Raw genomic sequence first — 70,981 nt, 5'->3', positions numbered from 1 at the left:
CACTTGCTTGTGCTCAGCTTGGCTTCTGCACTCTTGAGCAATTGAGGGCCTTATACTGAGGGCACGGTGCCACCCATGGTGGGCTGGATCTGCCCACATCTGTGAACATTAGTAATCACGACAGGCCCCGCCCCCGCCCATGCCCGCAGGCTAACCCAATTTAGACAATTCCTCATTGAAGTGTCTTCCTGGGTGATTCTACGTTGTGTGAGTTGACAAAGCTCCATCACACTGATTAAGTGGAACTACATCGTAATTTTCTTAACAATTAACATTCAGTGTCACAAAAAGGTATTAAAATAAAAAATGTTCACGGAGGTGAACACGAACATGAGTTAGGATGAAATAAAGACATTCACTGCGTGTCTTCACAGCTCCTGTTCCTGACATCGACGAGATTGCAGCTCAGGCAGAGACGATGTTTGCCGGAAGGTACTGTAGTCAGTCTTTGTCTTGTATGTGAATTGTCTTACCCTGAGTTTTTTCACAGTTTGTTATCGTTCATCTTTTCATACATGTTTGGATGCCCCGGTTGCTGCTACCGGAATTTTGGCCAGAAATAAAGGTTTACATTTCATTTACCTGAGGAAAGAGCATGTCTCTTACACAAGTCATTTTTAAAAACGAGAGCAATGAAATCCACGTACTTAATGTTCTCTGAAGTCTCAGCTTTGATTTCCTTAGATAATGAGAGAATACAAATGCCCTTTGGTTCCCCTGATGTAAACATCGTGGTGTTTTGTAGCTATCTCTTCCCCAAGTCTCAGATAGTTGAGACAGTAAAGTGGTGTCTTTCAATGCTATCCTTAACTTTATGCAGGAGACACCAGGCATTTCTGCCAGTTGGAAGTGTCCTTGAAGGAAGAAAATGAGGTGCCCGTGGCGTGACCATTCTCCCCGTGGCATGACCACTCTCCCCGTGGCGTGACCACTCTCCCTGTGGCGTGACCACTCTCCTTTGCCACCGCATCCCTGGCATGCAGTGCTGTAAAGCTTATTTTTCAGAAATGAAATACTAACCAAAATGAGAAAGTAAACCTCAGAGTTACTGAGATTCAGTTTTGTTACAGAGGAGATAAGATGTTTATACTAAACTCCTTACTGCCTGTTTTTCTGGAAGGGGGAACAAGAATTAATATTTAACAGAACCCCAAGATTCACATGCTAGCCTACACTGCACAGTGAGGTCTGACTAGGAGAGGAGGGAGAGAGAGGAGGGAGGTACAGAGGGAAGGAGGGAGGGAGAGAGGGAGGGAGGTACAGAGGGAAGGAGGGAGGGAGAGAGGGAGGGAGGTACAGAGGGAAGGAGGGAGGGAGAGAGGGAGGGAGGTACAGAGGGAACGAGGGAGAAAGGAAGGGAGGGAGGGAGGAAGGGAGGGAGGGAAAGAGGGACAAAGGGAGGATAGAACTCCCAAAAATTTATAGTTGAGTGAACATTGGGCATAGCCTTATTTTCTGTTTTGATACTGACTTCTGTTATGATTTCCTATTTAAATATTTTATTATTCTGGGGGAATAAAGGTAAAGCCAGTCTATGATTTCATCTTAAACACAGACATGATGCAGAATGACCCTGATCAGTGATGGCTGCAATGGTAGACTGATGGCGGTAGAGTTGCGTTCTGTAACATGGCAAGAACTGAACATTTCCTAGAGAGACTGACCTCTCAGATTGGCAGATTGTAGTGTGTTCATCGGGTGGGAACCCCCACCCAGCCATCTGTGCCAGTGTGTGGCACGTGCAGCCATACACAGAATGTGGTACTTGAGAGTGAGAGTAAGTGACTGTTACTGGCTTATGTGTTGAGTATACTTTTAACCATTATTTCAGTGTGTGTGTGTGTGTGTGTGTGTGTGTGCATGTGTGCACATGTGTGTATGAGTCTGTGTATGTATGTGAGTATATATGTGCATGTGTGAGAATGTGTATATGTTAGTGTGACTGTGTCTGTATGTGTGAGTGTGTATGTGACTGTGTGTACGTGTGTGTGACAGAGTATATGTATGTGCATGTGTGATTGTGTGTGTGTGAGAGAGTATGTGTATATGTATATGTTACTGTGTGTGTGTGTGCGTGTGTGTGTGTATCTGACTGTGTATGAGATAATATGTGAATATGTGTGTGCCTGTGTGTATGTGTATAAGTACGTATCTGTATATGAGTGAGAGTGAGTGACTCAATGTGTGTGTGTGTGTGTGCGTGTGTGTGTGTGTGTGTATGTATCTGTATGTGAGAGAGTGAATGTGACTGAATGTGTGTGTGCATGTGTGTGTGTGCATGTGTGTGCGTGTGTGTGTGTGCATGTGTGTGTGCGTGTGTGTATGTATCTGTATGTGAGAGAGTGAATGTGACTGAGTATGTGTGTGTGTGCGCGTGTGTGTGTGCGTGTGTATGTATCTGTATGTGAGAGAGTGAATGTGACTGAGTGTGTGTGTGCATGTGTGTGTGCGTGTGTGTATGTATCTGTATGTGAGAGAGTGAATGTGACTGAGTGTGTGTGTGCATGTGTGTGTGCATGTGTGTGCGTGTGTGTGTGCATGTGTGTGTGTGTGTGTGTATCTGTATGTGAGAGAGTGAATGTGACTGAGTGTGTGTGTGTGCGTGCGTGTGCGTGTGCGTGTGTGTGTGTATGTATCTGTATATGAGAGAGTGAATGTGACTGGGTGTGTGTGTGTGTGTGTGTGTGTGTGTGTGTGTGGTCATCATCAGCTCACGCTCCTTGTCTCCTGACTAGATCACATCTTTTTTGTTTCATTTAACTTTATATTGCTTTGTTCATCATGATCCTAGAATCAATAGATTGTACTCTGTCTGTCATCTGTGTGTCTGTCATCTATATATCTCTCCGTACCTATCCTTGAAAAGCCACCTACATGTCAGCGCTTCATCTATGTATATTTATATGTCATGTCTGTCAGTCGCCTGTCTGACTGTACCTATTGATGTATCATGTATCATGTACCTGTAATCTGTGTGTCAATCCCACATATCATTTATATGTGCGCCTATCTGTTGTCCTATCTCTGCACCTGTTTATACGTCTGTCTCTCTGCCATATCTATCTTCCCTCCACCATGTAACCTGCACATATTACATAGCACATGTCTGAGATGGGCTGTGTAGGCTTGCACAGTTGTCACCTATAATGTTTGCCCAGGCACAAAGCCAGCCCAGCAGCAGCAGCACATGCCTTCAGATGGACCTTTCACTCCAGGGGAATCTTGTTCCCAGTCCCGCTGTGCTGTTGTTTAAACAAAATCCCAAGCGGTCCATTTTACCAGTAACGACTCAGGAGCCAGATGCTGGCGTGGAAGCCTCATAGCTCAGAGAGGCAGAGGAAGCGCCCAGCTGGCCTTTTTTCCTCAGCTGACGACCCAGAAGGAAAAAGCCCTTCTTCTCTACACTGTCTAAAAACTCTTCAAACCGAATGTCCCTCCTTTCTACATCCTGTGCGTCACCCTATCCGTCCTGCACACTTCCTCTTACTCTATGGTTTCCCCCCTATGTTCACTCCATGTTAACTGCTTGCTCGCTCTGCCTTTTGACCTATGGTTGACTTTATTTACTCCCGCGTACAGAAAGCTCTGAGATGGAAGGTGTGTGCTAGGGCTGAGCCACACCACACCTAGGGACAGGTTTCCCTAGTATAAAATCTCCGGATTCACAGTGTGATCAGATATCCTGTGACACTGTGCCAAACACAGACCCCACTGGTGATGGCTGTGCGTTAGTGACTGGCCCTCCCAGTCTGCAGTGTGCTCATCTCTTGGGCCCTGGGGAAATCCATGCATCGGTCAAAGTCGGCACTCCAGGCTTTTGCAGAATGGAGCCTGAGGGGGAAGGGATGAGTGCGGGGCAGGGAAGCTAAAGAGGGATAGTGGGGAATTTGAGCAAACAATGAACTACGTATGAAAATGTCATCGAGAAACCTATTATTTTATATGCTAAGTAACTATTAATGAAGAATGATTTGAGGGTCATTTAAATGCCTGTTTTCCCCTCTGATGATCACTTCTTGATATTTACTGAGAAACCACCTTTGTCATTGTCCCCTCATCAATGTTATAAAATGAAGAAGTAGCAACGTCTTCCTTTTTGTTTCTTATTTTGGGAAATCTGGGCTTTAAGCTTAGAAACATGATACAGTTTAAATGGCTTTTAATGCAGATGTCACATGACGTGTTATTTTGGATTTACTTCTGGTTTTATAGGAAGGAGAAAACCCCGGTTCAGCTGGACGATGAGGGAGGCAGGACGTTCCTGCGGGTCCTCATCCACCTCATCATGCACGACTATCCTCCACTGCTGTCCGGCGCGCTACAGCTGCTCTTCAAGCACTTCAGCCAGAGAGCAGAGGTGCTTCAGGCCTTTAAGCAGGTGAGGCTGGGGCCCGGCCACCCGCCTGCCCACCGCAGGTGCAGGCCCTGGGTTCAGCTCTGTCACCCGCCTGCCCACAGCAGGTGCAGGCCCTGGGTTCAGCTTTGTCACCTGCCTGCCCACAGCAGGTGCAGGCCCTGGGTTCAGCTCTGTCACCTGCCTGCCCACAGCAGGTGCAGGCCCTGGGTTCAGCCCTGCCACCCGCCTGCCCACAGCAGGTGCAGGCCCTGGGTTCAGCTTTGTCACCCGCCTGCCCACAGCAGGTGCAGGCCCTGGGTTCAGCCCTGACACCCGCCTGCCCACAGCAGGTGCAGGCCCTGGGTTCAGCCCTGACACCCGCCTGCCCACAGCAGGTGCAGGCCCTGGGTTCAGCCCTGACACCCGCCTGCCCACAGCAGGTGCAGGCCCTGGGTTCAGCTTTGTCACCTGCCTGCCCACAGCAGGTGCAGGCCCTGGGTTCAGCCCTGCCACCCGCCTGCCCACAGCAGGTGCAGGCCCTGGGTTCAGCTCTGTCACCTGCCTGCCCACAGCAGGTGCAGGCCCTGGGTTCAGCCCTGCCACCCGCCTGCCCACAGCAGGTGCAGGCCCTGGGTTCAGCTTTGTCACCTGCCTGCCCACAGCAGGTGCAGGCCCTGGGTTCAGCCCTGACACCCGCCTGCCCACAGCAGGTGCAGGCCCTGGGTTCAGCTTTGTCACCCGCCTGCCCACAGCAGGTGCAGGCCCTGGGTTCAGCTCTGCCACCCGCCTGCCCACAGCAGTTGCAGGCCCTGGGTTCAGCCCTGACACCCGCCTGCCCACAGCAGGTGCAGGCCCTGGGTTCAGCTTTGTCACCTGCCTGCCCACAGCAGGTGCAGGCCCTGGGTTCAGCCCTGCCACCCGCCTGCCCACAGCAGGTGCAGGCCCTGGGTTCAGCCCTGCCACCCGCCTGCCCACAGCAGGCGCAGGCCCTGGGTTCAGCCCTGTCCCTTGAGTGGCCCTTGAGGACTGACCATGCGTGTGACCCACAGCCCGACGCTGGCCACAGGTAAAGCTGTCTTCCTGAGACCCCTTTTGTTGGTTTTGAGGCAGGGCCTCACTCTGATATAGAAGCTGACCCAGGCTTCACTGTGTTGCACAGGCTGACCCTGAACTCTTAGCAATCCCCCTGTCTCTGCAGCCGCAGCGGACTTGAAGAGGCGCACTGAGATGCCTAGTTTGTCACTTCTTTGTCTTGCGAGACAGGTGTGGCCTCGTCTGTGCTAGACAGGCCCTGCCTTTAGAATGTGTGTCCCATCGGTGATTATTTTAGTCAATACCTTTACAAAAATGACAGAAATGACAGACTCTAAAATCTAGGGTGTGCTGGGGAACAGTAACGTATTAGAAGTTTTGTTGCCACTGCTGTTATTTTGGCTGCAGAATTTAATTGTGCATTTGACAAACCATAGCTTCAAAATAAATAGTTTGTGACTGAAAAAAAAAAAAAAAAGCAGAACCCCCAAAGAAAAGAACTGTGATGGGGATCTATCCTTTCCCTGTGCACTGTTTGGGTTGCACACGAATGTCACAAGTTTTACTGGTGTGCACGGGAATCTCACCAGTGCTTGTGTTTGGTGCAGTGTGGGCCTGTGGGGAAGGTTTGCGGGAAGATGCTAACAGGCATGAGGGAGTTACATGGTAGCGGTTTGGATGCATGTGTTTCTATAAATTATAAATTGTATTGTTCTTTCAGGTTCTGAAGCTTCTGTTTGTTAGTGGATGCGTGTTGTAGCCATGAAATTTTCTTCCATGGCTTCTTATGTTTTGGTTTTTCAAACAGATACATATATAGAAAAGAATCGGAAAAACTAGCTTGAGCTATGAAATTAGAGTTAGATTATCTTTTAAGGAAGAATTGCTTATTTTTGTTTTACATATGCGTGTTTCCATCCATGCATGTATGTGTGCATACGTGTGCGGTGCCCACAGAGGCCGGAAGAGGGTTCCAGTCCTTGGAGTTGGGAGGTTGTGAGCTGCCACATGGATGCTCAGAATGGAACTTAGGTCCCCTGCGAGAGCACCAGCCCCCACGCCGTCTCTCTAGCCCCCTGGACTTTTACGCCAAATTACTTTTAAGCATTTTGGAAAGTTTTTTTTTTTTTTTGAGAGCACACATTTAAGAATTACACTTCACAAGTGAATATATTGGAGTTTGTAAATACTTGCAGCTAAGTTTTCAGCCAGCACACATGTAAATATTGGTAAATGTCCTGTGAGCACTGACCTTCACCTAAGGAATGTTTAGCGATGGGATCTTGGGTGCACAGGAGCTGGGGATGCGGAAGGCGTGTGTGCGCACGCGTACTAACGGACGGAGGTCTTCTGCGTTTAGGTGCAGCTGCTGGTGTCAAGCCAAGATGTTGACAACTACAAGCAGATCAAGGCAGATCTCGACCAGCTCCGGCTGACGGTGGAGAAGTCCGAGCTGTGGGTCGACAACAGCTATGAGAATGGAGAGATGGGTGCAGGGCAGGCCAAGGGCGGCGAGGAGACAAGCGAGGTTTGTTCCCAAGGTCACTTCCAGGGCAAACATTAATCAATTCATTTTTGTCCCTTTACTTCCTGGTGGTCGTCCTCTCCCTCCTCCAGTGCCACCCTCCCTCCCTCTTTCCCTGTGCCCCCTCCCGTGATCCTCAGAAAGAGGGAGCACCCCCCTCCCCACAGCTCATCAAGTCGTATCCAGACTGCCCTCTTCCCCTGTCCTGCCAATTGCTTATTTTTATTTAATGCCTAGAAGTGCTTTGCGTATGCTCATGTCTGTGTGCTGCACACGTGTAGTGCCCATAGAAGCCAGAAGGGGGTGCCATATCCCCTGGAACTGGGGTTGCAGCGGTGGTGAGCTGCTACGTGGGTTAGGAGTGAGACCTGGGTCCAGCCCCCACTTAAACATACAAACAAGCAGTTTTACTGTTAATGCTTATATGAAAGCTAGTTGCCACCAACATCATAACTGGCATTTCCAAATGCCTGCCTAGTGCCCCACTTAGGAGTATAAATGGAGTTGGGGCTTACCTGCTGCAGCTCTGGAACATTTCAGGTTATACAGTGGTGGCACAGAAAGTGCTGATTAAATTAGTATTAATTATTAAAAATGCTGAGGGGGTATATGGTAGAGATGAGGCAGCGGAGTATAATCTGTAATTCTTCACTTCACCTTTTTAGGGAAATTTCCTATGGTTTTTGAAAGTGCCAGTAGAATGTAGGCTTTCTGATCTGTAAAAATTTGTTTTAAGATCAATTAAGACCAAGGGGTGGGGCTTAAAGTCTTCTAAGCTCATGTCTGAAGAAGCAAATGTAGGCATTTATTTTGTGCTTCCCCTGTGTACGCCAAAAATCGGATATTTTTGCACATGGAATCGCTTTTTAAATGCCCCAACAAACTTTGGGGATCCTTATAGGGCTACCTTTTAAGTCCAAAAACTAAAGCTTGGAGAAACCCAGAGCTCCCAGAGGCTGTGGCCTCTGGGACGTGGCCAGCCTTCGCACAACAAGACCCAAGTCCCTCAGGTCGCACTTCTGGCACAATATGAACAAGTTTCTGTGCTTTCACACCTCCTGAAAAATCACATTTTACACATGGCCTAGGAAGTTTTCTGCAGGTACTCATCTGACGTAAACATACCTGTTTGAACTGTCTCAGCATGGGCTGGGGAGATGGTGGCTCGGCAGGTAAAGGTACTTGACACCCAGCCTGTTGATGTGAGCTCATTGCATGGGTCCCACAGTCCCAACCTTAGCTCACTGTGCCTCCTGACAAAACTCCAAAAGAGAAAATGTCTCCTAAGAATTCAGAGGGCATGTGCTGGTAAAGTTGCTGATCCCCGGCCTGCATTCAGTGAGGCAAGGAGGAAGAGGCGGGGGCAGGGTGGGGGAGGAGGGGCCCTTCTGCTCTGTGTGGTGGGTACATTGTCCTGTCAGAAGCCTCTCAGGTGCTCTTGTGTGCAGATGGGAAAGAGTGGGGGCATATGGACTGATCACAGGTGTTCTGGAGACAAACTGTATAGCTTGTGGTGCAAACCTCTTAGCTTTCTGGGGGATCCAAATGGCTGAGAAGTGCAGCATTTGTTCACCGAGTTGCAGATTTATTGACTGAAGAAGTGGAAATCATTGTCGGTGTGTTGGGTAGAAGGTGACTGAATATAAAGAGTTGAATATTTGGAAAATGTAGAGTTTGGAGAGGTTTCCCTGGACTGTCACTTTTAGCGTCCGATGATCACTGTGCTTGCTGGAGCTTCCACTCGGGAGGCAGGGGGCTGCTTCGTTGACCTGTCTGGGTCTGTATCCACATGCGCAGCATGTGACAGTGACTATGAAGCTCTTAGGAAACATTCTTGTCTGATGGAATTTTCTTCTTGGCTCCTACAATTCTACGGAGCTGCCTTGCAGTGTCCTCCTGGCGTGCAGGTCACACGTGAGCTCCTCACTGGCACAGGCTGAGCTGGGTTCAGAGTCTTGACTGCAGGGAGCTGGAGAGAGCTGCTCAGCTGCAGGCAAAGCTAGGGGATGTGGAGAGAGGCTGGGCCCAGTTAACAGCCAGCACAGCCATTTCTGTATGGGTGCTTGTAGAGGCCAGAAGGGGGTGTTGGAGATCCTGCAGTTGGGGGTACAGGCGGTTGTGAGCTACCCAGTGTGGGTGCTAGGAACTGAACTCAGATCCTCTGCGAGAGCCAGCTCTCAAGTGCTCCGAAATGTAATGTCTTGCCCGACCGAGTCTGGTCCTCATGGACCAGTGGGCTTAACTCTGAGGCCGCGCCATCTCCTGATCGTATCCTAGCAATAGCGTCATGGTGTTACATCTGTGCACAGCCCTACCTAGCACGACCAGCCTAGGGCCTATGGAGCCCAGGAGTCCTTCCTAGTGCCTTGTCTGAAGCCTGCACACATTCTGCCGCTAAACCAGTGAGCTAAGATGGCTGTACTAATTTGTGTGTGTTTGTCGTCATCTCAACACACGCTAGAGTCACCTGGAAAGAAGGGACCTTGGCTGAGCAGTTGCCCTATCAGATCGACAAGTCTGTGGGAAATTGTCTTGATTGTTCGTTGGTCTAGGAGGGCACGGCCCATGGTGGGTGACGCCGTTCCTGGGCAGGTGGTCCTGGGCTATATAAGGAGCTGAGCATGTGCGGGTGGAGAGAGCCAACAGGCAGCGTTCTTTCATTGTTTTTGCTTCAAGTTCTGTCCATGATGCACAGTGACTTGGAGTGTGTGCCAAACAAACCCTTTACCCCTTCAGTTGCACGCAGCCAGACTGTTTAGTCACAGCAATGAGAGTCAAACTCGAACAGTGTGTATCCTCTGAAAGAAGCGCTCGCGGTCTCTCTGTACCCAGAGCAAACCAATCCCATGGGTTCATTGGCTTAGCCTGGTAGCTTAATGGGTTTTCTCCCTTGTGTATGTATTTCTAAGACACAAGAAGCACACGGGAAGTGCTTCCTGCAGGCTGTTCTGGGTCTGCTGGGCCCTGATTCGGGACAGCAGTATCCACCTGTGTGCTCTCGTTGTCACGGCGTACTGCTGGACAGGCTTTTTAGACAGCTGGTGACTGACTGCTGGGCTCTTTGCAGTGCTGGTGTTTTCAGGAACTTTGCTATGACAATTAGTGCTGCCGTGGCAGCTGGCGCATCTTCTTCATCCTGAGCCCACGCAAGGGTGCTTCAGTTAGGTGCTCAGGAGCCGGACGTCCCTTGTGCCGTATCCCAGCCCACCCTAGTCAGTTTCCACAGAGCGAGTGTTTTCCTCCATCGGTGTGTGTGAGAGAGTTGCCATGCTCCCATCCCCATCGCTGAGTCCCCTCCACTAGGGGACTCAGAAGGCTGAACATAATTAGTTTAATTTGTCCCCTCAGTCCTTCCAGTTTTGGTAAAGCTAAGTTCTGTTTGGGCAGGTAGTGAGACTCTGTTTGCTCATGCATATCAGATCACGATGCTGGGCTGTGGAGATGGCTCAGTGGTTGACACGCTTGCCGCACAAACACAGGGGCCAGGAGTCTGGATCTCTAGAGCTGACATAAAAGCTGCGTGGGCATGGGAGGTGGCCTGTAGTTCCAGCACCCGAAGACAGAGATGAGGAGTTCCCAGAGCAAGGCAGCCAGCCAGACTAGCCATGCTGGTAAGCTGTGGGTTGGACTGACCGACCTGCCTCTGTGGAATAAGCAGAGAGCAGTGGAGATGATTCCAGACAGCAGCCTCGGGCCTGGTGTTACTCCTCGTCGGCTGTCCCCTCCCCCATGTCCCCCACTGTGGCTATGCAGAGGTTTGCTGTGCATACAGCTGTGTCTTAATTTTTAAACTCCAGCTAAGTATGTATTAAATCTTATTAGTATGCCTGTTGCTAACGTATCAATGCAAATATGTATCTGATAGTTTTCATTTCATCTTTCTCAAACCTGTTACCTTGCACTAAACATTGAATACTTTATTTAAACGCATGCACATGTGTTTTCCCTCACATCATATTTGCAGTTTACCACACCAGCTGAGGTTTTAAATCAGCCATTTATACTTTTTCATAACTGAAAACTGATGTCTCTTCACAATTGTTTGGTGGTTTTCACCAGGTTTTTTTTTTTGCTGTTTAAATGGTCAGACTCACATCTACTTGCTGGTCTGTGTGCTGCTTCTACAGTGTGGGGTAGTTGGGAATTGCTTTTCTAATTTAAAAAAAAATTTTTAAAAGATTTGCTTTTGATGTGTATGTGTCTTTTGCCTACATGTATGAGTGTTTTCCGCATGTGTGCCCAGTGTCTGTGGCACAGGAAGGGGCCATCTGATCCCCTGGAAACTGCCATGTGGGTGCTGGGAACCGAACTCAGGTTCTCTGCAAGAGCAGCAGAGTTCTTAGCCACAGAGCTGGCTCTCCGCCCCATTTGAAATCCCTAGGATTTCTCACTTCATTATAGGTTACTCACATGTGATTGTACATTGTTACTACCCCCCCCACCCACCCCACAGACTTCATTTTCAGGACAGTTTTACATCTAGAGAGACGTGTCACACAAAGGACATAGGTTTTTTGCATACTCTTGCTTTGTGTTCTGTCACCCCCTGCACAGCACCTGGGATCTGTGGGGTGTGTCTCAGAACTGACGAGCTGCGGCCGATATGTCTTAGGAACTAAAGGCCTTGTTTGATTGGGGGCACATTGTACACATGGCTCTGCAAAGTGGATGTCATCCACATCAGAGTAGCCCCCACTGTGCTGACAGTCCCTGCACGTCACCTGCCCGCCTCTCCCCACAGGGCCTCTCCAGAATGCCTGTGGTTGGATCCTGAGTAAGTATATAACATTTGACTTAGTATGTACATAACATTTCCCATAGCTCCACACAGACAGACAGCATTCATGCCTGTAATAGTCCATGTGTGGAAATCCTACTGATTACTGTCTAAATACATAGTCAGCTAAGGGCAGCTCTTTGATTATGGGACATAATAGCTGTTTGGTTGCAGATTTGGAGCCTGTCTGTTTTGATATCCATCCTGGGGGTTGAAGAAGGTGCTTTTCTTCTTATGCTAACTGTAGTTGCCCCAGCCTGCTGCCAGGGGGCGCTGCTAGTCTGAGCCCACAGAGATCCCTATCTGCAGGCCTGTCTCATTCATCTTGAGTTTAGCTCCTCAGAAGTTGACACTTGTGCAGAGTTTGGGCCCTGAGCTGCAAAGCTAACATTGCGTTTACCTTCTGGGCGGTCTGTAGACTGGAGCCCTCTGCTAAGGGCTTTTGGTTGAGTGTACCCCCATCCCCACCCTCCCTTAGGAGATGGAGGGGGCGGGTCAAGTCTCTGGGAAATGCTGTAAAATACTTTTATATCTAGACCGCAGCTTCCTGGTAGGAAGGCGAGTTGTAGTTTTCAGCTGTTCCCTCAGGAGCTCTGGACTTGTGGCTATCATGAAGGTACGTTCTGTGTGGATCTTCTGAGGCATGAAGTTAATCTGGAGAGGACTCTACTGCACTGTGGGGGATTCGATTCTGTTGCAGCCACAGTAAAGAGAGATCTTGGTTCCTGTCTTTGGGGACCTCCTTATGAGTCGGAATTCCAGTCCCAGGGCCTGAGAGTAGCTTCTCTTTGTGTAAAGGGGCTTGAGAGGGAACTTCTTCAGACCTTGGACAGAGCAAAAGTCAAGCTATGTGTGCAGCCCGGGTCCCTCCCGTGGACTGTGCCTGCCCTGATGTGTGCAGCCCGGGTCCCTCCTCTGGGCTGGGTCTGCCCTGATGTGTGCAGCCCGGGTCCCTCCTCTGGGCTGGGCCTGCCCTGATGTGTGTGGGCCGGGTCCCTCCTCTGGGCTGGGCCTGCCCTGATGTGTGCGGCCCGGGTCCCTCCCGTGGGCTGGGCCTGCCCTGATGTGTGCGGCCCGGGTCCCTCCCGTGGGCTTGGCCTGCCCTGATGTGTGCGGCCCGGGTCCCTCCCGTGGGCTGTGCCTGCCCTGATGTGTGCGGCCTGGGTCCCTCCCGTGGGCTGGGCCTGCCCTGATGTGTGCAGCCCGGGTCCCTCCCGTGGGCTGGGCCTGCCCTGATGTGTGCGGCCCGGGTCCCTCCCGTGGGCTGGGCCTGCCCTGATGTGTGCAGCCCGGGTCCCTCCCGTGGGCTGGGCCTGCCTGCTCACTGCTGTGGCCCGGGTCCCTCCCGTGGGCTGCGCCTGCCTGCTCACCGCTGTGGCCCGGGTCCCTCCCGTGGGCTGCGCCTGCCTGCTCACCGCTGTGGCCCGGGTCCCTCCCGTGGGCTGGGCCTGCCTGCTCACTGCTGTGGCCCGGGTCCCTCCCGTGGGCTGGGCCTGCCTGCTCACTGCTGTGGCCCGGGTCCCTCCCGTGGGCTGGGCCTGCCTGCTCACTGCTGTGGCCCGGGTCCCTCCCGTGGGCTGGGCCTGCCTGCTCACTGCTGTGGCCCGGGTCCCTCCCGTGGGCTGGGCCTGCCTGCTCACTGCTGTGGCCCGGGTCCCTCCCGTGGGCTGGGCCTGCCTGCTCACTGCTGTGGCCCGGGTCCCTCCCGTGGGCTGCGCCTGCCTGCTCACTGCTGTGGCCCGGGTCCCTCCCGTGGGCTGGGCCTGCCCTGATGTGTGCGGCCTGGGTCCCTCCCGTGGGCTGTGCCTGCCCTGATGTGTGCGGCCCGGGTCCCTCCCGTGGGCTGGGCCTGCCCTGATGTGTGCGGCCCGGGTCCCTCCCGTGGGCTGGGCCTGCCTGCTCACCGCTGTGGCGTCTCCCTTTGATGTTGTAGATCTGTGGCTTCCAGCCAGAATTTTCATATTTTCTTGGCAGCCAGACTTGACACCTCTCCTCCTCCTCCTTCCTCCCTCTCTTCCTCTCCATCTCCCTCTCTCTATTCTTCTTCTCTTCTCTCTTCTCTGACTCTCTCCTCTCCCCCTGACTCATTCTCTCTGTCTCTCTCCCCCTCTCTCCCTGTCTCTCCCCTTTCTGTCCCTGCACCCCATATTAAAACTCAGAATCTAGGCTGCTAGGGTGGGATAAAGCCCAGAGGGTGTCACTGATTCCATGGCTTCTTTCTGCTCTGAAATTTTATGAACTTTCATGGTTTCTGGCTTCCTACTGAAAAGAGGCATGTTAAATATTTTATCTATCACCTTTGGATGTAGTCTAGAAGGGACATGTCACACTCTGCCTGGCAGTTGTCAAGAGTAGTCAGCTCCTCTGTGTTCTCATCCCCTATATCCGTCTCCCTGGTGTCTGTGTTGATGTTGGAGATGAACCATGTGGACCACAGCTGAGCTGCCTTCCCTTGATTAGTGGTTGTGTTTCTCTGGAGTAGAATCCTTCTTCCAAACTCTCTGCTTAGTGTGGCATGAGATCTGCATGCTCACTCCATCATCACCTGCATGCTCACTCCATCACCACCTGCATGCCCACTCCATCACCTGCATGCTCACTCCATCATCACCTGCATGCCCACTCCATCATCACCTACATGCTCACTCCATCACTACCTGCATGCCCACTCCACCACCTGCATGCTCACTCCCATAATCACCTGCATGCTCACTCCATCATCACCTGCATGCTCACTCCATCATCACCTGCATGCTCACTCCATCACCACCTGCATGCTCACTCCATCACCACCTGCATGCTCACTCCATCACCACCTGCATGCTCACTCCATCACCACCTGCATGCTCACTCCATCACCACCTGCATGCTCACTCCCATCATCACCTGCATGCTCACTCCCATCATTACCTGCATGCTCACTCCATCACCACCTGCATGCTCACTCCATCATCACCTGCATGCTCACTCCCATAATCACCTGCATGCTCACTCCATCACCACCTGCATGCTCACTCCATCATCACCTGCATGCTCACTCCATAATCACCTGCATGCTCACTCCATCACCACCTGCATGCTCACTTCATCATCACCTGCATGCTCACTCCATCATCACCTGCATGCTCACTCCCATAATCACCTGCATGCTCACTCCATCATCACCTGCATGCTCACTCCATCACCACCTGCATGCTCACTCCATCACCACCTGCATGCTCACTCCATCACCACCTGCATGCTCACTCCATAATCACCTGCATGCTCACTCCATCACCACCTGCATGCTCACTCCATCATAACCTGCATGCTCACTCCAATAATCACCTGCATGCTCACTCCATCATCACCTGCATGCTCACTCCATCACCACCTGCATGCTCACTCCATCACCACCTGCATGCTCACTCCATCATCACCTGCATGCTCACTCCATCACCACCTGCATGCTCACTCCATCATCACCTGCATGCTCACTCCCATCATCACCTGCATGCTCACTCCATCACCACCTGCATGCTCACTCCATCATCACCTGCATGCTCACTCCCATAATCACCTGCATGCTCACTCCATCACCACCTGCATGCTCACTCCATCATCACCTGCATGCTCACTCCATAATCACCTGCATGCTCACTCCATCACCACCTGCATGCTCACTTCATCATCACCTGCATGCTCACTCCATCATCACCTGCATGCTCACTCCATAATCACCTGCATGCTCACTCCATCACCACCTGCATGCTCACTTCATCATCACCTGCATGCTCACTCCATCACCACCTGCATGCTCACTCCATCATCACCTGCATGCTCACTCCCATAATCACCTGCATGCTCACTCCATCACCACCTGCATGCTCACTCCATCACCACCTGCATGCTCACTCCATCACCACCTGCATGCTCACTCCATCATCACCTGCATGCTCACTCCATCACCACCTGCATGCTCACTCCATCATCACCTGCATGCTCACTCCCATAATCACCTGCATGCTCACTCCCATAATCACCTGCATGCTCACTCCATCATCACCTGCATGCTCACTCCATCACCACCTGCATGCTCACTCCATCACCACCTGCATGCTCACTCCATCATCACCTGCATGCTCACTCCCATAATCACCTGCATGCTCACTCCCATAATCACCTGCATACTCACTCCATCATCACCTGCATGCTCACTCCCATAATCACCTGCATGCTTACTCCCATAATCACCTGCATGCTCACTCCATCACCACCTGCATGCTCACTCCATCACCACCTGCATGCTCACTCCATCACCACCTGCATGCTCACTCCATCACCTGCATGCTCACTCCATCATCACCTGCATGCTCACTCCATCACCTGCATGCTCACTCTATCACCTGCATGCTCACTCCATCATCACCTGCATGCTCACTCCATCACCTGCATGCTCACTCCATCACCTGCATGCTCACTCCATCATCACCTGCATGCTCACTCCCATAATCACCTGCATGCTCACTCCATCACCACCTGCATGCTCACTCCATCACCACCTGCATGCTCACTCCATCACCTGCATGCTCACTCCATCATCACCTGCATGCTCACTCCCATAATCACCTGCATGCTCACTCCATCATCACCTGCATGCTCACTCCATCACCTGCATGCCCACTCCCTTTGTGCACACAGGAATTTCTTATTTCTGACCCTAAAGTTTAATTTCTGGACTCCAATCTAATATTCCAGATACGCCTCTTGCTCAGCAAAAACAGACACCCATAATACACCGTGGCAGATTCCAAGCATGACGCACAGGGCTGGTTTGAAGGCTGGAGAGGAGGTAGTTACCACTGCCTTCAAGAGCAGTGCCAACAGGAGTACATGGTTTGCATGAGGATGCCTGAGAGGTGCTTCCAAGGAGAAGGAGCGAGTGTTTCATCTGACAGGACCCAGAATGCCTCAGAAAAGTCAGGGCCAAGGTGGAAGGCGTCTAAGAGCCTTTTGCATATGGTCATGTGAACTCATGACTGCACAAGCTGCATGAGGGTGGGGGGTGAGAGAGACATGGGCACACAGGTAGGCAGAGAAGCCGGAAGTGTCCATTTATAATGGAGGCAATTTCAGGAGCCAAGAAATGTGAGGAACAGCAAAGTAAACGTATACCCCGATGAATAGCCTGCTTTGTGAGTGAACCAGCACCAAGGACAGTGGCAACACACAGGAGGAAGTCAGTTTGCTGTCAGTGGAAACAGCCAGTAGCAGGCAGTGTGCACTCCAGCAGGTGGTGGGCACAATCATCCTTTGTGTTTCCTGGTTTTACAGAGGCTGTAAACATGGCCTTTGGTATTGTTTGAGCAAGTCCGAGCAATCCAGCTCTTGGCCGCTTAGATATTAGAGGACACATAGCATGGGTGCTGAGCTTTATTCATGTGATAAAAATGTCTCCAATAACATGAAGGTTTAAAAATGTTTTATCTGATTATTTTATTTTAGAAGTGATACTGATGAAAGATTTCCACACAGTTTTATACCTACAGCTTAGTTTTCTCATTTGTAGGGTGACAGCACAGGCTTGGGGAAAAAGATTTTATTTAAAACAAAACCTTATGTAGAACATGCATGTTTCCCCCCTGTGATTTATGTTGAATATTCTAATTTCTTTTTTTTCGAGACAGGATCTCTCTGTGTTAGCCTTGGCTGTACTGGAGTTGCTTTGTAGACCAGGCCGGCCTCGAACTCACAGTGATTGGCCTGCCTCTGCCTCCCGAGTGCTGGGATTACAGATGTGTGCCACCACCCCTGGCTGAATATTCTAAATTTTAAAAGCTTTTCTTCCTATTTTTTAATTAGATAAAGACTAGTGTAGCTTCTCATCAAAGTAAAGTTTAGCACAGAGGAAAGTGAACTTTCTTAGTTGAAAATGCCCTTCACCTGCAGTTAAATGAAAGATTTCAACACAATTTAAGCAGGCAAGCAAACAAACAAAAGAATTGGAAGATATTACTGGAGGTAAAAATATGAAGTACCGTAGCTTTGTGTCCTTAGGCGCATCAGACTTCAGAACAGGATTCCAAATCATCCCATTGTGGACTTAGCGGCCACAGAGAGGGGGCAGATTGACACCCAGTGTCTTTATGTCGCACTCCCTGTGTGCAGGTGTGCCCTCACACCCAGTGTCTTTATGCCGCGCTCCCTGTGTGCAGGTGTGCCCTCACACCCGGTGTCTTTATGTCGCGCTCCCTGTGTGCAGGTGTGCCCTCACACCCGGTGTCTTTATGTCGCGCTCCCTGTGTGCAGGTGTGCCCTCACACCCGGTGTCTTTATGTCGCGCTCCCTGTGTGCAGGTGTGCCCTCACACCCGGTGTCTTTATGTCGCGCTCCCTGTGTGCAGGTGTGCCCTCACACCCGGTGTCTTTATGTCGCGCTCCCTGTGTGCAGGTGTGCCCTCACACCCGGTGTCTTTATGTCGCGCTCCCTGTGTGCAGGTGTGCCCTCACACCCAGTGTCTTTATGTCGCGCTCCCTGTGTGCAGGTGTGCCCTCACACCCAGTGTCTTTATGTCGCGCTCCCTGTGTGCAGGTGTGCCCTCACACCCGGTGTCTTTATGTCGCGCTCCCTGTGTGCAGGTGTGCCCTCACACCCGGTGTCTTTATGCCGCGCTCCCTGTGTGCAGGTGTGCCCTCACACCCGGTGTCTTTATGTCGCGCTCCCTGTGTGCAGGTGTGCCCTCACACCCAGTGTCTTTATGCCGCGCTCCCTGTGTGCAGGTGTGCCCTCACACCCGGTGTCTTTATGTCGCGCTCCCTGTGTGCAGGTGTGCCCTCACACCCGGTGTCTTTATGTCGCGCTCCCTGTGTGCAGGTGTGCCCTCACACCCAGTGTCTTTATGTCGCGCTCCCTGTGTGCAGGTGTGCCCTCACACCCAGTGTCTTTATGTCGCACTCCCTGTGTGCAGGTGTGCCCTCACACCCAGTGTCTTTATGTCGCGCTCCCTGTGTGCAGGTGTGCCCTCACACCCAGTGTCTTTATGTCGCGCTCCCTGTGTGCAGGTGTGCCCTCACACCCAGTGTCTTTATGTCCCGCTCCCTGTGTCAGGTGTGCCCTCACACCCAGTGTCTTTATGTCGCGCTCCCTGTGTGCAGGTGTGCCCTCACACCCCAGTGTCTTTATGTCCCGCTCCCTGTGTGCAGGTGTGCCCCTCACACCAGTGTCTTTATGTCGCGCTCCCTGTGTGCAGGTGTGCCCCTCACACCCGGTGTCTTTATGTCACGCTCCCTGTGTGCAGGTGTGCCCTCACACCCGGTGTCCTTTTATGTCGCGCTCCCTGTGTTGCAGGGTGCCCTCACCACCCGGTGTCTTTATGTCGCGCTCCTGTGTGCAGGTGTGCCCTCACACCCAGTGTCTTTATGTCCCGCTCCCTGTGTGCAGGTGTGCCCTCACACCCAGTGTCTTTATGCCGCGCTCCCTGTGTGCAGGTGTGCCCTCACACCCAGTGTCTTTATGCCGCGCTCCCTGTGTGCAGGTGTGCCCTCACACCCAGTGTCTTTATGTCGCGCTCCCCTGTGTGCAGGTGTGCCCTCACACCCGGTTGTCTTTATGTCGCGCTCCCTGTGTGCAGGTGTGCCATCACACCCGGTGTCTTTATGTCGCGCTCCCTGTGTGCAGGTGTGCCTTCACACCCAGTGTCTTTATGTCGCGCTCCCTGTTGTGCAGGTGTGCCCTCACACCCAGTGTCTTTATGTCGCGCTCCCTGTGTGCAGGTGTGCCCTCACACCCAGTGTCTTTATGTCGCGCTCCCTGTGTGCAGGTGTGCCCTCACACCCAGTGTCTTTATGCCGCGCTCCCTGTGTGCAGGTGTGCCCTCACACCCAGTGTTCTTTATGTCGCGCTCCCTGTGTGCAGGTGTGCCCCTCACACCCAGTGTCTTTATGTCGCGCTCCCTGTGTGCAGGTGTGCCCTCACACCCAGTGTCTTTATGTCGCGCTCCCTGTGTGCAGGTGTGCCCTCACACCCAGTGTCTTTTATGTCGCGCTCCCTGTGTGCAGGTGTGCCCTCACACCCAGTTGTCTTTATGCCGCGCTCCCTGTGTGCAGGTGTGCCCTCACACCCAGTGTCTTTATGTCGCGCTCCCTGTGTGCAGGTGTGCCCTCACACCCCGTGTCTTTATGTCGCGCTTCCTGTGTGCAGGTGTGCCCTCACACCCGGTTGTCTTTATGTCGCGCTCCCTGTGTGCAGGTGTGCCCTCACACCCAGTGTCTTTATGCCGCGCTTTCTGTGTGCAGGTGTGCCTCACACCCGGTTGTCTTTATGTCGCGCTCCCTGTGTGCAGGTGTGCCCTCACACCCGGTGTCTTTATGTCGCGCTCCCTGTGTGCAGGTGTGCCCTCACACCCGGTGTCTTTATGTCGCGCTCCCTGTGTGCAGGTGTGCCCTCACACCCGGTGTCTTTATGTCGCGCTCCCTGTGTGCAGGTGTGCCCTCACACCCGGTGTCTTTATGTCGCGCTCCCTGTGTGCAGGTGTGCCCTCACACCCGGTGTCTTTATGTCGCGCTCCCTGTGTGCAGGTGTGCCCTCACACCCGGTGTCTTTATGCCGCGCTCTCTGTGTGCAGGTGTGCCCTCACACCCGGTGTCTTTATGCCGCGCTCCCTGTGTGCAGGTGTGCCCTCACACCCGGTGTCTTTATGCCGCGCTCCCTGTGTGCAGGTGTGCCCTCACACCCGGTGTCTTTATGTCGCGCTCCCTGTGTGCAGGTGTGCCCTCACACCCGGTGTCTTTATGTCGCGCTCCCTGTGTGCAGGTGTGCCCTCACACCCGGTGTCTTTATGTCGCGCTCCCTGTGTGCAGGTGTGCCCTCACACCCGGTGTCTTTATGTCGCGCTCCCTGTGTGCAGGTGTGCCCTCACACCCGGTGTCTTTATGTCGCACTCCCTGTGTGCAGGTGTGCCCTCACACCCAGTGTCTTTATGTCGCGCTCCCTGTGTGCAGGTGTGCCCTCACACCCAGTGTCTTTATGTCGCGCTCCCTGTGTGCAGGTGTGCCCTCACACCCGGTGTCTTTATGTCGCGCTCCCTGTGTGCAGGTGTGCCCTCACACCCGGTGTCTTTATGCCGCGCTCCCTGTGTGCAGGTGTGCCCTCACACCCAGTGTCTTTATGTCGCGCTCCCTGTGTGCAGGTGTGCCCTCACACCCGGTGTCTTTATGTCGCGCTCCCTGTGTGCAGGTGTGCCCTCACACCCGGTGTCTTTATGTTGCGCTCCCTGTGTGCAGGTGTGCCCTCACACCCGGTGTCTTTATGCCGCGCTCCCTGTGTGCAGGTGTGCCCTCACACCGGGTGTCTTTATGTCGCGCTCCCTGTGTGCAGGTGTGCCCTCACACCCAGTGTCTTTATGTCGCGCTCCCTGTGTGCAGGTGTGCCCTCCCACCCGGTGTCTTTATGTCGCGCTCCCTGTGTGCAGGTGTGCCCCTCAAACCGGTGTCTTTATGTCGCGCTCCCTGTGTGCAGGTGTGCCCTCACACCCGGTGTCTTTATGCCGCGCTTTCTGTGTGCAGGTGTGCCCTCACACCCGGTGTCTTTATGTCGCGCTCCCTGTGTGCAGGTGTGCCCTCACACCCGGTGTCTTTATGTCGCACTCCCTGTGTGCAGGTGTGCCCTCACACCCAGTGTCTTTATGTCGCACTCCCTGTGTGCAGATGTGTCTTTGGGGCCATGAAAAGCACTGTCATTTCCTGAGGTCTGCGGGCTGGAGCCTAAGCCGAGAGTGTCAGCAGCATTAGCAGGGTCACTAATTCGTCACCTTCAAATTTGTGTGTTCTAAGTTTAGAAGGAGAGATAAGTCAGGATTGCCCCTGCCTGCTCTCCCTTCTTGTATTTCGTCTGTGCAGCAGGTCACCAGGCACCCCGGTGTCCCAGAGGCCCCGCTGAGTCCATTCTATTGTTGTTGTCACCATGACTTTGCTTCTCTGTGTTGACCTATTTTTTTCCATGCATCTGTGTAGTTTCCAGTGTTTTTGTTTAGTTTAAAACATTATTGTGTGTATGTGTGCAAGTATATGGATACAAGTGTGCATACAAAAACGTGTTTGCAGGTGTGTGTGTCTGTGTGTGTGTGTGTGTGTGTGTGTGCGTGCGCGCGCGCGCGTGCACGCGTGCGTGCTGCTCTGCCTTCCCAGTGCTGGGATTACAGGCATGCTGCTGTTCTTGGCTTCCAGCTTTTTCTAAGAAAATGACTTACCCACTCAGTGACTTTAAGTCACTTTGAACCATTTCTGTTCTTTTGAACTAGGGCAGTGTTTTCTCAGTTTTTCTAGTTAGGTCCTTTTATTACTCACAGGTGTGGGCCCATGGCTGTCCTTTTGCTTCCAAATCTTTTGTCCTTCCTTTAGTGCACACGTGGAGCAGGGGGTGGGATGAACTCAGCGGTCCCTCGAGGACTGTCTCCTTGTCTATACAAGGGCCTGGGATTGTGCAGGTGCCTGTGTCTCCCTTTTAGGGCACTTTAACCACACTCCCTAAGGGACCTGTGACTTGTGCCTGAAGCAGGGGCAATCTTGTTTCCTGTGGGCCCCGCTGCTGGTCTATCCAAGTGCTTCTAGAGGCAGGACTGGCTACCTGTAGTGCAGAGTGAGGACATCTTCACAGAGGCAGCGGCAGCCCACTGTCAACGTGTCCTTTAAAAAGCTTCTGTGGAGATGAGGAGAACATTTCTTTGGATCTTTTGTTTTTGTTTTTGTTTTTTGTTTTGTTTTGTTTTTAGAAACAGGGTTTCTCTGTATAGCCTTGGCTATCCTGGACTTGCTTTGTAGACCAGGCTGGCCTCGAACTCACAGCGATCCTCCTGCCTCTGCCTCCCACGTGCTGGGATTAAAGGCGTGCGCCACCACACCCAGCTGTGCATTTCTTTGGAAATACGACCCAGCCTGTGGCCAGCAGAGCATGCGGCACATCTCTGTTGGCCTCTAGAGAAGAAGCCCCATCTTCCCTTGCTGATGCTTGGCGTGCAGTCTCTCTTCCTCAGAGAGGGATGCTGTGGGGTCGTCCTTGTCACTGTGACGTGTTGCAACTTCCTCAGACAGGCTTTCCAGGTGTGCTGTCATTCAGCTCTGTGCGTGCTTTAACATAAGGATGCTTTCAGCAGAGAAGCGAGGTGGAGCTCAGTGTAAATTACAGCGTGCTTTCACGGAGTCAGGGCAAAGAAGTGAGGCAGAGCAAGGCGGAGCTCAGTGTAAATTACAGCGTGCTTTCGTGGGCCTGTTGTTGCTGAGCTACATGTACGGCAGACTTTGTGCTACTACTTTTCTCTCTCTTTTTTTATTTAATTAATTTATTCATGTTATAACTCAATTGTTATCCCATCACCTGTATCCTCCCATTCCTCCCTCCCTCCGACTTTCACTCTATTCCCCTCCCCTAGGTCTATGACTGAGGGGGGCTTCCTCCCCCACTATATGGTAATAGTCTATCAAGTCTTATCTTGGTAGCCTGCTTATTCTTTCTCTGAGTGCCTTCAGGCCTCCCCACCAAGGGGAGGTGGTCAAACATGGGGCACCAGAGTTCATGTTAGAGTCAGTCCCCTCTCTCCACATAACTGTGGAGAATGTCCTGTCCGTTGGCTAGATCAGAGTAGAGGTTCGATGTTTACTACTTATATTGTCCTTGGTTAGCTTTGCACTATTTCTAAGATTTCTAGAACAGATGGTTTCCCTGCAGACTTCCAGCGACTTGTTTCAGGGGCCTGTTGGTTTAGCTTGGTGGGCAGATGTGCCTACTCTTTATCAGAAAGCCCTATGTTACTTATGCACTAATCTTGTCAGGTCCAGGCATCTTGGAGCTAGGGTTAGATAGCTATATAGGTGTGACCTCCTGGGTAGGTCAGGATGTCATAGCTCCTCCCTGGGCCAGAGGGAAGACTCAGGCTCTGTTCTAAAGTATCCCTGCTGCTCCAGTTGGTGGTTTTACAAGCTGCTGACTGTGAGGGCAGCAGCATCCCAGTGACCCCACACTTATTAATATCTAACTAGCTTCCTTACAGTATCAAGATCTGGAACCCCAAGACCGTTCAGTTGACGCTAAGATGGCCTAGCTGCTTTGGCCTGAATTGGGGCTTCAATGAGTTTAGAGTCTCCACACTGCAGACTTTCGACCTCTGGAGACCATCAGGGACCCCAGAAGGTACAGACTTTGAGGAACCATTTGAGGGTGAATTGACTCTAAATGGGAGGAGATAATGTTAAGATAGTAGATGAACACACATGATCCAAAGACCAATAGGATCACTCGGACGATTATGACCCATTCCCACCTTGAACTGGGAGAGCCAGTTCACAGCTGTGCACCGTGACAGGGCCTGGCGAGCTTTGAATGTGACTTTTGTCACTCACGTGAGCAGATGGAACAGTAGTTAAATTACTGGAAGTGTCTACACAGTGTTCAGTATTGATAACATCACAGAACAGCTTTGAAGAAACCCAAAACCAAATGGTATTTATCATTATTATTTTTTATCTTTTATTTCTGTAGAGCTGTATCTGCCTCTTTAGAAAGGTGTGTGTATGTGCTTGCACATATGTGTGTGTGTACATGTGCATGTGTGTGTGTATCTTTTGATTTGTGTTAACAGGCCACTGGGAAACCTCTCTTATGGCAACTAGGCTTATGACAGCACTTCCTGTAGGTGGCTAATGTGTGTCCCTGTTGATACATTTGATCTTCCTGAAAAGGACACTCACCATGGAAGCTGGGAAGCAACAGGAGTCTGCAGACTCAACAGCTGTCTTATGTTCGATCTTGGGCACAGTCTCAGAACCACGTGAATAGAGTTCTCATCTCAAGTTTACAGGGTAGAAACAGTGGTCTAGGCTCAAACAAAGAGAGACACAAGGTGTGACTTGACAAGGGAGAAACAGACAGTGACCCTGATGTTCTTCGTGTGTTGACTTTCCCAAGATTCCATGGTAGATGTTGCCTCTAGGAAGGTCATTTTCAACGCATGGGTCACCAAAGACCATCAGAAAGTACATTATGATTCATAACAGGAGTAAAATGGCAGTTGTGGCAATGAACTAATTTTCTGGTTGGGGGGGTCACCACCACATGAGGAACTGTATTAAAGGGTCACAGCCTAAGGAAAGCTGAGAACCACTGCTCTAGAAAGTTCCAATTTCAGAGTTCAACATGGGATCTAAAATCCAGCCACCATATTCTAGAAGCATGGTGGCTCCTTAGTCTTGATGTAGGAAATGCAGTGACCCTGTGGGAACAGTCAGACAAGTTCAGCGTTGAGCTGCAGAAGCTGGGTATGGTGGCACAAGCCCGTAATCCCGGCTGTCAAGGTTGAGTCAGGGGGACCTGTTCAGGGCCATCATTGGTTACATACAAAGTTTGAGGTCAACCTGGGATACACAAAATAATGTCTAAAACGAACAAACAGAGATCTATAAATCAAAACATATTCCTAGTACTTCCTAAAACTTAAGAAAGCAAGCTGTCCAGGGCACATACATTTTGTTGCTTTGTCAGTATGATGGAGAGACAAAGACATGTCGGGTATTTTGTTTGACACCAGATTAAACATTATTCAATGCTCTAAAAAGTAATGTCAAGGCAATCAAAAGAGTCATGTTTATTTCAGGAGGGAGTGGGGGAGAGAGGTAAGGCTGGACGCCGGCGTGCTTTCTCTCAAAGGGAAAGAGTTTGGGTCTGGGATGAGGCCTCTGCTAGGTCTGGGCACACCCACCACCTCATGGACTTATTATAACCCTGACTCAAGTCTTCAGATAGCCTGACGCGTATTCCAGGGGGGCGGAACTGTCACCCAAGCCTCCATGATGGTCCAGATGAATGTGGCACGCAGGCCGTATGTACTTCTCTGTGGGTTTTACTCCTTCTGTAACCTGCCGAGCATCTTCCGGAGCGGCTGGTGCTGCTCTTAAGGCCAGGGAGGGTGGGGCCTCATCACCCTGCAGGGTGGGTTTCATTCAGTTATCTGCTGTGTGTGTGTGCCTGCCAGGGCAGTAGTGAGGGCGCATTCATTCTGAGTACCAACCAAAGTGAAATCAGGCTGACGAACAAAATCTGTAAGATATTTTCCCTGAATAGTCTGTAGGAATGTGGGTGAGGGGAAAACAGGCATTTGCCATCAGAATGATGGGTAAGGCTGGTTGGTTAATGGAGCCGCTCGCTGTGTTAAACAGTGGTTACTTGAAGCGGAAGCTTATGATACAGATGGCGAGCAGGGTGCTGGGCTGACTGGAACATTCCACTGAGGGTCGCCTCCTGAAACTGGAGGGCGGGGAAGAGGAGGTCTTTCATTGAACTATTTTCATTTCACAGCTGTGGGTGCCTCACAGGGCTCTACATGGGAAGATCTGGGAAGTTCCATTTTTAAAGGCCCAATGCCTCCTGTTTAGATTTTAGCTTCTGGATCTTCATTGAAGAATGCCAGATTGGTCTCTCGCTTTTTCTCTCTCTCTTCTGTCTTATGCACACACACGTGCACATTTCTGTTCCAAGCAGGACTTGCTCTGTGTCTCTTTTGAGAAGACTGCCCTGCTCAGCTTCTAGACTATTCTTTCCTGATTCTGAGGTTTATAATGACCATGTAGTATGCAGTTGCAGTGCTTACTCTGTGAGGTCTGCTAGCCGGGCTTTTTTCCCACACTCACCTAGAAGTGGTAAGTTCAGACAGTGTAGCTGGTGGTAAGAACAGCCCGGAAGCACAGTTGGGACACCGTATCGGCCCCCCATGGCTGTACTCAGGGCCTCACTAGACTCGTGTCGTAAGCATGGCACTGTCCTCTCTGATGACATCCCCACCTCCGCCCTGCCCTGGCCTGCTCAGCTCTGGGCTCTTGCATAAGGAACCCTCCTACACATGGAGCTTTCTGGTATTTTGTTGTTAGAATAAATTTAGTTAGGTTTTGTGGGTTTGGGTCTGACATTGAGTAGACTACAGCGAGCAGCACCAATTTCTCCTCTCCAGGGAGGCAGACTCTTGAACAACTTTATTGAAAGCATTTTCAGAACAACAATAATAAACCTAACTGTTTTGCATGCTACATAGTTTGTGTGGTTCTGAAATACCCAGTTCCTGCCTGGGAATCATCCAGACGCTCTGTGACTGATTTTTTTTTTTTTTTTTTTTTTTTTAGCTTAGTTACTGACTCATTTTATGAAATTAAAAAGGATTGTTTATGGAATTCTCCAGGGTCTCCTTCTTTTGTTGACTGCTGGAACTTTAAATTAAAATCATTATTCTTCATAATTCCTGTAGAGAGTTGGGTGTTTTTCTGTCTCTTCCCCTGGGCTGAAAGAAAGCACATAATTTTTTGTAATGTTTTGCCAAATATTACTTCTTGCCCCCCCCCCCCTTTTTGGTGCTGGGATTTGAAACCAGAACTGTGTGCATGCGAGGCAACTGCTCTGCCACTGGACTGCCTGCAGCCCAAGGTTGCTGTTTTAAAAGGAAGACTGTTTTCTCCCCAGGTTGTCGTCTGCCAGGCTTTGCCCGATATTTTTAGCTGTTTTCTTTAATGTTGACTGACTCAGCAGGAGGAGCTTTGCCAACCATGCCTTGCTCACAGCTTAATGCTAGTTGTGGTACGAATGGGTGCCCTTCCATGTGAACCGGCCTTGTGAAAACGTGAGCTCCACTTCTGTGGTCAGAAAAGGGAGTCTGGCTTTTATGAGGTAGGGTCCCAGGTAGCCCAGGCTTACCTAAATCTCCTGATTTTGAGCTCTAGATCCCCTCACTTCTATTGCGCTGAATTTATAGGGTACCCAGCGTAGAAAAACAAAGACCTTTAATTCATTTCTAGAATTTGCTACTTTTCCTTCTTACCCATAATTCCTTTTGGATAGGAAGCAGAAACTCTCTGGCCTCTTGTCTCTGGCTGAGTTTGCCTGAAGGCTTTCCATGCCAGTCTCTTCTATTGTTTGTGATCTGGGGAATTTTGCATGAAAGAGGCAGATGCCCAGGAGGGAGAAGGAGAGAGAGAGAGAGGGGCAGTGTGTCACAGCGAAGCCTGGAGAGCCACGTCTAGCAAGAGTGGGAACACGCCACTTAGTCGGATTCAGACATGCTGGGTAGTTAGGAGTGCCTGTGAGTACTCTGCAGCGTTGCTGCAGTCAGGCCCGGGTGACTCTTCGAAGCAAGACTGTTGCGCTAAGCATTAGCAAAGTCTAGAAATGTAATTAAACTTTTTTTTCTAAGCTGAGCATCCTATAATTTCAGCACAATAGAAATAGGGGGATCTGAATAAGCTGGTGGCTTCAGCCAGACTGCACTTTTTTATGAGATCAAAGTCACCAGAGGGTTGAACCCGCTCACGTGTCAGAAACAAATGGGCATGAGGTAGGGAGAGGAGGCAGGAGGATGGGAGTCTGAAATTCATGATTCAAAAGCTCAGTTCTCTGAGACACAAGAGAAGTATTCTGGGTAGGCTGTGAGAGGCATTCTGGGTAGGCGATGAGAGGCATTCTGGGTAGGCGATGAGAGGCATTCTGGGTAGGCTGTGAGAGGCATTCTGGGTAGGCACTAAAAATGGGAGTGGTGCTTAAGCGTTTGCAGGTGTTTCATGCTTAGCAAAGGACAGGAGATTCTGACGGGAGTTTGGAAACAGTGTTTGCCAGGAAAGGAGCAAAGAAGGAAAAAGCTGATGAGTGGCACTGGCTTCAAGTTGAACACACCTGTCATTAGCAACAGAGCCTTCTTCCTTCAGTGTCACTTGTGTGATGGGGAAAGCATTTGCTTTCATTTCTCAGTTTGAGTTAATTTTTTAGTTGAGCCTGGAGCACCATAGGAAGGACACCTTAGGACAAATAAAATGACATCAATCGACTTTGTGTGCTTACATTATTTTTCCTGAGCTTAGACTGTGGTCCCCACTGAGAGTCTGACGCTGCCAACATTCAGGAGGTTAGGCTGTTTTTGACCCAGGGAAGTAGCTTCCGGGTCAGACCCTGCCGCGCTCTGTGTAGTTTTCCATCTGCTCTCACCTGGTACCTCTGAAAACACACCTATGGATTTCTCTGGAAATGGCTCCCCCTGCCCACCATGTACCCCTTAAGTGTTCATTGCTGAAGACCTTGACTGACACGTGGGCTCCTCTGTAATGCTGCCTGCAGCTGGGGCCGCTCTGTCCCTCCCTGGATAGCAAGTCATATTCACTTGAAATCTCTCATTTCTCATTTCATGCTTTCAGAGGTGCCTGCAGGTTTCGGGTAAGAAGAAGGGTCTTCTGTTTCTCTTGTAGACACTCATGGTGGGTCATTATGGGCACACAGCGAGCCTTAGTAGACGTCTTATGTGCAAGCATTGCTACTAAGGTGCTTTTATTAATGGTGATTCCAGCAGGTGATATTTCATACGTGCACATGCCTTGGACTTCTTAATGTGATTTTTCAGACAATGGTAACTAAAATTACTTACTTTTGGTGTCCCCGTATTTTCCTAAGTCTTGTGGATGTAGTAATTTGAAACACTATTCCTAATTTAATTTCTGTTTTTCCTCCTTCATTGTCCTACACGCACTTGGTCTGCTCCAGGTTTGACTCTTAAGGATGTCATGGTAACCCCTGCAGAGCACCCTGGGTTAAGGTGGCCTTTCCTGTCTCTCCTGCGATGTACCTCGTTGCTGTGTCATGCTTGCTCCTTCATCATCTCCTTATGGCTCATCTCTGACAATAGGATTATGTGTGCGCCCTTGATTTTGACTGTTTCCCCTCACATAGAAAATATAAATCTACGGTATGTCTGCAGCGTGCATATGCTCATGCAGTAGCAAAGCGCACATCAGCCTTTTAGTCTAAGTTTTACTCTTTCGTGCTCAGCTGTGCCACTTACCTTGTAACTTGGTTTTTATGAGGTTGTATTCATGGCTTGCTTAAGCTGAGACACTTTCGATGCGATAGCAACAACAAGAACAACAAAAGTTAAGACAGATAACTGTTCCTAATAAAATAGCTACACATTTCATTGTTATTGTAAAAGTATTAAGTTTATTACAAACATAAACCACACATTGGTGTTGATTTCAGGAATCGAACCTCTTGAGCCCGGTGCAGGACGGCACGAAGACGCCTCAGATAGACAGCAACAGGGCCAACAATTATCGCATCGTCAAAGAGGTCAGCGGCTGAACCTGCTTTCTCCGTCTGTGCAGTCGTGCATGGATCGCGTTTGCTTATATGTATGTTACAGTGCCGCCTTTAATGCAATGCTTCATCTTTTTAAAGATATTGATTAGGCTGAGTAAGCTCTGTGTGCAGAACAAGAAATGTCGTAATCAACACCAGCGATTGCTGAAAAACATGGGGGCTCACTCTGTGGTGCTGGATCTTCTCCAGATCCCCTATGAAAAGGTTTGTCCCGATTTACTGTCTTTTTTTCTTTTCTTTTCCTTTTTCTTTCTTTTCTTTCTTTCTTTCTTTTTTTTTTTTACTTTTTTAGGATTTATTTATTTATTATTATGTATACAGTGCTCTGCCTGCATGTACATCTGCAGGCAGAGGAGGACTTCAGATCACATTATAGATGGTTGTGAGCCACCATGTGGTTGCTGGGAATTGAACTCAAGACCTCTGGAAGAGCAGACAATGCTCTTAACCACTGAGCCATCTCTCCAGCCCCTACTTTCTTTTTTTTTCATTTCGGCATTATTTAAAATGTATCACCAAGTTATAAAGAAATTTTTCTTCCCTTAATTGCTTAAGAGGATGCCTCTCCCCCACAGGCCCAGCGTCTTTGAGTTCTTTCTTTTGTTTCCTAAGCACAGTGGTGTGCTTTTACGCAGCCAAGCTTGAGCCTTGAAAATTAGGAAACCAGTCCCACACACCATGCGGGTCTTCTCCCATGGTCACAGCCATGTCTTGTTGACAAAAGTATCTGTTTTAGAAGCATGCAGACTCAGGAGTTGGTTGTCCTACCTGCTTATCTCCTAACTCAAACTCTCTTAGAGTGACAGTTACTTAGAAGAGAGGACCCATTTCCTCCTGGGCTCAGTTTCCTGTCTTCGGTGGGAACATGGAAGGATGCTGGGTCCCATGTATAGATTCCTAGCAGGCACACGGAAGGATGCTAGGTCCTGTGTATAGATTCCTAGCAGGCACACGGAAGGATGCTGGGTCCTGTGTATAGATTCCTAGCAGGCACACGGAAGGATGCTAGGTCCTGTGTATAGATTCCTAGTGGGCACACGGAAGGATGCTAGGTCCCGTGTATAGATTCCTAGCAGGCATATTCATCTCTGAGGACCTCCCTCCCTCTTTACTGAATAACTTTTCTGTGTGGAGGGTCTATTGAAAATTCTCATCTTCACCTGACTTTTAATTCACATTTTTCTTAGCCTAGGCATTGGTGAGTTATAAGAAAGTTTGGGAAGAAGAAAGAGATGGCCTGTGTAACAGCCGAAGGGCGGAACAGACAGACAGGAAAAGTGAAGAGTAGGTGAAAAATATCTAGAACACAGAAAAGAGGGGCTGGGGAGATGAGAGGTGCAGAAACAGGGAGGGTGTGACGGAAGGGGAAGGGCCACGGAGGAGGCGTCCGTGGTGGAGGGATGCACTTTGTGTAAAGCGTCCTCCGTTCCGTGGTGCAGTGTGCCGCCCTTTGCCCTACAGAATGATGGGAAGATGAGCGAGGTGATGGACTTGGCGCACACCTTCCTGCAGAACTTCTGCCGGGGGAACCCACAGAACCAGGTTCTCCTCCACAAGCATCTCAGTTTGTTTCTGACTCCTGGAGTAAGTATCACGGTGACCCCTGACATTTACGGCAAAGTGTGCATGAAAAGAACATGGCTGGCCTCGGTACACTGTTTTCCTCTTGTCGTGACTCACTCCATAAAACTGAGTGTTTCCACTGAGGAAACTCTTTAAATAATTTGAAAACGTAGACAAATTGTATATGACGATGGCAGTTTCATTTATAACATATAATTTAATGTTAGAATGAAGAATTGATTTGACAATACCATGGTGAAGATAAATATGGGAGCTGGGGTATAGCTCGGGGCTATGTGGTAGAGATAGGAGGATCCCAGGAGCCTGATGGCAGCATAACTGGAATAAACTTTAGGTTTGATGAGAGACTCTGCCTCAAGGGAACAGCGTGGGGAGAAACAGCATGCCAATCCTGCTCTGGGTTCTGCATGTACTTGTAAGGCACATGAACCTCTCACCATACAGAAGTGCACGTAACACACATGCATATACCACGTGCATGCGTATACCACATGCACACAGAATGACAAAAATGTTTGTTAGCGGATCTTAAGAAAGAGCCCAGTTAGAATAGTGAACAGAGTCTCATAAAGAACACAGCGCTGGCGGTGCACTTGCTGACTTCCTTTCTCCAGCCGAATCCCATAACGAGGTAGACTTTTTCCAGTGGTTGCATTTCACAGAAGACAGGCATTGGCCACTCCCGGTGGCTTTATCTAGAACAGGAAGCGATCGTAGGCAGGGAAGCTAAGCGCCAGAGAGGAGAGCAGTGATGCTGTCACACACAGTCACAAAGCGGTGCTCCTCTGCCCAGCTCCTCGAAGCGGAAACCATGCGGCACATCTTCATGAACAACTACCACCTGTGCAACGAGATGAGCGACAGGGTGGTCCAGCACTTTGTGCACTGTATCGAGACGCATGGCCGCCACGTGGAGTACCTGAGGTTCCTGCAGACGGTTGTGAAAGCGGACGGCAAGCACGTGAAGAAATGCCAGGACATGGTGATGACCGAGGTAGGTCCTCAGCCTGTCTCTTACCAGCGTCACGTAAGTCTTGCTCGGCTATGCGTCATCTGCTCAGAGCAGGGAAAGAAACCTCACCAAACAGTGCCCAGAAGCTATTTCCTGTCACCATGACCACATAAGCACAGGTGCCTTTTCCACCCTGCAGTGTAGTAACTCATGACAACCTGACTTCACTGTTGCCTTAGAGTTTTTCTTTTGCTGTGTAATGAATTTGAGTCAGCTAAATAATGGGTGGGCTTTTAGTGTGTGTGTGTGTGTGTGTGTGTGTGTGTGTGTGTGTGTGTGTTTGTACCACATACTTGTAGGTGCCTGTGGAGGCCAGTAGAGGGAGTTGGATCACTTGGAACTTGAGATACACATCCGAGCTACCTGATACAGATGCTGGGAGCTGAACCAGGGGTCTCTGCAAGAGCAGCAAGTGCTTTTAATCATCAGAACATCTCTCTGGTTCCTATAATGGATGGACTCTTATGTGGTCACAAAATCATTTGGAGTTTACACACTATTCCATTTTTTAAATTTTTAGAACCATAACAGAGGCCCGATGGTTCCTGTACTCTTTCTGAGTTACAGGAGGGAGCTCTCTGCCACCGCCATGGGTTTGAAGGGCAGCACGTTAGTAAGAAGTGACCGTCAGGGCTTCATCAGAGCAGGGGAACTGGTGTTTTAAATAAGGCAAGAATTCAAGGGGCCTGAATGAAACGTGTCAGCTGCCCCTGCTTTGGAAGCATTTGGTGTTGTGGACAAGCTGCCCACAGGCAGGCACCTGCTTCTTTGGAGAACTGGTGACCAGATGCTGGCCACTGGCCTATGTGTGCACCAAAGCAGCTTCCGCCCACAGCTGCAAGGCAGTTACCGGGACGATTGCGTTGGTCTGGGGAGATTGCCTTCCTCACATGCCTTCCAGCTAGAAATGAGAGAAGTCTCCGTGTTGATCTCATGCACCACCTAGAAATCTTAAAATTTACTCCAGCCTAAGACATTGAACTTTTACATGTGAATTATTACAAATAAACAATGAAAAGAACATTGTAAAGGTGTAAAACTCACTATTAAAAAAACCTGTTTTGGAGTTGGGGAGAATACTCAGTCAGGAAAGTACTTGCTGCTTGAGTGTGAGGGCCTCGGTTTGATCCCCAGGTCCCTCTAGTGTGAAAGCCAGGCCCAGTGACACACTCCTGCAGTCCTGGGGGGTGGGGAGAGGGAGGGGGAGGAGGGAGGGAGAGGGGGAAGGGGGAGGGGAAGGGGGAGGGGAAGGGGGAGGGGGAGGAAGAAGGGGAAGGGGGAGGAGAAGAGGGAGGGAGGGGGGAAGGAGGAGGAGAAGGGGAGGGAAAGGGGGAGGGGGAGGGAGAAGGGGAAGGGGGAGGGGGGAAGGAGGAGGAGAAGGGGAGGGGGAGGGGAAGGGGGAGGGTTAGGGGGAGGGTTAGGGGGCTCCTGAGGAGTGCAGGCCTTCCAGTTTCACTGAATCAATGTGCTCCAGGGTTACCCAGGGACCTTAGCCCAGAAAATAAGGCGGGAAGCGGTTGCATGTGACGCTCCTTGTCATCAGCCAGCCTCTACATGCTCACAAGTATACACAAACCTGCACACACACATCATCACAGACGTGGACCCACACACAGAAACCATGTTTAGCTCATATTAGTTCTTCCTTGCCTAGAAATATGTGGGGACTAATTTGACTTTGGAATCTGATCGTTGAGGTAAAGTTCAGATAGAAAAAGAAATGCAAATGCCCTAGACTTGATAAATGGCTTCCTATGGCACTTATCAAAGGAAATGCTTCTGGGTATAAGGAAGTATTTGTAATATTATATTAATATGTAATCATATTGGGGCACATACATTCCTTTGCAACATGACTTTCAAAGTGAGCCAGTTGATTAATTGGCTTATTGATTTAAATGTTACCAATTTAAATATAAAAACTAAATTAAAAGTTATAAATCATTTGTAACACAACCAAATATATCATATCGGGTAAGAAAAATTGGTATCTGTAATTGATAATAAATAATAGCATGGTAAATAAAATTTTTTTACTGTCTTGAAGCACACAGCAAAATATGGGGATCAGTCATGTCCTAAGTGTCCCTGCCCCCCTTGATTTCTTTGCTATCTTAGCTCTCTGTTCCATTCTCAGCTAATGTTGTCCCACTAATTGAGGAATTTTCAAGATTTTTTATAGAGTTACATGAACTTGAAGCAATGTAAATTAATTACTTATGTACATTAGTTACTAGTACAGTGAATACTTTCACATTTTATTGTCTACTTTTTTATGATTCATCTATCTGCAGGTTTATGCATGTGAGCGCACTTCCTGCAGAGGCCAGAAGGGGGCGTTAGATCCTCTGGTTCTGTGCAGGAACAGGGAGTGCTCTTAGCTGCTAAATCATCTCTCTAGTCTCCCACTTCTCTAGCTTAGTGAAAGTAGACTAAGGTCCTCAGATGCTTTGGCTTTCCTGGTGCAGGGGCTACAGGTGTGCACCACCAGGCCTGGCTCTGTGTTGTTTGATTCCCACCCCATTTGCTGCCCTCCTACCTGGTTCCAGCAGCATCAATAGCTGGTCACTTGGCATGCCATTTTGACCTTTCCCTCCTGCTGCCCTGATGAAGGTGTGGGTTTGCTGGGGCAGGCGGGGGAGTTCTGTGCTTTTGCTGCAGTTGGTTAACCCTTTAAACGCCTGCTAGGCACAGTCTCTTCTCTTCATTTCAGTTGATTAATGGAGGTGAAGATGTGCTGGTATTTTACAACGACAGAGCGTCATTCCCTATCCTCCTGAACATGATGTGCTCCGAGAGAGCCCGCGGGGACGAGAGCGGCCCCCTGGCCTACCACATCACCCTTGTGGAGCTGCTGGCAGCGTGTACTGAGGGGAAGAATGTCTACACTGAAATCAAGTGCAATTCTCTGCTGCCTCTGGACGACATAGTGAGGGTGGTGACCCATGAGGACTGCATCCCAGAGGTCAGCCTGGCAGCCTCTTACCGCCTGTAGAATGCCCTTTAGTTTTAACGTTCACCGGGATGCCAGGCATCCCCCACAGTAATATTTATGATGATATCTCATACTTAGTAGAGGAATTAACCGTATGTATTTATGTAATCTGCAAAGAGAAAAAGGGCACCAAAGTTGCTAGTTTTTATTTGCACAGAAGGAAGGCAGTCCCTTTGCCTGAGAACTGCAATTGCCTCTTAAAGTCTGCACATGGTGGTGGGCTTAGAGGGAAGGTTCGCCTGTAGTTTTTGAGTGTGAAGCTGGTGGCTCATCGGTGAATTGGTCATTGGCTAGCAAGCCTGGGCTGCTGCTGCAGGAGGTTACCCTGTTGCATGGAGTGTATGTCTTCCTGAGAGCGTGCCGTGTCCTCTCTGGGCCTCTTGTCAGAGGATGGTTAACTGCTGACCATAGAGAGGCTTCCAGGAGCACGCAGAGCAATCATTGCTTTCTCTTCTGCTATTATGGTATGCTACAGCCAAGTTCATAAATGCGTGTTATCCCTGAAAGAGGTAAACTAAAAGGAATCGGGGGGGGGGGGAGGGGGCAGTTTAATCCCCGTTCACGTAGCCCTGGGCCATGACAACACAGTGGATCAGAAGGGCTATTTCTGTGAATTGTCAAGGGTCCTTCTTGCCTGGTGGGGCTGAGATGAGAAGGCAGACCGGCAGGGTGGAGGAGAGGGAGTCCGTGGGCTGTGCCCTCATATGGTCCTGGTCTTGGCCATGCCTGCACATGCTCAGTTCCTCTAAGGACTCCGCACCTGCGCATGCTCAGTTCCTCTAAGGACTCACTGCACTGGGCTGATTACCCTCCTGCTTTTGATAAGGATCTGAAGGCTTTGCTTCCTCAGAGGTCAGCTCTCTGGCCATGCACATCTCTAGCACAGAGCTGGCTGTGTGACTCGTGTTAGCTCTCATGCCTCCCCCAGTGGACTGGCTCGGAGGGTAGAGGCTAGGTGTGGTTTCACTCATCACCTGGGTGTCTCAGGCCCAGTGATTCACCAGTGGGTTGGGTCCTTAGCCACCATTTGATAATCGTGTGGCTGACTCCAACAGCCACTTAACGTTTCCAGCACTCAGTTCCACAGTTTTAAAGTAAGATGACACCGCACCTGCCTATGAGGAGCATTAGAGGATTGCGTTCAATGATGCACGGTGGCATGGGGAAGGCTGAGGGTTTCCTGCACTAAGTGCCAGCTGCTGCGGAGACGATGGTGGTCAAGGCCCGTGTGTCTCAGCTTTTCTTACCCTGAGACCAGTCTCGACACAGGCAGCTGCCATTGAGGGCTTTTTTTCTAGACTTAAGTGGAGTCTCAGGAAGCTCTACAGGCAGGAAGGTCTACCCTTGCTCCATATGGCTGTGCCTCAGAGTCCAGGAGTCCCCTGGAACGATTGCCACGGTTCGCTTATACATACACAGCCTTTCCCTTTGCAGTCTTTTGACTTTTGAGATCTTCCTAGTGTCTGAAAGATGATAGGTTTGCTTTGAGTAAACCTCTCCCTTGCACAGGACTCTGTGGGCATAAGGGGAGCAGAACCCCAGCACATAGGGTGGGATAGCTGCTAAAGAAAACAGGGATCCTACACACACACAAAGCAAACAGTAATCTGCCATAGGAGCCTATTCAGACGGCACTTTGTAGAACAGAAGAGACAGCGGGTGAGAAGTTGAACTTGCCTTTGTGTTTGAAACCCACACAGGTCAAGATTGCATACGTGAACTTTGTCAACCACTGTTATGTTGACACCGAGGTGGAGATGAAGGAAATCTACACAAGCAACCACATTTGGAAGTTATTTGAGAATTTCCTGGTGGATATGGCCAGGGTGAGTTGACTGCTCTTCTTGTGGGGTAAGGGTCATCAGTATTGATTGGGATGGGCTTTGATTGAGCAGTAAAGAACTTGGTGAAAACCTGCAGTTAAATCAAAGACATCTTCATTTGTCTGCTTTAGTCATGATGCTGTGACTGAGTTCCAGGAGGTTGTGTGTGATGTGCTCAGTGAGTTAATGGCAACAGGACACCGACCAAGTGTGGCACGTTTGGTTTATACCTTTGTAAGTGACCACATGTATCTGGAGCTTTAGGAGCCTTGCTGCGTGGGGCAGATGAAACGTCTGGCCAGGCCATTTCCTGTGTGACCTCTTTCCCTGCATGCAGTTAGGCCACAGCAGGAGGAGGTCTCAGGTGGGCTCGGGAGGACCCTGACTCGGCTTGACTGGACGCCTCACGACTCCTGTGACAGTCTTCCCTGGTTCCGATAGCTCGATCATCTGGACCTTTCACTATGTCAAGTCACTTCGCTTTTACTTTGAGTCTGTTTCCCTTTCTTAAGTTGGTAGGTGGCATGTGTGCTGGATGGCATTTTATAGCTACTGTCTGGCAGGTGTTTGCTCTGGGAAGATGAGTAAACCATGAGAAGATGATGTCATTTCCCCTTTCTGCGTTTTCCCTTTGCATGGTGAATCATTACTAACACGCAGGGGCCTTTTATTTTATTTTACATTTTCTCAAACAAGGCCTCATTCCTTAGTGCAGGCTAGCCTGGAGTAATCCCATCCTCCTCAGCCTCTCAAATGTTGGGATTACAGGTGTGAGCCACCACACCCAGCTCCATCATTGTAGTTTTAAGATAATAATAAGTTCCCCCTTAACAACGAAGGATGTGAAATTTGAAATAAGGACTTTGCTAGGAAAGGTGGTATGCCCGCATCTCCTTGGACGTCACACAAGTTAACGTGACCCTTGGGGCTTCCTGTTCCTCCAGCGCTGGTAGTTTACATGGGCCTCTTCTAGATGTCTTCAGGGATGGGGACCAGTGAGACCCCGAAACATTTCTCCCCAATGGCTGTGTCTGGCGGTTCGTGGCCTCCTTTAGCTCTCTGGAGAAGGGACTGTGAAGTGCATGCCCTTGAACTTCCGCTGTAAGCCTGGGCGCTCAACATGGTCTCTGGGCCGGAAGTCTCCCTACTCAGTCAAGGTGTCCAGGCAGAATGTGTTTCCTTTGCTTTGGCTGTGATAAGAGCGAACGGGTTTCTCGCCATGTTGAAGCGTGTGCATAGTCAGTGCGATGCTGTTTTACGTCCTTTCTGTGTGACCAGCTGCCCGTCTCTATGTCCTTTCTTAGGTAAGTCACAGCCAGAGAAAGCGTCCCGTCTCTTCCGCACTTAGCACATGTCACTTAGGTTTGTTGCCACTGGCCTGTGGAAACCTTGGCTCTGACCGGCTGTGGGCAGCTCCCAATGAGTCCTTCAAGCAAAGGATAATTTCTGGCCTGATGACTGGGCTTAAAATTGCATGCGCTACAGAGATGACAGGCAGCTCTGCAGCTCGGGCAGCCGGGTGCCACTGACTGCAGATAAGCTTGAGGAAGACCAAGGGCATGTTCTCAATGAAGCAGCTTATAGAGCTAAAATGGCTTTCATGGTTTTAAAACCAAAGACAGCTAGACAGCTGCATGACCTAGCTACCCTTGGAAATGCTCTTTCCACTTACGAATTCGGAAGCTGTGCGCGCTTTGTTTTACTGAGTTTGCTAAAGTGGGTGATTCGTGCTTTTATTTATTATATAAAGTGCTATTTATTATTTGAAGTGCTATTTATAATAGAAAGGCTGCAGGAGACTTCCTGGAACCCCAGCTGTCTCCTCTTAGTCTCACCTTGAGGCTGAGCTGAGTCCAGAAGCCTTTGTTCCTCCTGACTTCCTCTTTGTCCCACAAAGCAGGGCCCTTCCCTGGGCGGGCTGGGAGGGCGTGAAGTCTCCTGCTGCTTGTAGGCAGAGGAGGCTCTGGGGTAGAAGGTTCCTTCCTGCCTCTGCAGAGTGAAGGAGCCACTGAAAACCTTCACATTCTTGTCACAGAAGCAACCAAGGTGGCCTTCCAGGACAGCTTTCCATGCAGACGGCTGGGGCCTGCTCCGCCCCTCCCCCACTCCACCCCTTTGTTGATCCTGGGGCCACACACAGAGCCACTGCAGGATGTATGGCAGCTAAGACCAGGCCTCAGGTCCCCACTGACTCTGCCTTTCTCTCACTGGCTTGCTTATACTGGGAAAGGCACTGGAACCATTCTGTCTCTGTATTTACTTACAATAAATACATTTTCCCAGGGACCCCGGGCAGGGACGGTGAGGTAATGTGCAATAAGATGTTAGTACATACTGCACTTCACAAAGGGCTTGGTGACATTATGTCATTAACAGGATTACCACAAGGCCATGCAAGCCTTCTGGGCAGTTTTAGGAGCTCCCCAGAGACCTAATTGATACTGATGACATAATAACACTGAGAATGGGGAAAAAAGACTTGTCCACACAGACAAGAGCCAGATGCTATGCTCATAAAGCCAGACTAACATCGTTGGGCATGCAGGAAGCAGCATACACTTGAAGCCAGACCTGAACAGTACTAGACATGCGTGCAGCCAGGTATGCAGGAAGCTGGACATGAATTAAGCTGGAAGTGAACATGCATGAAGCCAGGGATGCATGTATCAAGGCACACATGAAGTCAGGTACATATGAAGCTAGGTGTTCATGAAGCCAGGCCTGCAGGATACTAGAGTGTGCACGGAGCCAGTTATGCGTGAAGCTGGGCATGAGCTAAGCTGGAAGCTGAACAGGCGTGAAGCCAGGTGTCTTAGCTGCGGTTTCCATTGCTATGAAGAGGGAACACTTCTGAGGAAAACATTTCTTCGGGGCTGGCTTCCAGGTCAGGGGTTTAGTCCACTGACCTCATGGCGGGAAGCATGCTGGTGTAGAGGCAGACATGGTGCTGGAGAGGGAGCTGAGAGGTCTACACCCAGGAAAGCAGGTGGGGGTGTGGGGGGGAGACAGAGAGAGAGACAGAGACAGACAGATAGAGAAAGACACACACACACACACACACACACACACACACACACACAGAGAAAGAGAGAGAGACAGAGACAGAGACAGACAGAGAGAAAGAGACAGGGACAGAGAGACAGAGAGGAGAGAGAGAGAGAGACAGAGAGACACAGAGAGAGAGTGAAAGACACAAAGAGAGAGAGAGAAAGACAGAGGGAGAGGGAGAGAGAGAGAGAGAGAGGGAGAGAGAAAGAGAGAAGACTGGGCCTGGCTTAAGCATTTGAGACTCCAGAGCTCACCCCCAATGACATGCTTTCTCCAGTAAGGTCACAGGTCCAAATTGTCCACTCCCTATGATCCTATGAGTCCATTTTTTTTTTGAGACAGGGTTTCTCTGTGTAGCCTTGGCTGTCCTGGACTCATTTTATAGACCAGGCTGGCTTCAAACTCACAGTGATCCACCTGCCTCTGCCTCCCGAGTACTGGGATTAAAGGCGTGCGCCACCACGCCTGGCCGAGGCCATTTTTATTCATACCAACACCCCAGGTATGCACAGAGGCATGCCTGAAGTCAGACACGCATGAACATCCAGGTACTGTGAAGCCTGCACGCACACGTGACCTGATATAAACTGCTGTAGAGGAAAAGAATCAGACTATGGCACTACAGCCAACTTGTAAAACCCTGGAGCTACTGATGACGTCAGAGAGGAGTGGTGAGGAGGTGCAGGGCTGAGGGCACCCGAGATCACAGGGGTGAAGGAGGAGAGCTGTCAGAGCGTGCAGCCCCATGTCCGTTCTTAGTTTTCAGCTTCTACCTGTACATTTCCAACACGGATGTCCTTATTATGTTTGACATGCTTTTTCCACGACTTAAGATGTAAAGAGTCCTATATTGCCTCCAAGTTCTTTCTTAGTTATAGTTTCTACCCGGATTTTATGTGAGCAGCAACATGAGGCAGTTCTGTTAAGCAAAAATGTTGTGTATACTAGGAGGAGTCATAAATCGTGCTTGCCAGGCCCGCTTTGAAATGACAAAATCATGAAACATAGGGAACAACAAGATGAACTCATTCATAAGTTTGCTCCTAGAGTCCAGAGACGTACTTCCAGCTGTTTCTCCTGCTTGTTACAGAACAGGAAGGAAGGTTTCCACGCTCACAGCAGCTGTTCCAGTGTGGCCCTCGTGTCTCCCTATGTCTCACACACCGGTCCTTCTGTCAAGTTGTGTCTGGGGTGCTGTTCCCACATCTTTTGGATTCCCTCTGTTCGGCTTGAGCCTATACAATTGTATTTTGGTAGCCATTTGGAGAACAGTTCATCTAAAAGACAAATGACGTCTCGCCGCCAGCACCCGCACGACATCTGCTTCCCTCCGTACCTTTCTGTAGTCAACCCTGCCTGGTCTCGGGGGTTCTCAGAAAGCCCCTGGGGCCATCACCACCTTCTTCATGGGCTCTATCCCTTATATGGGACAAGGACTCGGGGAGATGGCTCAGGGGTAAAGGCGCTTGCTGCCAAACCTGGTAATGTGAATTTGACGGCCAGATTTGATGCCCAGAACACACGTGGTGGAAGGACAGACCAGACTCCAACAAGTTTTTTAATACATTTAAAAATAATTTTAAAAAGATACATAGAAAATCATTCTTGAAAAATAGCTTTTAATAAGCTGTGCTACATTGTGTCATGTGGAGTCCCCACAGAGCCAGGGCCTAGGTCTTTTCTTCCTCTTAGGTCGGATCCTGTTTTAGTTTTTTATTTTTGTCTCTATGGGGCGATATCTGGCGTAAACAACCTAAAGGAGCATTTATTTTAGCTCACAGCTTTGCAGCTTCTTCCATTACAGCAGGGAGTGCTGTGGAGGAGGCGGCTGTCACCTTATGGCAGGCAGGAGGGAAAGACAAGACAGAGAGGACAGGAAGAGCCCGGAGTGGCCTACTTCCTCTGGCTGGGCTCCACCTCCTAATGTTGCCACCAACTGAAAATGAACCTTTGGACAGATATTCCAAATCCAAACGTTAGTACACCATTCATGCCCACCTCACAGTGCAGATACATACGCCCGACCCATCTCTGAGAGCTGCCATGGCCTTGCCCACCTCACAGCACAGATACATATGCCCGACTCATCTCTGAGAGCTGCTGTGGCCTTGCCCACCTCACAGCACAGATACATATGCCCGACCCATCTCTGAGAGCTGCCATGGCCTTAGTAGTTCCAGTGTTGCAAGAATCCAAGTTTAGAGTCTCCTCTGAGGCCCAACGAAAACCCCCAGTTGGAAGCCTGTGTTGAGTCAGTGGTGCACACTTCCTGGGTTCAGCGACATAGAATGTACGCTTCCATTCTGAAAGGCTGGAGTAGGAAGGAGTGGACCAAAGCAAGGCAGAAACACACCAGGGCAAGTGCTATATCCTGTAGCTTTGTATCTGGTTCAGGGATATGGTAGCATGCTGTGGATTCCCAGGGTGGGGCGGCCCTGCCCATGTAGCTTCGCCATTTTAGCCCATGTGGCTTCTCTCTGCCTATGGCCTGCTCAGCGGATGAACTTAGTATCTCTAAGATCCTTGGGACTCTAGAGAGGCTTAGGTTTTGTCCTCACAGCTCCATATGCTGGCATTTCAGGGGCCACTTACAGCTCTGCTCTGTCATACATGTCTGACGTTCCCGGCTTTTCACTGAAGTCTGGATGGAAGGCTCCACAGTAACTTCTACATGCTCCATGTTTACGGAATCGGTATAGTATGGTTGAGGTCAGGGCCTTCCACCAGCTTGAGCAGTAGCCAGGGGCCTGTGGACTCAGGGGACAGGAGTCTCGAAGTACCTGGACATCTGAATGTGCTGTAGCCGGTGGGCAGATCACTTGGTGCAGTCAGTTCTCTCAGTAGCTTTCTCACTTTAAGGGAGTCCTGTAAACGATCTACATGTTTGCACACTGGGCCAGTGATGGAATGTTTTCTCTCTTGAGTTTCCTCAAGATAACATTGTCCCCGTGCAAAGCACAGAGCATTAAAAACAAAAAAAAAACAAAAACAAAAAACAAAAAAAAAACCACCGACAACAAATGATCCTGTCAGCATCTCTCTCCCTGTTGTTGTGTGAAATACTCTGACAAAAGCAAGTTAAAGGAGACAGTGCTTATTGTGTCGTACACTTCCAGAGTGGCCAAGTCCACTGTGGCAGGGAAGGCACGGGGCCTCTGGTGGCGCTGCACGCACACGCAGGAAACAAGGCAGATCTGCAACTTAACTTCTACGACAACAGTTTTCAACGTGTGGGTTTCGACCCCTGGGATCACATATTACATTTTTTATATTATGATTCACAACAGTAGCAAAATTACAGTTAGGGAGTACCAGTGAAGTCATGCTCTGTTTGTGGGGGTCACCACAACATGGGGACCGGTGCTGAAGGGTCGAGGCGTTAGGAGGCTGAGAACTATTGCTCTACGAACTTCTTCCCGCATGGACTCGCCGACCCCTGATGGTTCCACATCAAATAGCAGGACCAGCTATTCAGACATGCGAGCTTCCAGGGGACTGCTCTCACCCAAACCACGGTGGGCTCCACAGCCTCCTTACCGACTCCATTTCCCTCACCCCTACTTTAAGTCGCTACTTTTTCACCACACTACATGCTTTCCGATGGTTTCTGCACTGGGTTTGTACCTGCTGTGTCGCTACAGTCTGTGCCGTCAGAAGTCGCTGTGCCACGGCCCGCTGGCTGCTTCACACCGAAGCTTACCACTTTCTGCGCCCAAGGGAAGATTTGTTTTGGCTTCTGGTTCAGGTGGCTCAGTCCATCATGGCAGGAAGGCCAGGCAGGCAGAGCAGCCCTCATCATGTGCTCAGGAAAAAATGCGCAGATGACGTTCCTGCCCGCTGGCTCTCCCCCTTTCCTCCTCTTCCTACCAGGATCCAGCCTGCGGCAGGGCGCCACCCGCACTCAGAGCGGGGTTTCCTTTCAGTGGCTCAGAACACAAGTGCAGGACGTGGCACACACCAGGGAAGAAAGTTACATGCTGAGGGAGGCCATGGGGAGAGCGAGTGTGATGGCAAGAAAGGAAAAGCAACTGCACTGACACGCACCGCCTGGTCGGGGTAGCAAGGCTTCTGAAGGAGGTTCTGTGGGTTTGAGTTGCTCATACCTAACAGAACGCATGAACAGGTGGTTACATGAAAAATATCCAGTCCTATTAGCAGTGTGTGCTAGTTGACACAAACCTAGGCATACCCATATATTTAGAATCGTACCTGAGCAAGTGCTGCCCCCCCCCAAGTTGTGGAAGGGATCCTGCTGAGCGAGCAGTGCAGGGAAAGCCAGGAGGCAGCACCCTCTGTGGCCTCCACTTCAGGTCCTGCTTCTAGGTCCCTGTCTTGCATTCCGCCCTGTCTGCCCTTCGCGAGGGACTGTGACCAACCTGCAAGGGGATGTCAACCTTTTCTTCCCCAAGTCGCTCTCGGTAATGGTCTTTATTACAAGGATAGAAAACAAACCAAGCAACAGTGTAAGGAATAGGAACTAAAGCAATTTTAGGTATCATTAAGTTGTCAGAAGTAATTATAGCTTGCAGGTATGCATAGCAGTTAGTTCCAGCAGGAAGCACCAGGCACATTGTGAGGGTGTGAGAAGGTGTAGGTGAGCACCCAGGAGTTAATAAAGAGGCAGAAGGGTTACCACCCAGTGACGGAGAGGCAGGGAGGGCATATCCCCGGAGGCAGAGCAGTGGGGGTGGGGGTGGTAGAGGTGGTGGCAGATCCAGCATTGGAGGCTGTGATTGGCCAGCTCCCCTGGTTAGCTGAGGCCCAGCAGGAAGGAAGAGCTGGCTGGTGTTAACAGAGCCATCCTGTGTCCCCAGAGGCTGTCATTGCATACAAATTCATGTCAGTGGCTCAGCTGAGCAGGCACAGTGGAGCTGGCTTCACACCCGCACCTGGACACTTTACCTGTTGGTGGATTTACTGAGAACCCTGTGTTTATCTGCACCTCTCCCAGGTGCTGAATGGCCGCATTCTCCCTTGGCCTTTGTAGCCAAGAAGTGGAGGCAGCCTCCTTTCTTATTGAAACAAAAGTAAAACAAGCCATAGATATGAAAGGGAAATCAGTAATACTGTATATTCTCTATAATTGCCTACGTATGTGAATGAATTAAAGAAAGCCACATAAAGACTAGCTGAAAGATGATTTGTGATTTTGATAAGGTGACCTCAGGGCATTGCAGTGATGGAAGCTCTATAGGCTTTTCCAGTGAGAGGCCAGGCAAGGACACCACATGGGCATATTTTATAGGATCAACCTTAGGTCGTTAATACATGCAAACATCGAAACTTTAAAATGCATGTCTCATACAGAAGCGAGTTCATTCCGTTTGGCCATTTGGTTATTTTGAGACACTTCCAACCTTTGTTTTTGTTAAAGAGTAAAATTTGAAAGTAGACAAAGAAATATGCCATGTTTATTAAGTTTTGTTTGTTTCCTGGTAAGTTTTTCAAGCTTTAATAAGAAAAGAGCCCCCCTCCACTTCCTGGCTGCCCTCAGCGGGACCAGTGTGTGTGTGTGGGGGGGGGGCGGGCAAAAGAGAACGCTGCTGGCCAGTATCTTGGAGAGGAATAGGTCCGTGTGGTTTGGTAAGCACAGGCTTTTCAGTAAAGCCATATCTAGAAATGGATAATTTCATTACCATGCTAACTCAAAAGGGATTCTCTGGGTGGTCCTTGCTTTGCCTGAATCCAGCTTCATGCAACACAGCAAAATGTGTACTAAGTCCAGAGGCCCCCTCCCTCCCCCACCCCCACGGCACAGGCTGTGCCTGGGCAGAGGTCCTTGGGGCAGCCACCCCCCCCCCCTGTCCCCCCCCCCCCCCGCCCCAGCAGGCTGTGCCTGGGCAGAGGTCCTTGGGGCAGCCACCCCCTCCCCTGTCCCCCCCCCCCCAGCAGGCTGTGCCTGGGCAGAGGTCCTTGGGGCAGCCACCCCCTCCCCTGCCCCCCTCCCCCAGCAGGCTGTGCCTGGGCAGAGGTCCTTGGGACTGATGTGTAAGAGCTTCTCTGCCTCCTGCTGTACAAGAGGGACGTTTTAGTCCATCAGAAAAGTTCAGCATCCTAAGATGCGAAAAGAAGTAAGTAAACTCCTAACTGACGCCTGTCATGGGAAGATCAATTTGATGTCAGTTCTGGGACCATGCTAGATTTTCTTTTTTTTTTTAAATTTAATTTTTTATTAATTTATTCTTGTTACATCTCAATGGTTATCCTATCCCTTGTATCCTCCCATTCTTCCCTCCCTCCCATTTTCCCCTTATTCCCCTCCCCTATGACTGTTCCTGAGGGGGATTTCCTCCCCCTGTATATGCTCATAGGGTATCAAGTCTCTTCTTGGTAACCTGCTGTCCTTCCTCTGAGTGCCACCAGGTCTCCCCCTCCAGGGGACATGGTCAAATATGAGGCACCAGAGTTCATGTGAAAGTCATACCCCACTCTCCACTCAACTGTGGAGAATGTTCTATCCATTGGCTAGATCTGGGTAGGGGTTTAAAGTTTACCGCCTGTATTGTCCTTGGCTGGTGCCTTAGTTTGAGCAGGACCCCGGGGCCCAAATCTGCCTATCATAATGTTCTACTTGTAGGTTTCTAGGACCCTCTGGATCCTTCTACTTTGCTATTCTCCCATGCTTCTCTCATCTAGAGTCCCAGTAGGATGTCCTCCCCTCTGTCCCAGTTTCCTGGTATAGCCACTTTGGAAATCTATGTGGTGCTATCTCAGAAAACTGGGAATAGGGCTTCCTCAAGACCCAGCTATTCCACTCCTTGGAATATACCCAGAGGATACTCCAGTACACAACAAGAAAATTTGCTCATCCATGTTCATAGCAGCCTTATTCATAATAGCCAGAACATGGAAACAGCCTAAGTGTCCCTCAGTAGAAGAATGGATAAAGAAACTGTGGTACATATACACTACGGAATACTACTCAGCTATTAAAAACAAGGAATTCCATGCTAGATTTTCATCTTCAGTCCGTGCTGTCCACAACATAGCCTGACCTAACCTTAAACGAACGTAAGGTTTAAGTCATCGACTGCAGAGACAGCTACCACAGTTCCCGCCAATCTGCTCTTTCATCCTGTGTGGTCACATATCAAGATATGGACCATTTCAGAAATAAACAGTTCATACCTTGTAAGTTCTGAGGAGTGTGATGCTGCCCCATGCCCATTGGTCCAGGATGTGTGAGGCACATCCTCTTTGCCCCACTGCTCCATGGTGTAGATGGAAAATGGGTTACCCAGATGGAAGGGGCTTAGAAGTAAACAGATCCTGCCCTCTCCACTCTGCAACCCAATTCTGGTATTAACAGTCCTGTTTTCCAAGCCAGAAACTCTGGAGCGCATGGGTTGAGAAGGGAATTTTTCTCTTTTATGAATTTGTGTGAAAAGTTTTAGAGTCGTATCAAATTAAATCATATCCACTTGTTCTTTTGATGAAACGCCTTATTGAAAAGTCAAAAATTACAGAAAAATTTGGGTTGCTCAAGGACATCTGGGACACATGGCCACCATCCCCGGCCTCTCACCCTTTGTCCGTATTTGTTTTCTTTGCCTGACTCGGTTTCCAGTCTTTCCTCACACCCTCTGCTCCCTCTCTTCTTCTTGTGTCCATATTTCCTGTGTGTTTTCAATCACCACCCTTCACTTTCACAATCTGTCAGCCTGACATCTGGAAACAGAGTTTGGCAAAGGGGCTTCGTTTCAGTCAGACCTAAGGATCCGAGCAAGGCCGTGGCTGCCTGGGTCCTCCCTCAGCCTGTTCGGCCGTAAGCAGCGTGCTGCCGGCTTCTCCTCCTGTCATATACCCACTTTTCTTATTTCTGCCTAAGAAGCAGCAGCGATTAAAGGAGGAGCTTATCTCTGCTCACAGCCGGGGGTACAGTCTACAGGAGGGGAAGGGATGATGGCAGGTGAAGGGGCACACCTGTATGGCTGGGGCTCCTCCTCTCACACCTTGGCCAAACAGGAAACAGAGGAAAGACAGGAAGTGGGCGGGACTCTGCGTCACAGGCATGTCGGACCCATCCATGACCACTGGGCCAGAATCTGCAGAAGATAGACACCACATTCATAAGCTTACTTAAAACATTATTGGATACTTTTGATAAGTTGAGAGCACAATTATCAACATAGATGACAGTGTCCTCCCAGAACATAAAAACGTTGGGCACACCCCCACGTTCTTCCAAAACAGCACCCACCAGTTGGGGACCAAGTGTTTGAACCCAAGGCCCCACAGAGGACATTCCATAAGCAAATGTCAACACCTCCAGTGGGCACCTGCGGCCTCTCCAGGTGGGCCCAGAGAATGCATGCAGACACAGTGGCCATGATGTCTTCTGTCCCTTTATAGTTAGAATGGCTCTTTCCTCTTTGGCATCCTCTTAGTGAGTGGAAGTGGCTTTCATCAAAATCAAGCTTGGGGCTGGAGGAGGGAGAGGTTGGAGTGCAAAAAATAAAACAGCAAGTTAACCCAGGGCCTGGAGGAGTGAAGGAGCAGTGGAGGCCGAAGTGACAGAGCTTGAAGGGGAAGCTGCCATAGACTGCTGCTTTAGCCTTTGGGTCTTTCTGCAGCGTCACAAGTGTATGGGGAACGCTCGCCTGGCGACTGTTAGAAGGTCCCTCTGCAGTTCGATAATGCAGGCTTGTTGCTCTGTTTTCTCTCCAGGTCTGTAACACCACCACAGACAGGAAACACGCAGACACCTTCCTGGAGAAGTGTGTGACCGAGTCAGTCATGAGCATTGTGAGCGGCTTCTTCAACTCGCCATTTTCGGATAACAGTACCAGCCTCCAGGTGATGAACCCAGTCCGATAGAGCTCTTGGCTGTGCCCAGGAGCACTCAGCTGTGCCCGAGAGTGCTTGGTTGTGCTCGGAGCGCTCAGCTGTGCCCCAGAGTGCTCGGCTGTGCCCAGGAGCGCTGGGCTGTGCCCGGGAGCGCTGGGCTGTGCCTGGGAGCGCTCGGCTGTGCCCGGGAGCGCTGGGCTGTGCCCCAGAGTGCTCAGCTGTGCCCAGGAGCGCTGGGCTGTGCCCCAGAGTGCTCAGCTGTGCCCAGGAGCGCTCGGCTGTGCCCGGGAGCGCTCGGCTGTGCCCGGGAACGCTCGGCTGTGCCCGGGAGCGCTCGGTTGTTGGGCACTACTTCCTCTGGGGTGAAACTGCAGCTGCCCTTTCACCTTTCTCTCACTTGAACAAACTTCATTTTATCATTACCATATATATAGTGACGCAGGGGAATGGGGTTCATGATGACATTTTCTGTGTATACACCTTTTGTTATATTTTCTCTCACCCTCTGCTCTCCTCTCTTCTTGTGGCCCCCATGTTGTCTGTGTGGCTCTTAGCTTTTACAGTTTTGCCTGTCCTGACTCACTTTGAAAGTTACACTTTAGCAAGCAGTCCAGTTATGCCTCATTTAATCAGATAGAAAGATCAGAGCCGCCCCCCCCACCGCCTTTCCACCCTTTCTCCCCTCTTGCTGGTCCCCCACCTCCAGCTTCATTTTACACAGAGAGACCTGACCTTCTCTTAAAGTTAAATCATTTTCCTCTTCCAAGCACTACCATGGATTTCCTCATCTCTATCTGGAGGGCCGAGCACTGAAATAATGGCCGACTGTTCAGGTGGCACCTGGCCCAGCTGCCACTTGTTAGGAATTTGTCCTGAAGGTTGGCACATTGACGTTTCCATACAAGTCTTTATAAATACCTAAATGTATTTACGCTTTTCAACCTTAAATGTCCACAGATAAGGGAACAGCAAAACACATTATGGCGTATCTGTAGGGTGGTATATTAAAACTCACATTTCACAAGGAAAACCAATGGTGCTCAATGAGCAGAGCCCCACAGGATGGCACTAAGTGTCACCCAGCCTTGGTTGTGTGAAGACCCGACGCTCACCCCTGTCGACTGTGTGTCCTCACTGCAGATCCTGCCAACCTTCAGTCAGCGGTATCAGAAAAAAAAATTGTACCAAACACGTAGAGCTTTTGGTTACTCATCTGTAAATGTAGAATAATGAATGATTCCTCACACAATATTTACACTTATTAGGAATTATAAGTTGGATACACAGACTAATGGAGGTTCGATGTCTTTTTATGTGTCCGTTGGTGTGAGGGGTAGCTAAGACACCGACATCGCCTTTCTCCACATCAAACATGGGAGCAGACCTCTGTTGGGTCTGAGACATGTGGACCCTTGAACTTGCATTATTTTCTTTTTCTTATTAGGGATATAGTTAAAGGGCCGAGGAGGTGGCAGAGTGCTTGTGGTGAAAACACAAGGGCCTGAGTTTGGATTCCCTAGCGCAGCTGTGCAAGCTGGGCACCCAAGTTGGCGGCCTGTGCAGGGTCAGAGACAGGTGGACCCTGGAGCTCGGAGGCCAATTGGGTCTAGCCAAAGCAGCTTCAGGTCCAGTGAGAGACCCTGCCCACCAAAGAAGGTGGAGAGTGACTGAGGTCAACCTCTGGCCTACACACACACACACACACACGAATATAGTGAAAACACAAATGATTACTTTTCTGTGGTGTCTGACATGCTCCCCTCATGTTATTGCCTAGTTTTGTGGAGTTGGGGGTTTGTGAGTGACACTGAAACACACAACACTGCGTGGTACTAGAGTGTATGGTCCTGCTTGCTAAAGTATAGCTCAGCTCCCTCGTCTGGCATGTGAGGGCTTAGTGGTTCCGTGGCCCGGGGCACAGAGTGACCACTCTTCCTCCATTTTCAGACCCACCAGCCCGTCTTCATCCAGCTGCTGCAGTCTGCCTTCAGAATTTACAACTGTACCTGGCCCAACCCGGCCCAGAAGGCCTCAGTGGAGTCCTGCATCAGAGCCCTGGCTGAAGTGGGTAAGTCGGCGGGGGGGGGGGGGGGCTTTGACCTCACACATTTCCTGAGGTAATTGGGTTTGTGGCTAAGATGAGCTACACAAGCAGCTTTCCTGTCTAGAAACTGACAAAGAAATAAAGCCAGGCAAAGGTTTTGTTGTTGTTGTTTTTAAGTTGAAGGGCAGTGGTCAGCAAATGACCATCAGAATGGCAAGTTTCTGGAAGAAAAATGTATCCAAATGTCAATGTAGCATTCCTATGGTTGGTATGGCTAAGTGAGGTTTTAAATGATCTGATGTTCAGTTGTGGGATAATCTTATTTATTAATAACAATCCAATGGCATTAATATATTTTTGTGGCAATAGGCATCTTTGAGGTTTTTTGTTGTTGTTGTTTTGTATTTTGGTTTTTATTTTTTAGTATTCCATTTGTATACAATTCTGTGTCCCTTAAAAGCCTGTTACACTGAAATCTTCATAATACAAATGCAGTGGCAGCAAGGGGTTTGAACTCGGGAGAGTGAGTGTGAGCGTCCTCATAGATGCCCCCACTCTGTAAGATCATGCCTTTAGTAGTCTTGTATTAATGATTATATAGCTTTTTTGTGTATAATAGGTGTGTTTGTGTTTGACGTGTGTGTGTGTGTGTGAGAGAGAGAGAATGCAGGCACATGCTAAAAGAATAAGTGTGATCAGAAGTCATAAAACAATTCTGTCCAGACCTGCTGCTGAGCAGATGATGAGAGCGGGGCTTCAGCATGTGTCTCCGTTGTGTTTGCGTGAGGCTGGCTGCTGTCCTCTGCTGTGTGGCCCCTTCTGTCTTATGCTACACAACCAGTTTCTGTGGGCTCCACACTGTAGTCCCATCGCTTGGGGCGGGGTCAGGGCAGGAGGACCAGGGGTTTAAGACCAGCCTAGACTATATATTATAGGCTGCATGAAACCCTATCCCCAAAACCAACAGAAATATGTTTGTTAAAATTTCCTTGTGATATCCTTTTCTTTCCTTCCCCTCCGCAGAGGGCCTCCGTCTCCTCTCTGCCTATATTTCCCTGTGGTTTTATTTGATTCTGGCTGGTGCTGTCATAAGTATAACTCTTACCTCGTTAGGCTTGAGAAACAATAACTGTGACGAGATTGTCAAGCAGACACTCACAGGGGCTGGAGAGACAGCTCAGCAGTTAGGAGTGTGCACTGTCCTTGCAGAGGACCTGGGCACCGCTCCCAGCACCCGCACGTGGTGACTCTCAACAGCTTGTAGCTCCAGCTGCAGGGGACCAGAAGAGGACAACTCAGACATATGCACACACAAACTGTTCTTAAAAGTAAAATCAAGACACTCATACAAAGCTGATGTCGTGTCGTATGCCATGCTGCTGTAATCATCTCACCATCACATCTGCACCACCCTGTCATATGTCACCATGCACCGTATCATAGCGTCATATGTCATTTCATTTGTATAAGATCTCACTGTCATAGCACGCCATTCAATCACGTAGAGCTTCTTTGCTTCGTATCATATATACTGTGTCCTATATTGTACTGTTTCATGTTGTCAAATAACATCGCATCTTGTTGTCATGTCATACATATTAGATTGTGTCCTTTCCTATCCTGTGTCATCGTGTCACCTTACATCGTCATGCCATAGTTTATCGTCAGATATGTCATATATCATGCTGTGTCACATAATGTCACATACCGCACGTCATGTCTCAACCACGTCATATTGTGTCGTCATGTCACATGTCAAATCTTCTTCACACAATGTCATAAACCATCATGTATTATCATGTCATAACATGAAATCATGTCATTCGGCTCTAGCATATCTTTACATGTCACGTGTATCATGCCATGTCACATTATCAACATATATAATCACACATACGCATGTCACATCATTTGATACCGTATCAGCCTGCACTGTCAATCATACGTCATGGCACCGTGCCGTATATACAATCATAGCATGTCTTCATGTTCTGTCATATGTTCATATATCATCAATATTGTCGTGTCCTGTTTCACCGTCATTACATACTGTGTCACATCATGCAGTGTTACCATGGAGTTCCTATTCAGTCATACAGGTCAATCGTATGCAAACATAACTTCATATCATAAGATTTCTCCTATTTGAAATCTCTCGTTTCTCCTTTCCTTACTGTTGGTTTCTCATCCATAACAGAGAGCCTGAGAACAGGGACTTTGCTGTATTTGTCTTCAGGGCCTGGAAATCTGTTTCTGATACACAAGATAATAAACACATTTGTTACTTTTTCATCACTGTGACAAAACACTTGACAGAAACACCATAAGGACTGAAGCGCCCCTGAGGGTCTTGGGCTGGCATTTCGAGGGCACAGTCCATTGTGGTGGGGACAACATGGAGGCAGTGTGTCTCTAGCTGTGGCTACAGGAGCCCGAGGCAGCTGGCCACCTTGCACCCGCAGACAGGAAGCAGAGACACATGCGTGTTGGTGCTCGGCTCACCTCCTTTTCATTCAGCTGGGGACCCCAGCTGATGGTTGCCACCTCGTGCAGAGTGTGTCTTCCTTTCCTGGTTAAATTTCCCTGGAAACACCTTCACAGGTGCACCCTAAAGTGTCCCTGGGTGTTTCTGAATCGCGCTAACAATGACACGTTAACCATCACAATAGGTTATGTTGACTTATGGTGGTCTCTGGTGACAGTGCCTTGGCTAGTATGCCTTGGCTAGTATCAGAACACAACGCGACAACCTGCTTAGTTGCTGTTCCTCAGTTTACCCATTCCTGTTAAACACATGGCAGGAAAGCCTCCAGCAAGCTCATCTAAGAATGACTTCCGTGTTATTTCACTTAGGACGGAATTCTGCCCATGCGTTCCATAATTGGCCTGTGATCTGGGGGATTAATATTGGGTGGTTGCTTGGCCACACCATCAGTTTTCCACATGGAAATCACATGAAATGTCTTTCACAAATGCTTTTCCTAATGAACACAGACTTCAAGCTAATAGTTCTCAAAATGAAAGAAATATAAAAGCCATTAACCCTTTAGTAGTTCTGCAGTAAATAAATGTCTGTTTTAATCTACTAGGGGCATTGCAGTGGATGTTTCAGGAGCATTGACCTAATGTGCTCTTGTGGCCACGGCTTTAAGTCTTGACTATTAGCTCAAGGGTAGAGAGCTTGCCTTCTGTGTGCAGAGCCCTGGCTGCCACCCTGAGCAGTGAGAAAGAGAGACCCAGAAGACCAAGTGCTGAATCAAGACAAATAATCCTCCTGAGCTCCACTGTTTTATAAAATAATTAAATTGGGATAAGTTATAATACAGCATACTGTTCTATAAACATTTCCACTTATTAATTTAACTGATTGCTTAATGATTCCTCCTTATCTGGGAAGTATTGTAGCCGAAGTGAATCCACTTTATTAAACCACATTTCCTGCTTGTAGTGAACTTCCAGGGTGTTAGAGATGGGGAAATCATGCATAGAAAACAGAAACAAGTATATGGCTAAATACCTTATGTGCTAGAAGGTTCTAGAGGCTTCCACGGTGCTCAGTGCGCAGCAGTGGAGTGCATGCTGCAGGAAGTGCACGTGTGCCACGATGGTTCTCTATCCTTTTGTGTGAGCATAACCTGCCTCACCCTGTTTTTAGCCATCGGATGGCCACGGCCATGACTGACATGAAGGAATAACATTAGCAGCCAGCAGTGGACCTTGTGTGTTACAATAACTGCCAGCCTGTGATAGCACCCAGCAGTGGACCTTGTGTGTTACAATAACTGCCAGCCTGTGAGGTTGTTACCCCACCAGCAATGCCGGAGAAAGGCTTTCTCCTTAACGTCGTGTTTGGATTTTTGTCAGTCTTAGTAAAAATATTGTTAGAATTTTAATGTGTTTTTCTTTTCATGCATGAGGAAGAAAACCATTCCATATGATTGAGTTGTTGGTATTTCCTTTTCTGTGGACGGTCACTTCCTCTGCTTTGAGTTCAAACCTTACGTGTTAAGAAATGAGCCCTTTGACTATTTGGTAATTAGTTTTCATAGGAATATTTTTTTATTTCATTTTTAGCATAAGGAATTTATACTTCTCCTGGGGTTTTTTAGTTTGTGTAAGTGTTTGCATGTGCTCCTGTGTGTGAAGGTGTGTGTAAGGCAACACTTCTTTTAGAGAAGTTCTCTGCATGTCTGGGACTTGCCAGTAGGTTAGGCATGCCGGCCGGTGAGTCCAAGGATTCTCTTGTCTCTGTCTCTGCACTGCTGGGGTTACAAGTGCAGGCCGCCATGCTTGACTTGTTAGGGCAATGGCAGAACGCGGGTGCTTGCTTGAGAAGCATGTGCTTTACGGACTGAGCTATTATCCCAACCACTCTTTACTTTTTCCATTTTAGGTTTAATTTCATTTTCAGAATAGCTTCTGCCAGCCTGAGGTGTTTCATTCTCAGAGAATTTTCATAGCTTTGGTTTGTCTGCATTTCTCGGGAGTGACTGTTAAAAGCCTTGAGCTCCCTGGAACTGGGCAAGGTGACTTACGCCTGTAATCTCTCCACTCAGGGGTCTAAGGTCATAAAGATAAAGAGTTCCTCCTGTGTCACAGAGAAGAAGATGAAGCAAGGGGAACTGAGGGGAGGGAGGGGAGGAGGGGGGAGGGGGGAGGAAGGGGAGGGAGGGGAGGAAGGGGAGGGAGGGGGAGACACAGGCTGATGGTTGGCCAGGCTGTCTGATTCCTGTTCTTGAATGACCATAACAAGTGTGTGCTTTGTACAGGTGGAGGGTTAGTGCGGCGTCCATGCAGCAGAGTTGGAAGCGTATCCATGTATCCCATGTTCTTCCTAGTTAGAAACTCCAGCGGGCTGGGGAAATAGCTCAGTCGGCAAAGCATTTGCAAGAGGACAGCCTCTAAAGCCAGATGAAAGAGTCTTGACATTGCGGCATGTGCCTATAATCCCAGCTCTGGGGAGGCAGAGACAGATGGATCCCTGGGGCGCACCGGCCAGCCAGCCTGGTCTGTTTGTCCAGTTCCAGGTTAGTGGGAGACCCTGAGTCTGAAGAACTACAGGCAAGGTAGTTCACACACACTTGTGCTCACACATTCATCCTTGCACAGATGAACACACACACATACATACACAGAGATATGTGTGTGTGTGTATTTCAGAGACTTTGGCATGCCGGAGAACAGCTGCAGCTCTCCCATGTCTTCCTCCTCCGCTCCAGCTGTGCTGGTTCTGATGGGCTGACAGCCAACCACACTTTCTAATTAATGCTTGCTCTCGCTGCTGCCTCTCCCCCATGCTTGTCAGTGTGTCTATCTAGGCATTTTCTCCATGGCACCTATCCCCAAGCTATACGTGTTTTCAGAAGCCTTGGTCTGGCACATGCCATTGGTGTGACTCCACCTAGTTAAAAAACGTTCACATGACACAATTTTTAATGAGTTATAATTAGAAATAGATTTTGATTACATCTTAAAGCCCCTGAAAAGACTTGTCATAGCCAGGAAAATCTTAGGATTTATAAGCCTAATTAGGAGGTTAGCCTTGTAATAAAAATACCTGCAGATAAAGGTGGATCATTTTTGAGAAGTCACTTTCTCTAGGCAGAGGTCCCCTGAAGCAAAGTGCATCGGCCCGTTCCTCCCTCTCTTACTTGTTAGGGACTCAGACACCTGTCCTCTCAATGTGTTCCTAACAAGGCAGTCGTCCTAACTTAGGGGCAAAAGAGGAATATGTCTTTATAAGAACTCTAACATGGCCCATATTACATGCTGCAGGCATGAAGAGTGCTGGGCTCAGCAGGCTGATTATTATTGTTAGCTGTGGGGATTTCTCCTGCTGTTTGTACAGCACAGATCCGGGATGTTATTAGCTTGTTGGGATCTAACTCAGTTTTGATCATGAATTTGACTTAAAAAGGTTGTTTTCCTAGTTAATGCCCTTGAACATGAGATAAAACAAGTGCTTTTCATAATCCCAGGGTCCCTTTCTGACCACCCAACCCCCACCCCACATGCTTTCTAAACAACCCATGGAAATCTAACTCATTTTATATTTTGATTTCAAACTAATATCTGTATTATTGTGACAGAGCAGAGACTCTATGCCAGGCCATGTTTGTGGAGATTGTCTATTTTAAATTTATTTTGTTTGCTGTTGTCTTGAGGCGCTGGGAATCGAACCAAGAGCTTTGAGCAGGCTGGGTCTGTCCTACCACAGGGCTGTACTCCCAGGCCTTAAAGTGTTTGTTATTGTAGCTTAGTTCAACTCAACCCAGATGCAGGGTTGATCTTTCATAGCTTCAAGGTCGTGGCTTAACCACAAGCTGCAGTTTACATCTGGGCCCAGGGAAGTTGCTCATTGTACCTGGAGTTCATATTGTGCAGTTCACGTCAAGATGGGCCACTAGGTCAAAATAGTCAGATTGTGGAACAGAAAACATCCACACCATTTATGATGGGGGGGGGGTCTCTTTAGCTTTCTCTGCATGTGTCTCCATCTTAGAGTAAGTGGAGCACAACTCATGGGTGGGCAGACCCTGGGCGGGCAGATCCTGGGCGGGCAGACCCTGGGCACGCAGACCGTAGGTGGGCAGACCCTGAACGGGCAGACCCTGGGCACGCAGACTGTAGGTGGGCAGACCCTGGACGGGCAGACCCTGGGCACGCAGACTGTGGGTGGGCAGACCCTGGGCGGGCACCAACTAAGGGACAGAGACTCATCGGTGACCTGAATGCACATCACCAGGGACATGTTCCTGCAGTGTCTCCTTGTATGTCATATTGTTAAACAATTTTATTATTGTTTTAAATGATATGTGTCTGTGTGTGGGTTTGCGCACAGACTGTGGAGGCCAGGAGATGGCAACGCGGGTTCTGAGAATTGAACTCAAATCCTCTGGAAATATGTACTCACGACCAATAAGCCTGCTTGATTCTTAGCAACTGTCTTTTGATGGTGGGTGCCACCTAGAGTGTCCGACTCATGGGGGTGAGGGTGGGGGTAAGTGCGTAGTTTAACCTGAGGTGACAACCTGGTTGCAGTATGTTGTGAGGAGAGCAAAGGTCTGTAAGGTTTTGTTATTTTGGTTGGACGGACAGTGACCCTGAAACAGCAGCACCCTGGATCAGTTGCTCGATGTTCGAAGCTAATGATGCTCATTTTGGAAACGGCCAGAAAAGAACAAAGGTCTCAACAGAGTTTGACCATGGAGCAAGATTAAGTGTTAATAAAACTGTGGGTTGCTCGGCAGTGTGGAGGCTGCCTGTCCACGGAACAGCAGTCGTGGTGTAGCGTGGGCGGGGACATGGGCAGGTACACTGTTTGCTGCAAAGCGAAGTTGATCAGGGCCTGTTCTAGGAGAGTCTAGGCAGCAGTGTGCTGGGTCAGGAGGGCAGCTCTAAGCCTCCAGCTGGATCTTGTATTTAAGTTGGTACCTGGCTCTGCGCTGGCAGCAGAAGTTGCTTGTTTCAAAGTTTTCACCAGCAGCAACAGCCCCATCTAGTACTTTCCTGTGTATGTGAAAGAAAACCTAAATTCTGTCTTTCTGTCCCCTTTCCCCTCCCCCATCTCTCCTGTTTCCCAGCTCTCCTCTCTCTCCTCTTACTTCTCCCTCCTCCCTTATCTTTTCCATTTCTCTGTCTCCCTTTTCTCTCTCTGTCTAGCCCCTCTCTCTCTCCCCATTTCCCTCTCCTATCTCTCTTCTCTTTGTCTTTCATCTCCTCCTCTTCTCTCATCTTTTCCTCTCTCTTCTCTCTTTTGCCTCCTCTCTCCTCCCATCCTCTTCTCTTTCCTCCCTCCCTCCCTCCTCTCCCTCCCTCCCCCTTCCTCCCTCCCTGTCTCCCTTCCCCTCGTCCCTCCTTCCCCCTCCCTTCCCTCCCCCTCCCTCCCCCTCCTCCTCCCTCCCTTCCTCCCCTCACCCTTCCCCCTCCCTCCCTCCTCACTCCTCCCTTCCCGTCCCTCCCCTGTCTCCCTTCCCCTCCCTCCCCCCCACCCTGTCTCCTTCCCTCCCTCCCTCCTCCTTCCCTCCCCCTCCCTCCCCCTTCCTCCCTCCCTGTCTCCCTTCCTCTCCCTCCCCCTCCCTCCCTCCCTCTTCCTCTCTCCCCCTCCCTCCCTGTCTCCCTTCCCCTCCCTCCCCCTCCCTCCCTGTCTCCCTTCCCCTCCCTCCCCCTCCCCCCTCCATCCTTCTCCTCCCATTCTTTCTTCCTGTCTTTAGCATTTGGAACACAGCTTCTGGTGCCTATCACTATAACCCTGACTGTGTCATCATGTCTGTTTCTTGATGGAGCAGCTGTAAGTATTGTCCTTTCACATGATGTCATGAGGAACCACCACCCTCCCTCCATGCCCTGTCTTCCTCTTGGCTTCTTGTTGGATGTGTTACTGGCTTCCCATGGTCGGGATTTGTGATATTTGTGTTCCAGTTTAGAATAGAGTTGATTTTTCTATGTTGGGATTTATAAATGTGACATATAAATGAGTAACTATTTTAACAAAAATGAAGTTTGTAGAACTAAGCTTTTTCAGTGGAAGTGGCTTTCCTGGCTGTACGTGTCAGGAGGTGCTGTCGTTTGTTTGTTCCCATCTCTGTTCTTTTATTCAAGCTCAGGCTAAGTTGCCATAGTTTCTTCTATTCATTTGACACTTTCTTGGATTCTTTTCTCTTTTTTGATGTAATTTTGTGACAGGAGTTTCATAGAAAAGTTTCTGAGGCATTCATTCTGGGATGTTCTTATTGGGGAATCACGTTTGAGTTTTAGTTGAGTTGTCTACAGATTATTAGTCTCAAAATCATCGGCCACCCATTCTATCCTTCCAGTGCCCAGCCTTGCAGACAGGAACCCGGTGCCCAGCCTTGCAGATAGGAACCCGGTGCCCAGCCTTGCAGACAGGAACCAGGTGCCCAGCCTTGCAGACAGGAACCCGGTGCCCAGCCTTGCAGACAGGAACCCGGTGCCCAGCCTTGCAGACAGGAACCCGGTGCCCAGCCTTGCAGACAGGAACCCGGTGCCCAGCCTTGCAGACAGGAACCTGGTGCCCAGCCTTGCAGACAGGAACCCGGTGCCCAGCCTTGCAGACAGGAACCTGGTGTCCAGCCTTGCAGACAGGAACCCGGTGCCCAGCCTTGCAGACAGGATCCCGGTGTCTCCCTTGATATTCTTAAACTTTTATGCTAACCAGGCATAGTGCTCATTTGTCCCCTCACAAGTTGCCATCCCCAGAGCAAAGGCACACCAGTTTACAGCTCTGCAGGGGCAGAGTCTCACAGATACGTGCCGGCAGCGCCAGGCTCTCCCAGCGGCTGCGGGCAGTGGCTGGATCTGGTCTTTTTGTTAGTTTTGCTGTTGGCTGTTGGCACCCTTGGCTTGCAGCTCGTGCTTTAGTCTTTCTTCCGTCTTCACATGGTGTTTCTGCCCCTGTGTCTCCGTCTCTTTTTCTTCCGTCTTCACATGGTGTTTCTGCCCCTGTGTCTCCGTCTCTTCTGCTTTCTGGTACAGAACAGTCAAAGTTGGTAGGGCAGAGCCTAATTCAGAATCTCCTTCATCCTGAGGCCATTTATAAAGACCCTGTTATCAGATAAGGTCGCTGATTGTCCATATACTGATAACTCAGACATCAGGATTTGCTTCGGGGGAGACAATTCAACCTTTGACAACATTTCCAAGTTTCACCGGAATGTGGCCTCTGTGCTTATTAAATCCTATCGGCAGCCAGTGGGTCCTTCATTCAGAGACGTGACACTCTGCTTCAGATGCAGGAAATTCCTCTTTTAAAAAGTTTGTTTTGGTTTTTATGTGTATGCGTGTAAGTCCGCTTGTCTGTATGTGCATCATATGCATGCAGTGCCTCGAGTGGCCAGAAGAGGGTGTCAGAGTCCCAGGAACTGCAGTCGTCAGCTGAGCCTTACGGGTGCTGGGAACCAAACCCCGGCCAGCAGGAGCAGCCAGTCCTCTTCTCTGCTGAGCCACCCCTCCAGCCCTCAGTAAATGTCCTAGTTCTTTATAATCACTGTGTCTGTTACTTCCTTGTGACTGTCACTTGTCAGTGTGCATCTTCCTGGATTGGCCCTTCCTATCCCATAATCTCCTACCTTTGCCCTTAGTCTTTCATGCTTTCAGTCTTTGAAAGCTTTGGGGCATTTTGACTGAGATTGTCTAGGACCGTGGTTAGAACTATCTCCTGCTTCAGTGGAGGCCTTCGTTCTTCATGCTGATGTTTTTATTTGTGATCCCCGGGGCTTTGTTGTAGTTGTTGGTAATGACTGACACGGGCTGGGGTGGTGGCACAGTGACCACTGCAGTTTAGGAGGTCTATTCCTGGCCTGTAACCCTTGCAGAAATGAGAAGGACTGACCTGGAGTTCTGTAGGAGGGGCTGAGCAAATGCCATGGCAACATTCCCTTTGTGTGAGTTCATCAGTTCGTGTGTGTGCATGTTTGTGTGTGTGTGCATGTGTGTGCACACGCATGTGTGCATGTATGTGATATGTGTGCACATGTGTGTGTGCATGCGTGTGTGTATGCGTGCATGTGTGTGCGTGCGTGCGTGCATGCATGTGCGTATGTGTGTGTTCATGAGACAGGTAGGGATTTGCTTGATGGTTGGAATCCCCGTGTGATTCCCCTCCTGGACCTGCCCCCTTGTGAAATGTGCCCCTGTCTCATGATCCCCAGAGTCACGTCAAGCTCTGCCCTGCTTCTCTGCCCAGTCTTAACACCTTCACCCGGCATGCTCACTCTCCACGGTTTAGTCTTCCTTCTTAAAGGCATGTCTTTTTATTTCTCTAACTTTATCCTCCTGGTGAAAACAGCTGTGCTGGACTTCTCAGTTTGCTAGTCGGAGGGAGGAGGGCCTTCCTTTCCCACAATTCAGGGGTGATCTTGAGTAGCTCAGATGACCCCAGTGTTCCTGGTCTACTGTTTCCTCGAAGCAGGGCAGACCTGCGTCAAGTCCAGTCGTTTTTACCTAGTTACCACTCCACTCTGGTAGAAATGCCACAACACTTCCATTTTCTTCGTGTTGCTCAGTGTCATTGTGGCCTACGTCCGTTAAGCGGCGTGTGCCAGTGAGTCTCAGGAAAAAAAGCAGGAAGGTAGCTTTTTATGCGTTTTAACCTTTTCACTGCTGCTTCTGTGAGACATTTGGTCACATGCAGTTTTGTGGGCACACATGTACCCATATAAACACATACACACATGCCCTCTAAGCTAACAGCTCGGCAGGGTTTGGCTGTGTGCTTTCTGTCTGAGTTTTTATTTTCTTTGGCACTGGGGAAGGTAAGGACTTGTATGCTTGTTGGAGTGCTTTTCTGTGTTGATGTAGAAATGGAGGACAGGTCAAACATTAATCACCAAGAAATCAGATAGGATCGTGAAGGTTCAGTGATCACACGTTGCTAATTGGTCTGAAGGACAGAAGTAATTTCAGCAGCTTTTAACTTGAAAGTCTGTGAAATGATTGCGTGGCAAATTTGAAAAATTAAGGCCAGTCTCTCTCTCTCTCTGTCTGTCTCATTGGTTTTTCGAGACAGAGTTTCTCTGTGTATCCTTGGCTGTCCTGGACTCATTTTGTAGACCAGGCTGGTCTTGAACTCACAGAGATCTGCCTGCCTCTGCCTCCTGAGTGGATGTGGGCTACCATGCCTGGATTTTTCTCTCTCTTTCTTAAAAAAGAAAAGGCTTTCATGTTTATTAGTGTGCCTGACTAATATTTAAAAAGATTTAACCAAACACACAGAGAAACTACTTCCCATCTTTTCCCCCCTTTTCTTTTCAGCCAAAAACCGTGGGATTGCGATCCCTGTGGACTTGGACAGCCAGGTTAATACTCTCTTCATGAAGAACCACTCAAGCACGGTGCAGAGAGCTGCCATGGGCTGGAGGCTCTCCGCTCGCTCTGGCCCTCGCTTCAAGGAAGCTCTCGGAGGACCAGCATGGGATTACAGAAACATCATCGAGAAGTTACAGGTACAATGAGAGCGCGAAATGGCATCAATGTTTCCTAAATTCTGTATTTTTAAATGTGTCTTATAATACAATATGGTTGAAAATATGAAATTCTTATTTAAGGGTAAAGCTTTCCTTTATAATTCTCTGCCAGCACTACCCTTTAAACGAGCAACATCTGGATAAATTGTCCTGATGTACTTTTTAATAAGTATATATAATTTGATGTGTTCTAATTATTTCTTAGTAAGTTGTAGTCCTTGATATAAATATAAGTATGCCACTAATAAAGTTAGTAAAAATAGCTTACTGCAAAAATACATGTAGTAGATTAAATTTTCATTGTATGGACTTAGTTTATCCTCCAGTGTTCACTGATTTCCCTTTGGTCAGAATGAGTTGATTCTTCTCTCCACCCGGCCCTGGATGAACCAGGAAATAGTCACCAAGCCTGCTGTTTCCTTGTTCTTAGATTCCTTACCCCCATGCTGTGAAAACTAAACTCTGCCTCTCAGGTCATTGGCCTTTGTTGTTGACCCTGGTGAGGCATTTGGATTTTATTAAGGGTGATAGCAAATCCTTTGGAGAGTTCCTGCATTGATGGCACACACTCTGCTCTTCCTGAGGACCAGGGTTCGATCCCCAGCACTTAACCATGGGTGGCTTCCGTGGGCACCTGCACTCAGGTGCACATACCCACACACAGATACATACACATACACATGTTAAAAGTAAAATCTGAAAAAGAAAAATAAGGCAGCGACTGTAATGGAGAGAGACGCAGATAGATTCGGGATGGATTTTCTTGCCGGACGGGAACGGCAGATGGATGGATGGATGGATGGATGGATGGATGGATGACAGACGACAGAGGAGTCAGGGTAACCATGGGTTAAATGCGGCTGCATAATTTGTAAGACGTGAAACAGTGCAAGGTTAGGGGTGGGGCTAGGAATTGGAAATCTGTCTGGAGAGTTTTGTGATGCCTATTCTAATACCTAAGCGGCTCTGCCAGATGGATTGCTGGGTGTGCGAGTCCAGAGTGGCATTGTCTATGGATGTCTGTGCTGGAAACATGAAGGAGAATGTTCTAGCATGGACATAGAGGTGAAAACCACAGCATTGGATGAGCAGCTTTGGTGAAGTGGGAACTATGGAAGGAAGGACACAAGCAAGCAGGGCTTAGTGAAGGAGGGGTCAGGGTGCCAGTGGGAAATTAAGTCACAGAAGCCAAGGGAAGGTGGCCATGGAAAGTAAAGTGTCGCCATGTGGAGCGACTAGCCATGGCATGGTAAGATGGAGTGGAGGGTGATGCTCATGGCTCATGCACACTCACTAATAATGGGAGCTGACATCTGACACAAAGGCGGCAGTGTGCATCGGGAGCTGTTCCTGGCACCTGTTTTAAGTCTCCACAGCAAACCTAGGTGCCGCTGCCGGTGTCCTGATATCATGGCGGGCAGTTCTGACTTACGGGGAAGGATGATGTCATGGGGGTCAGTTCTGACTCACGGGGAAGGCTGATGTCACAACAGCCTGAGCACCGTTTGTTCAGTGCCAGAGGCTACCGGGTGGTCCAGCAGGCCAGTTTCACCAGGCGGGGGCGGTTCTGATAAGCAGCCGCTCTTTATAAAATGTCCACACCCTTATTAGCATTTCCTTTATGTTTACTGTTAACAGATTGTTCCCAGGGAGCCAATTGGGGGCCTGAAAAATGAAGCGTACCAGGTGTCAGAGGAACCTGGCATGGCGGCCACCCATTTGCCAGCGCCATAGACAAGTTCTCTAAAGCTGAATGGCCCCTGGCCTCTGCTTAGGGTGGGCCTCCCAAGCCACACGGGGCTGCTCTGATTTTTGGAGTCGTGCTTTCAAGGCCACCTCGAGAACTGAAGTGGTGAAGTCTCCTGTCCCAGCCTGTGGGGTGGTCACTCAGGCTTCGGCTTTCTCACTGGTTCGGGCTGTATAATGTCCTGCCCAGAGGGTGTGGTGTAACTGGCCAGTATGAGCTGTCAGCCTTGATGCTGAGGGAGGGAGCATCATCTCCCTGAGGATATTTTTGCCTGACTCAGAAATAGCACTGGGACTCTTTTTTAGCAAGGAACAGGGTGAAAAGAGCCGGTCGAGCCTATCAGCAAGTGTAACTGAAATAGTATTGATGTCTTGAAGCCCTGAGCAGTGTCTAATGTGCTTTGAATGTCATATGAGCAAGTGTTTTCATTGGGATAAAGGCTTAGTTCTGGTGACCAGTGACACATAGGAAATGTCTGTGTAGCTGCTGCCATGTTTGTCTCCAATCCACTCCAAGTCATGGTGCCTCCATTGTGAGGTGGCTCTACAGCATCTCCCTTTTACACATACACCCTGCCAAGTCCATCGCTACCTACCCGACCGATTCTTTTATGCGTTGATTTAAAACTATATACAAGGCTGGAGAGATCGCTCAGTGGTTAGGAGCGTACACACGCTGCCCTTCCAGAGACTGTGCGTTCTGATCTCACACCTGTGTCAGGAGGCTCACAACAGCCTGCAGCCCTAGCCTCAGGAGATCTGACGCCCTCTTCTGGCTTCCCTGGGTACCGTTACACAGGTGCATATGCCCTTCCTCTCATATATACATAATTTAAAAATCTTTAAGGTATACAGACATGGCGCGGGGACAGCAGCCCGGGCTGAAGTGTACACAGCAAACGCTTGCTGTGGTGGGAAGCCGGGGTCCGCCCTGTGCACCTTCTTCCTGCTGTCGCATCTTGAAGGGCGTTCACGCGAGTCCTCTGTGCCTTTCCCCAGGATGTTGTGGCCTCCCTGGAGCAGCAGTTCAGCCCCATGATGCAGGCCGAGTTCTCCGTGCTGGTGGACGTGCTGTATAGTCCGGAGCTGCTGTTCCCAGAGGGCAGTGATGCCAGGATCAGATGTGGTGCCTTCATGTCAAAGTAAGTGGGGCCGGGCCAGGAGGCTCACCAGGGTGGAAGAGAGAGGGCCCCTGTGGTCCACTTTCACACTACAAGTGTCTCCAACAATGCAGGACACCTGTGATCCTTTCCAGAACTCTCTACGGCACAAAGGAGCTGCCGTTGTGGTTTCGTAGATTAACATGGAGACTGATTACAATGAGACAACCCCCCGCCCCCCCCCCCCCCCCCCCCCCCCCCCCCAATCCAGCTACATCCCAACATTCAGTGGCTGTGTGTGCCTGGCATCTACCGGCTCTGCAACACAGACCCAGATGCTGCTGTTAGCGTGGCACCCTGCTAGAGAGCGAGGTCTAGGATGTAGAGGTGAGGGTGTGGGAGGGAGTTCACTGCAGTAGCCAAAATCAAGCAGCTCTGATCCCTGGAAAAGGTCGAGGCACCGCGTGTTAGAGAAAGCAGAGGAAGACGTGGGGCGAGCTGGCTGTGGCAATGCATTACAGACCCCACAGCAGGCAGAGGAAAGGGTCGCCCCGCTGGCTTCAGTGGTGAAAGGCTTCTGTGCTGTCACAGTCTATGGCTCAGGGTGACTGACTACTGTCTGTCCTTACCCTACCCGCTCCCATCTCTCGGAAGAGCCAGAGTCTCATTTGTAAGCTTAGCCAGAGGGCTAGAACTCAGTTTTATAGCTAGCCATGCCGGGCCCTGGCGCTGCTGTGCCAGCCTTCTAATGAAGCTGACTTGGTGAACGAGAAGCCTCTGCCAAGGCTGAATTAGCTTCCCACTTCCTCCAGAGACTCTCTCCCATGGTTCCCAGTGATGGATGGGTCTACATGGGTGGGTGGAGGGCAGCCTGGGGGAACTGTGGTCTATACAGGTGGGTGGAGGGCAGCCTGGGGGAACTGTGGTCTACACGGGTGGGTGAAGGGCAGCCTGGGGGAACTGTGGTCTACACGGGTGGGTGAAGGGCAGCCTGCAGGAACGACGTGGACTCTGCTTAGTCACATGCAGTGAGTGGGAGGATGGAAGAGGTTGGCATGTGTGTTCACCTCCCAGGCAGCTGGTTTGGGTCCACTTAAATCCTTAGCTACTCTTATGAAAGGGAATCTGTGGTGTTTTTTTTTTTTTTTTTTTTTTTTTAAAACAGTGGGTTTTCAAGTCTACGCAGGGAAAGAATAATATAAGACCATGACTTAGAAAAGATATGAAATATGAACAGGGGACTTCTGGGACAGTGTGTACACATACCAGGAATCCTCCATGTCAGACCCCAACTCCAGGTTCCTTAGCACAACGTTCTGGCCCCTTCTTCACCATTGATTATTTTGTGGATAAGGTCAGCAGCCGCCCACGACCTGGCCGAGGCTGTGCTGTCTCCTGGCCAGGCTTGCTTTCTTGCCCACCTCTCCCGGCTCCCTCACATCTTCTAATTTAAGTGCTGTTTCTTTGATGCCTTCTCTGACCAGCTCTAGGAAATCCCTGGAACAGAACAGACTTTTGTTGTTGTTGTTTGTTTTGTTTTGTCCTGTTTATTGGCCTTTTTCACTACCCCTGTTTAAACTGTAACAGCACTTGTTGTGTTGGATGGCCATATGCAACCCGTTGCATGCTGGGACTCTGTCCTAATGCCCCAGAGGTTGGTTAGTGAATTGGAGCCCTTACAGGAGTTTGTCTGCGGATATCCACGTTAGGATCGTGTCACTGGAAGCATGTTGTTTCATCTGTTTCACCTCAGCAAACAGCCTGGTTATGCAGCCTAAGGATGAGCTGAGAGACTCCTTGGGAGGTCCGTTATCTGGGCACTAGCCAGAGGAAGTGGCTTCTCTCAGTTCCGTCCCATGGCACTCACCCTGCGTGGAGAGATATATCCCATAGTGCTCTTGCTATGTCACAGGGATCCGTAATTTCCTTCAGGCTGTTCTTCTAGGAAGATGTGTCTCACAGGACCACGAAGGATCAGTTTCCTAGCAACATGATCTATGGTGTCTGAGTTATAGACCCTAACCATAAACATTGCACCTGATGCTGACCTGTGGGACGGCTGCCCTGAGAGCCTTCTAGAAACCGGGTTTGCGCTGCACCTCTGTAGAAGAGAGCCGTGCCTCATCTGGATTGTCGCAATGATCAGCCGTCTTGATGCTACTCTGGCTCCTTCTAAGCACAGCAAACTGCTCGCGTCTACAGAGCACTGTCATGCGTGCACACTGAAGCAATGGGGCAGAGCCTCTGTACTGTGACGTCATTGCCATCCGTGATGTTATAGTCAATGTCACATGATGCACAGGAAGTAATTAATGGCATGGTGGCATATAATGTGCTATAAATCTTTTCAGACTGGCAAAGTGGATGGGTGGGGGGGGGCTGTTTCTCAGAGTGTCATAGCTCACTAAAGAGCACCTGAATCTGAGAATCACTGAGATGCAAAGTATCTCAGCAAAGTCTACGAGCTGGTGAATAGTTTTGAGATTTTTGACATTATGTATCCAGTTGGCTCTGTGCTCTCAGCGCTAACCCGGCTGCTTCCCTGTAGCATATTGTGTGTATTTTGGTGGGAAGCGAGTGTCCTTCTTAAGGTCTACCCTTTTGCTTTCAGGCTGATAAATCACACGAAGAAACTGATGGAGAAAGAGGAGAAACTGTGCATTAAAATCCTGCAGACACTGCGGGAGATGCTGGAGAAGAGAGACAGCTTTGTGGAAGAGGTAGTCCTTTCATTCCTACTACCTGAAAATAGATCTGTTTATTTATCCATTTGCTTTTAGTATTTGAAATAGAGTAAATGTTCCGGAACGCTGCAGCTGTGGACTGCCAGGGGACACATTGTGCAGGCACCTCTCGCCGGCTGTGTGCTAACTGGCTGTTACTCAGGTTGGCTGCAGCGTTGCAGGGGTTGGCATCTCCTTGCTTGTTGGTGTTGAACCGAGCACCGACTCAGATAGCAGTGGGCGGGATGCTCAGCTTGCTCACTGCGCGGCAGTCTGTGTTGGATGCGCATGAGCATGTCATCTTCTTTGGCCTTTGACGGACTTCCTTTGTGATTGTGTGCCCCGTACTCTACTACCAAGCTTAACACCTGCATCTCCAAAGGACCTGTGAGGCGATGAGTGCCTGAGATGCACAGTTTACACTTTGCTTAAGGTGCAACAGCTTGTTTGGGTGTCTGCTACATGTTGGCATGTGTTTTCAAAATTATAATTACATGTTTATGTTATTTTTGGTAGGGTTATGCCAAGTATTATAAGATAATACTATTGTCTTAGATAAAGGGAATAGTTGGTTTCTATTCCTAGCTGTATTAATGAATGCACAGTTGATACTCATAGGAGAATCAAAGCATAGATTGTCAGTTGGTTACTAAAATTGATAGTTTGGGTACTCATTAAGTGGTAGCTAGCAGTGTTTTAATCTCCTCAGTGATAGCCTTAAATATAAAATCAGAATCTTGAGATGCTTTTCCTTTTTTTTTTTTTTTTTTAAACCTAGCTACCCATTCTTTTATTCTAAGCATTAAGCAAATTTTATACAGAAGTGCCTTAGCATTTTTGTGGGGTTTTTCAAAAATGCTCATTATCTGGTGTCTTAACTCTGCACGGGTTTAGTTTTTGTTGGTAGATACACGAGCTTTCTAATTCCAGAAGGTCTGTATGATTGGATTTTTTTCTTAGCACATCCTGTAAAAAGAAATGGAATGGAATATTAGTTGTCAGTAGGGAGGGCTTTGCTTCCAGATCCTGTGTTAGAGGGGACTACTGTCATGGCTCTGTTGCTAAAGTTCTCACCACACAAGTGTCAGTACCTGAGTTCAGCCCCCAACCAATGCAAAACTCTGGGCACAGTAGGAAACGCTTGTAGTCCCACCCAGAGTTGGGAAGCAGAGGACCCCTGGGGCACCTTGGAAGGTGACCAGATCAGTGACAGACTCTGTCTCAAAACAAATATGTCTGAAACCAGAGAACCAACCCCCGAGGCTGAACATACAGATGCACACCCAAGGCTGAATGCACATACACACACCCCAGAAGACTCAAGTATTTGCTTTACTGATCCAAACGCCTTCTGCTTTCGTCCTATGGTTAAACTACATTTGAACAACAAACCGTTAAAATAAATGTGACCAGTGTAATTTTAGCACTTTTTTAAATGTAAGATTGAAGAAGACCTTGCATACTTCAGTGTAAACTATGGGTCTCCTTAGGGTTTTCGGCTTGCTTGTGTGAGCCGCTTTCTCACGTGAGCCCCTAGTGCGGGGTAATGCCAGCTAGCCAACTCCACGGGTGCCGTAGGTCCCCAAGCAGCACAGTTAGGCCATGGCTTTTTCTGACAAGCCTTCCAGTTTGATATAACCGATCAATACTGAATTCTCTAAAGGAAAGAGGGAAGACTGTGGGGATCCTGCTCAGCAGACGAGAGTGTTTCAGAGTCTTCAGCTGCTGGCTCTGAAATTAATCATCCCTTCTCCCTCCCTGCCCCCACTCACTGCACTGGCTCAGCTCGTCTCCCTCCCTCCTTTCCTTCTTTCCTTTCTTTTGTCTAGAAAATGCCTACCACACACATTACCATGATGGTGGTGATGATGACGATGATGGAATGTAGAGGGCAGAGAGAGGTGACTCAGTGGCTAAGGACACTGACTATTCTCCCAGGAGACCCAGGTTTGATTCCAGGCACCCATGTGCCAGTTCACACTGTCTCTAACTCCACGTGATCTGACACCGATTTCTGACCTCTGAGGGCACCAGGCACACACATGGTCACAGACAGACAAACCAACCATGCAGACATCAAAAGAAAGAAAGAAAGAAAAAGGAAACAAACATAATACCCGCCCCAGTTTGGCGCTGTGATAAAACACTGACCCGAAAGGCAACTTGAGTGAAGAACGAGTTTAGAATCAGTCATTGAGGAAAACTAAAGCAGGAGCCAGTAACTGAAGTAGGGACCACGGAGGGGCACTGCATACTGCCTTGCTCCCTCTGTCTCTCAAGCAATCAAGAGAGTACCCCACAGATGCCCACAGGCCCAT

The 70,981-nt window shown here is 49.5% G+C and overlaps 2 protein-coding genes across 2 annotated transcripts in view; both read left to right on the top strand.

The window, feature by feature from the left end:
* The window catches only part of LOC127197746 (inositol 1,4,5-trisphosphate receptor type 2-like), an 11,363-nt gene extending 4,431 nt beyond the window's left edge, over positions 1-6,932 (top strand). The window contains exons 2-4 of the mRNA XM_051155692.1: positions 375-432; positions 4,213-4,378; positions 6,729-6,932. Coding sequence (XP_051011649.1) covers positions 375-432; positions 4,213-4,378; positions 6,729-6,932 — 428 coding nt within the window. The remainder of the gene's footprint in view (positions 1-374; positions 433-4,212; positions 4,379-6,728) is intronic.
* Positions 6,933-35,102: 28,170 nt separating this feature from the next.
* On the top strand, positions 35,103-68,735 carry LOC127197621 (inositol 1,4,5-trisphosphate receptor type 2-like). The gene is made up of 7 exons (XM_051155601.1): positions 35,103-35,378; positions 37,109-37,234; positions 48,947-49,075; positions 51,014-51,134; positions 62,883-63,073; positions 65,840-65,982; positions 68,552-68,735. Exons 1-7 carry the CDS (start codon positions 35,196-35,198, stop codon positions 68,718-68,720), a joined length of 1,062 nt encoding a protein of 353 aa, XP_051011558.1. The 5' UTR covers positions 35,103-35,195; the 3' UTR covers positions 68,721-68,735.
* Positions 68,736-70,981: the final 2,246 nt, after the last annotated feature.

Source organism: Acomys russatus, chromosome 13 (assembly GCF_903995435.1).
Source record: "Acomys russatus chromosome 13, mAcoRus1.1, whole genome shotgun sequence".
Taxonomy (NCBI): Eukaryota; Metazoa; Chordata; class Mammalia; order Rodentia; family Muridae; genus Acomys; species Acomys russatus.
This window is presented reverse-complemented; position numbering and strand designations above follow the sequence as displayed.

Bases quoted from the DNA above. Each gene is read 5' to 3' on its own strand.
- LOC127197621 (XM_051155601.1), top strand. From the start codon at position 35,196: ATGATGTGCTCCGAGAGAGCCCGCGGGGACGAGAGCGGCCCCCTGGCC. The intron at 37,235-48,946 runs GTGAGTTGACTG...TTTTCTCTCCAG, and splicing joins TCCTGGTGGATATGGCCAGG to GTCTGTAACACCACCACAGA. The intron at 65,983-68,551 runs GTAAGTGGGGCC...TTTTGCTTTCAG, and splicing joins TGTGGTGCCTTCATGTCAAA to GCTGATAAATCACACGAAGA.